The sequence below is a fragment of the Mixophyes fleayi genome, chromosome 11 (assembly GCF_038048845.1).
Source record: "Mixophyes fleayi isolate aMixFle1 chromosome 11, aMixFle1.hap1, whole genome shotgun sequence".
Classification (NCBI taxonomy): domain Eukaryota; kingdom Metazoa; phylum Chordata; class Amphibia; order Anura; family Limnodynastidae; genus Mixophyes; species Mixophyes fleayi.
Window position 1 is genome coordinate 62,356,277 of NC_134412.1, and position 72,089 is coordinate 62,428,365.

The 72,089-nt window shown below is 40.0% G+C and overlaps 4 protein-coding genes across 4 annotated transcripts in view; 2 read left to right on the plus strand and 2 right to left on the minus strand.

The window, feature by feature from the left end:
• Positions 1-721: 721 nt before the first annotated feature.
• On the minus strand, positions 722-7,980 carry FDXACB1 (ferredoxin-fold anticodon binding domain containing 1). The gene is made up of 6 exons (XM_075190993.1): positions 7,685-7,980; positions 6,949-7,134; positions 6,145-6,301; positions 5,529-5,732; positions 3,984-4,142; positions 722-2,320 (listed from the first exon to the last, which is right to left on the minus strand). The coding sequence occupies exons 1-6, from the start codon at positions 7,686-7,688 to the stop codon at positions 1,147-1,149; spliced, it is 1,884 nt and encodes a 627-aa protein (XP_075047094.1). The 5' UTR covers positions 7,689-7,980; the 3' UTR covers positions 722-1,146.
• A 3,795-nt stretch (positions 7,981-11,775) lies between these two features.
• CFAP68 (cilia and flagella associated protein 68) lies at positions 11,776-16,695 on the plus strand. Its single transcript, XM_075190106.1, has 3 exons — positions 11,776-11,979; positions 14,221-14,287; positions 15,492-16,695. Exons 1-3 carry the CDS (start codon positions 11,776-11,778, stop codon positions 15,566-15,568), a joined length of 348 nt encoding a protein of 115 aa, XP_075046207.1. The 3' UTR covers positions 15,569-16,695.
• Positions 16,696-31,036: 14,341 nt separating this feature from the next.
• On the minus strand, positions 31,037-38,408 carry CRYAB (crystallin alpha B). The gene is made up of 3 exons (XM_075190952.1): positions 38,042-38,408; positions 32,086-32,208; positions 31,037-31,385 (listed from the first exon to the last, which is right to left on the minus strand). The coding sequence occupies exons 1-3, from the start codon at positions 38,231-38,233 to the stop codon at positions 31,182-31,184; spliced, it is 519 nt and encodes a 172-aa protein (XP_075047053.1). The 5' UTR covers positions 38,234-38,408; the 3' UTR covers positions 31,037-31,181.
• Positions 38,409-70,436: 32,028 nt separating this feature from the next.
• Positions 70,437-72,089, plus strand: part of HSPB2 (heat shock protein family B (small) member 2) — a 5,967-nt gene continuing 4,314 nt past the window's right edge. The window contains exon 1 of the mRNA XM_075190109.1: positions 70,437-70,598. Within this exon, the coding sequence (XP_075046210.1) occupies positions 70,505-70,598 (94 nt within the window). The 5' untranslated portion in view covers positions 70,437-70,504. The remainder of the gene's footprint in view (positions 70,599-72,089) is intronic.

Here is a 72,089-nt window from a genome sequence, read left to right on the forward strand (position 1 = left end):
TGCCTAGGGCCCCATGATGTCTAAATCTGGCTCTGCCGCACACAGCCTTCTACTGCTATTTCTAAAGTTTCTCTGCTGGTGGCTTTAGCCTACTGGAATAAAAGGTGAAGTTTTGTGGCCTCTTTGTGCCGTAGACTCTCTCTTCTTCCTACTTTCCAGATGACCGTGATACCGGTTTTCTTCATCCAATGTTCTTTTATTCATTCATTATTTTTCTATCCCCGTCTATAATTACTACCATAGCTGTTCATTTATTGTAAATGTGATCACTTTTTAAAAATAGTAGGTTGTGCAATTGCTGATATCATTCTTATTCCATTGCCCCTACCACATTTACAGGCAAATGGTAATTTAGAAGTAGCATTGCTTCTACTAATTTTATCACTTTTTCTCCTGACATTGACCCCCCCCCCTCCAATAGATGTCAGAGAACTGCAATATTGTCCACGTCTAACACCACACTGTGATCCACAGTCATTAGATCATACAATATCCCCAGTACCCAAAAGCATTCATAGAGAACATTAAACAGACTGGACACAGTTTTAAACACTACCTGTTAAGCAGATTTATGCAGCTCATAGAGGTGTGTGTTGTTGAGAGAAAAGGTTGTAGCCTTTTAATTTTTGCATGAAAGGTCAGTTAGAAAACATATCTACTTAAAAGACAATTCACCCAAAGCCAAGCATGTAGGATTGAGTTCAGCAAGTTGATAAAAAAAAAAAAACTAAATTGTGTCCAACAGGTATGTTATGTCCAACACTGGAACCAAAAAGAAGAGAGGAACAAAGTCATTTGCATTTAATCTTTTGCTTGCCAGCATTGATATTTCACTTAAACCAGTGACCTGTGTGATTGGAGACCATTTCCCCCATATACACTACATTGCTGTGTCCTATTTGGCATTGCTACCAAAGCACAAGTACTGTTTGGTGCAGACTGCTTTCTACATCTCTATTCTACTTTGCTGGTATTCAGAGAAGTTTGGGTGCATATGAAAGTTTGAGCTCCACCTATTTACTTTGTGTTTTACTATTAGCCTTCCTGGTTTTCATTGGCAGTGTTGTTCTTAGCTGTTCGGTTTTTTTTTAACTGTTGAGGATACCTCACTCGTTATGTCAGCTTACACCACAAAAGGGTGAAAGTCTACCTAAGAGTAATGCGTAAACATCTTTGCAGCTCTCCCCTTAAGAGCAACTGCATTGCTAATGCTGACTCATAACTTAGAGCCAGATCACACGACTGATAGGTCATTCGGTAACACAGACCGGTTTGACCAGTTTTCACATTCTCATACTTGTCTTGTAGCTGAATATTGACAATCGTTCCCTTAGACAATCTTCGAGCTATAGTGTGAAATTCTATATCATCGAATACTGAGTCACCTTCAACCCAGAAACTAACATCATGGATATAATATGGAGGGTGGAGAGAAAAACTTTGAAAGGGTTTCAGGCTACGTTGAGTGTACTGCTGGGTGAACCGCTCATCAGTTGACCAAAGCAATCGCCAGTCTTCAATGCCCAAAAGACACATGACCATTAGATCTAGATTCAAAGTCGCCAAAAGAAAACCAAGGTTGTTGCATTGATGTCCTGGGGGAAGTACCTTAATTGTCCCGATTATTTGATCACAGTCAGCAGGTGACACAGTAATCACATAATCAACCCCACTTTTTTGATGAAATGTTAAGGTGCTTTTTTTCAAATGGGTTTTAGTGTTTTCTAATTCATCATTCCCAGATCCTGTTATGCTACTAGAAACCAACGCCGACACGGAGTCCACAGCATCCTCAATGGTGTCCGTCAGCAGCTGGAACTGGGCTGTCAATGTGTCACTCTGATAACCCAACAGCAGGAGTATTTCATGGTAAACTGGCATGGTCCATGAAGATATTAAACACTTCCTGAAAACAGGCCCACTCAACACAGTCAGAGAACTGGGTGTAGAGCTGGATTTCTGAATGATATCATCAATGAAGCAGGCCAGTGAGGGCCTTAGGTAATAGAACGTGGTGGGCTGGTCGCTAGATTCATGGGCTGAGTGGGACCACTTTTCCAAGTTCTGTTGAGTTGCACATGTCTGCTCCTCATGTATAAAATCAGAGTTTTCACCCGGTATATTGCTGTTATCAGTCATCACATAGTAAAGATTGGTATGAGTCACTGAATGCTGAGTCACAGATGCAAGACTGTCAGTGTCACAAATAACTGGAAAAGTGTCTTCTACAATGTTTACTTGAAGCTTATTTTCAAAAGACACTACCAGCTCTTCATATAGCACACCGATCGGATGACACGAGTCTTTTCCAAGAAAACCCCTAGAAGATAAAAGAAACACACCAAAACATAAGCCTGTGGCACCTGATCATAAGCAGTACAGCATGGCAGGTTTCACTAATAAGATTTAATCCTTCATGTTCCTCATTTGTGAGATAGTGACAATGTGTGTTGTTTAGAGCTGGCAGTTCTCTTCATTACCTAAAGTAGCGATTCTCAATCTTCTTTCTGAAAGGTACCCCTTAAAATTGACCACAATATACTCCTCCCCGCTTTAACCAACTCACACCACAAGTAGTAGACCTGCAGGTCTGGAGAATTATTGGAGATGATGGGACTACCCCCCAGAGGTACTTCTTTGGGAGTAAAGATAAGGTAGCAGGCATTTCTGTGTGGAGATCTCCTTTAATTATGTTAATGTTTTCATATATTTGATTATTTACACCAAACTGATGTTCTTCATTTAACAGACTAATGCGTCTACTTAAATTTAAGGACTCTTTGGTGCCAGATGGAACATCTAGAGTAGGTCTGGAGACCCACCACCCTTTTAGGACTAAAGAAAGCTTTGGATGGCAAGGAACAGCTGGTACAGCGCTACTTATTTAAAAGAGCTGTAACTAGTAACTAGACTTCTCAGTATTTACCCAGTGTGATATGGGAAAGAACAAGCTGTATTTATGTTGCAGTATTTCACACTTCCCAGATTAATACCAAAGTAACAATACGTTTTCCTTTATGGAGTATTGAAGAATATTTAATGCCTGACAAACAATTACTTTTTTCACTGCTACATTTGCAATCAAACACAGCTGTGACTTCTCTTCCTCTCACACCGATCTTCTTCTGCCTCCCCTCTCTGTCTTGCCTTACAGCATTCTTTTCATACTCCTCACCATCACTTACAAAGCCCTCTCCCACTCAACTGCCCCTTATTTCTCAAACCTCCTCCTCCATTCACCCTTCCTCCCGCTCCCTGCGCTGAGCCAATGACCATCGCCTCTACTGCACACTAATCACCACTTCATCCCATTGCCGAATCCAAGATTTCTCCTGAGCTGCCCCCTCCACTGGAACAACCTCCCACACTCCATCTCACTGTCCCCTAATTTCTGCACCTTTAAACAGGCACTTAAAACTCACCTCTTCCTTAAAGCCTACCAACCTTCCACCTAATCTTTCCTCCATGCTCATTCTCATCACCTCTCTTCCCGGCCCTTTTACTCTCACCTCATGTACTCCGTCCTCCCTACTGACTCCCCTTTGTGCCTGTTGTCTGTTAGACCCCCCCTTTAGGATGTAAGCTCTTACGAGTAGGGCCCTCTTCCCTCCTGTCTCTATACCTATTCTTCTGCTCCAACTTCACTATAATTGCTATGCCTGGAGCTTCTAGAGTCTTGGTAATACTCATTTATTGTTCTGTACTCTTTTACCTTGTAAGGTCTACAGTTTGTATTGTGTACGGCACTGCAGAAATCTTGTGGCGCCTTATAAATAAAGAATAATAATAATAATAATAATAATAATAAATTAAATCTGATATTATACGTTAGAGCATACAGGAAAAACACAGTCCAGTAACTAACAGTAAACATAATGATGTTTATTTAGATTTTGTTTTTTTTATATCTGTTCAATTCAATGTCTGCGCGACAGATCCTATAAATCGACAACACAAATTATAATCACACGGATTATAGTCACCTGTCTGTTTTACCATCATTGTATTCTGGATCCTGGAGAGACCTAGACGGGTCCGTTAACCTGTCGATCATACGTAATGCTGCCATGTTCTCCAGTGGTAAACTTCTTGTAAATACATGATTCAAAGATCCATCCACGTGGAATGATTTATCTTGGCTCCTGTGTAATACAGATGGTACATGCAATCAATATAACTAGCCACAGGGAACAAAAGGGAAAAGTTACCTTAAAAAAAAACAAATGGATGCATTTACAAATCATAGCAGTTATGAAAATACCATGTTTTCTGTCCCAATTCTACCCACTTCGTGCTGGATGGCCACCCATGGGTGCCTTACTATGCCAGGGAAGCCTACCCCAGTACCTTTTAAGGTTTCGTATAGTCACTCAGGCAAGTGCAGTTAGAAAAGAACAACTGTAAATTTATTGTAATTAAAACAATCACTAGAATATTATATACACACAGTAAATAAATGTCAGGTAGCTTTACCACATAATCTGTCCCTTACCCCACTAGCTTAAGGAGTTACAGTCACCTGGCTGTCCCGATTTACAGACCCATGGATCTCTCTCAGCTGCATATGTAGTCTCTGGAAGAGAACGGCATCTCAACACCAGACCTTGCACCTTCCAGGAATCAATCCACAGAATGAACATCCCCCCCCTGGAGTGGCTCCTTATATCTGGGGTCAAATTTCCACAGTGTTTTCCCCTCCCTAGGCATACCCGTCTCTCTCTCTCTCTTTAAACATTGGTGTGTGCTGAATAAGGGTGTTGGAGGGGGGAACTGGAGATGAGCTGTACTTCCACCAAAACTTCCCTACTAGATTGTAGACCAAATGTATGGACTAGTCTTTTGAGGACAATGTATACTAATTAGCCTCCCCCTCACCTTTATCTTGCAACCTGATCCCTACCCATAACCTACCTGACTTCACTTTAAGGACAATGACTAACAGTTTACATGCAATATCAACAAGATGCAATATACATATTTACAATCAGCTTCAATATCCCCTTATCAACATCTAATTCGCCACTGCAGTTGTACTTTGGCGAATTGGGGAACAAAAGCAAGGGCTATAAAAAGTACATGCTATAATTCACATTTTGTGAGAAACAAGGGACAGGCTGGTTAATGTGTTATCAAACGCGTTTTGTCACAGCAGTACATATAAAATCTGCTAAGCTATGTTGTTAATGATCCCATACAATGAATAAAGGGAATGCAGATGGCGCACTTGTAGGGGTGCCCCTAGCTTTATGAATAGCATACTGCCATTTCTACTCCTCAAAAGAACTTGAAATTAGATCCAGCTTCGATCGGGCAGAAATCCATTTTTGGCCTGGACATTTAACGGGTTGCATTTTGCACATTCCATTACACGTTAGGGGGGGGGGAAGCACATGTCTAAGTGTGCTTTACATAATGTAAAGCAAAAGTTTCAAACAAATAAAACTAGTGTCTTGGTGTCCCCTTACTCTCATAAGGCACTTAAGCCACACATGAGGCTAAATCAAACATCACTTTTAATCCCAGTTTACCTGTATCCGGTGCTGTGATAACCGTAGTACTGAACAGGATCAAATGGGACCACCGCACTCAGGATTAATCCTGCCTTTGCTGCCATGGCAACCACTTGCCAGCTATTATGCCATTCCCTCCTAGGTCGATCAGCTGGAGTCCCACCTTGTCCTTGACATAAAGCTACATGGATATCTCCTTTCTGAGTAAGAACATCTGCACAGCTAGGATACAACAATGATCAACAACATGCAGTAAATATTTGGGGGTTTTATTCAACTTTTCATAAACTAAATAAAAAATAAGTTCCAATTATTTTTAGGTCCCAGGGGGCAGAATCCAATAGACCTTTTGGAATTGACATTATATCCCCCATATATTAAATCACAGTTTTTGTATGAGAATTTGTTTTGCAATTCTACTTTTTAAGTACAGTAGTACAATAATAAGATAATTAGAGCATAACTGGTAAAATGGGCTGTTTCAAAATTGGTGATTGTGTTTGATGGTTATCTCGACCCTTTGTTTTCATATCTGCATTTATTTTGTGTACCTTTAATGAGCTTGTTTTATGTATGTTCTGTTTTCCTGTGATAATAAAAATATTAATGATATCCACATCCCATGACTACTAACCTGGAAAAAAAATTGGAAAGCAAATCCCTGTTCTTCTTCACTCCTGCCTTCCTCCCGCAGTGTGGGAAGTTGAAAATAATTCTGTCATAAATTTGATTGCTGAGAAAAGTACAGTCTTTTAGTCTTGTAGCATCCACGCCAAAGTGAACCACAGCTCCTATAGTATTCAGAGAGAAGATCATGGCACAGATGCGCATTAGGGGTGTTCATCATCGCATGGTAAGATTAGCGGCCCATTGTCTCTTTCCACCACTTTTATCACTATGTGAATGGAACTGTCAGTGGTCAATACATAGGACATGTGTCTCTCTGCTTAAGGAACATGTTACAGAGCTGGAGTGGAACAGAACTACACTTACTGGGGTATAAGGAGTCTTACACTATGTGTATGTGTTCTATGTGTGATAGCTGTGCATTTGTGGAGTGAGAGTTGTGTATGTCATTAGTATGAGATTTATCATTTGCTTTGTAGGCGAATAAGTATATGTAACGTATTATCAAAACATCTGTTGTATGTGATAAATGTATATGGGCCTTATGCAATATCTTATTTGTACTTTTTAAGGGATTATGTGTGATTAAGTGTTTTGATTGTGTATGTCTACTATGTAAGATGCTTGTGTATTTTTGTGTCTTATGTGTGCAGTATGCATTATAATGTGTGGGTGAATGGGCCTTACCAGGCGGATATCTTTGTTACCGTGTTACAAAAAAAAAAAAAAAATCAAACATATTTGTGTATACATCTGCAGCCAAGAGCAGATGTAAATCTTCAAACACTAAACCCAATACTATTTACTTTACCTTTGCTTCTAAGATGTTGAACATTGCCCCAAGCAGCAGACTGTTTAGATATTGTATCTTCTGTGTCATAACAGGTGGCAACAATGTGATACTTCCCTTGGCTGGCATCACAGAGAAATGAAGAAAATGAAAAGTTCCCCTCTCCTACCAATAGAATAGTAAGGGTCTTCTTGACAGTACCTTGACCTATGCCAGAAATTGTACAGATTAAAGAATACTTGACACACCATTGTAGTATATAGTATAGGGGCTTCTGACTAAAATATACAACACAAACTATTTATGAATAGGGCTTTATTTGTTTATTTTTCTAAAATGCCCTTATAATAAAGGTTTCTAAACAGATAATTTTCCTGCATATTTGCAATCGTTAATATAAACGAAAGCTACAATAATGCTTACTTAGCTGACATAAGATAATATGTCACATACTTCAATCTAATGTAACACTGACCCTGGTGGTAAAGCCCTTTATGAAAAATACATGTTACAGCTTAATTCTGACCTAGTCTTCTGACAAGCAGAGCAACATACAAGGGGTACAAACAGAATGAAAGTTTGGTTTTACAACAATACTTATTGACTTTGTTCTTGGAATCAAGAACATGATTGTTGTCTGACTCCGCTTAATCAAATATAGACTGACACAATATCTTACACTACATTGGAAAACAGTTAATTTGTTTCCTCTTATGATAGGTGTTAATGTATTGCAGGTCTCTTTTGCACAGCTCACCCATGATTTCTTCACATTTCGCCAGCAATTTATACTAGTAATGTTATTTCATTATAGACAGCTCTTCAATATAAAGATTTTCTAATGTGATCGACTCTACCAGTCGCGTTTGATGATAGTTTCACATGGTGCCATAATATCCATATGCAGCATACACCCCGTGGTGAACGGCTGTAGTCCATCACTAATACACCACACAGGTCTTCACATAATATAACTGATCCACCGAACAGCAAGCTTCTAACTTCTGTAGTTATCTATCTAGTATTTCTATTCTCACACCATGTGAGAGCTCTTTCCGGGGTTCTTTCGGGTGGCGCACAACAGTGACGTCACTGTGCATGTTGCTAAGCAACGAAAATAATAAACCTTCAAACAGAAGGAGGGTAGAAATATTAGAAAAGCATCAGGTATGTCTGATTACACAATAGTTTTCAAAGGTGTATTGCTGGCATAAAATGCTTTTTATATTGTATAGACAGACATGGAGTTTTATTTTAAAATAAGGTTATTATAATTACTGTTATTTATTGTTTATAACTTTAACATATGTGTATTAACATATTTGATATTGCAAACAAAAAACATTATACTGCAATCGGTAATCTTGAAGTTTAGAGTCCTAAAGTAATCTAATACAGTTGCAGCATAAAAGTATTATCCATATATCATCATTTATTTATATAGCGCCACTAATTCTGCAGCACTGTACAGAGAACTCATTCACATCAGTCCCTGCCCCATTGGAGCTTACAGTCTAAATTCCCTAATATAGACACACACTCACACACAGACTAGGGTCAATTTTTGATAGCAGCCAATTAACCTAGCAGTATGTTTTTGGTGTATGGGAGGAAACCAGAGCACCCAGAGAAAACCCACACAAACACAAGGAGAACATACAAACTACACACAGATAAGGCCATGGTTGGGAATCGAACTCATGACCCCAGTGCTGTGAGGTAGAAGTGCTAACCACTAGGCCACTGTGCTGCCCATATTATTATATTATCCATATATTATCCATTAATGACAAGTGTCTGATGTTAACAAATAACTGATAGGATTTGTTTTTTTCACTGACTCATTTAGATGTTTCTAAAGTTGAGCAGAACTGACAGTAGTAGAAGACACATCCACAATAAAATGTGTCTGTGGCATTCTAAATGAAGTACTTATAGCCCATTGATCTCACAGCCTTTCTGCTACTCATATGTGTGTAATATTGTGTTGTACTACAGTAGCGGTAGGAGAACTGAGTATTGTCACTACAATGTAGTGGCAGGTAAAGTCTGACTTCTACTGACCATTATTTTATTCTTAACAACAGGTGTAAAGTAAATCTAATGTGCTTTGTATTAACCATCAGTAAATTTGCTGACTTTAGGCAACCCTGTCCACACTAGCCATGTCATTACTGATATAATATGGTTGAATATATTCCATGTTTTTTTTAAATAATTTGTTGGAATAATTTAATACGCTAAACACCCTCTAATCAGCCTTCATGGTTAATCGTATAATTTGTTTGGAGTGAGTTACAAGAACAATTATAATTATTTTAAATCTTAACAACAAATGATCACTATGATTGGGCTATTTTTAGTACCTCTAGTTGAAATTGTCACTTAAACTATTGTTACAAGTAGTCTCAATTTCCAATAGATGTTATTGTTAACTAGCTTCTACAGACTTAACACTGTTTTCCTTACAAATGTTCTCATTTATAGTTTTCACTGTTGCTATCTTAATGATCTCTACTCTATATGTACATACTATATAATTACTCATAAGATTAAATCAGAAGTTCAACCAGAGTTCTCAGTTCCTTTTAGTTTAAATGCACTATTCTTTATAGAGTTCTGTGACAATGTCTGTATTATACAACTGAGGACTTGTAGTGGTGGCTCTGCTCACCTGGCCAGGATATAAGTTAGTCATTTATACTCTGTAACTTATATCACTACATCAGTGTCTTTGGAGAGGGGACACATTATTGGCAAACTGGAACCTGGTTTAAAAGCTAGGTGCTTCCCAGTGAGTTGGCAAAGTGAGGAGTAGTTTGAGGATCCTTGTCCAGAACATTGAACTCTTCTCTGAGGTCCTGCTGTTGTCACTGTGGTCTCTTCTTGGCAGCTGTCCGCTGCTATAGTATTGGCTCTCTGTCCCTACACTACCTTACTTTCTTACTATCCTGTTAGTAGTACTACTTCTATTTCATACTAACTTACAAGCCTCCTCTTGCTCCTCCTCTCTATACCTCTTTTTAGATTATACTTCTGATCCCCTCTTCCTTTTACCTGCTTTGTTTTACTCTGTATTGATTTCTGCTGTATTTTCTTTTCTCTTTCTCCTACCACTCTTATCGCTTTCACTTTATTTCACACTCTAGGGTCTAATGCTCTTCCCTTTTGGGGTTGCTGTATCCTTTATGCTCCCCTTCTTAATAACTCTTCTCTCTGTCAATGTCCTTCTCCTTTTCCTCTGCTTTGACACCTCCTTGGTATCCTCCTGTGCTGTCTCTCTGTACTATTTCCCTATCTCTCCAAGCTACTCCATTTGTTTCTCTGTATTATTCCTCTTGCCTCTCTTTCTCTTATTCGCCATTTTAAAGTCTTTCTCGCAGTCTTCCTTCCTCTTGTTGCCCTTTACATTGCCTCACTCTTATTCTTTCTAGCTCCGCTGTTTCTCCTCTTATGCCCCTTTAATTTCCCTATGGATGCTGGCGCTGCAACCAGTCTCTCTTATCATCGTGCTGCAGCTCCTCACTATTCAGGGGTTCACCTCCGAATACAATACACTATATAGTATTGTGCGCACAAATACACAATATGGTGTACAAGCTAGCGGGATAGAAAGCTGCTGAAGATCTTATAGGTAGTCCTGACCTGTTAGGAATAAAATGGAAAGATTATAAACAGTTGATCCAGCGCTAACACACCCTAATGGAATGGATAAAAATAATATGCATATTTGTTATTTTTATCCATTCCATTAGAGTGTGTTAGTGCTGGATCAACTGTATATATTTTTTCCAGTGTACCTCAGAATGGCTATTTAGGTGTAGGGATTACCAATACAGGTAATTACACCACCTGTATGTAGGTGCTGGCACCTTATCATGGTAATCAGATCTTGGCATGATGGATATTAAGTATTTGGTGACAAGCCAGTCTCTTACTGCAGTAACCCCCACATCACCCGATAAGGATCACAGCCAGCGCAATTCTCTGGTGAATCCTTAGGGAGGGAACGTCTCTGGTTTGCTAATTTATAAGCTAATGAGTTGAAAGCCGTTTGCCCTTTGGTGACGGTATAGAAGAGCTTTTACCCCCGCTGTCCATGTGTTTGTGCAGCACGATTGGTGTATTTTGCTAAGGAACAAGTTTATTGCCATGGATGAATATATGAGGGGGGGATAGCAGTAATAGACAGGTATAACTGTCCAGTGTTGATTATATTCTGCTCTGCAAGATTTTGATGAGGTCACATTCCTCCGGGGAGTGGATATAAGGCAAATTTGAAAAAGGATGATGTCACAAAACTTTTCATCCAGGCAAAAGGTCGAGATTTTCACAGCATTTAGAAGGACATTTGTTAATTTGAGGAACATTAAATAAAGGAAGTACACAATTTTCAACTGTACTAACAGATACTCAGATCTAATGGGGAAGGGATGCATAATTAAGATACAGAAAACAAAGACAAGCCATTTTAAAAACAAACACTACAGTAGCCTTTATTATTGGTCTCTAATATGTGTTTTTATTTATTTAAATTTAAAATATGAAGCTAGATGGACTTTAACTTAACATTAGGTACAGCTGGGCATAAGAATGTTGTGTTTAATGTATATTATGCTGTCCTAAACAAGTATGCATTCTTTGAAAGGATGATTAAAAGAAAAACAGGCAATTAAACTTAATAGGATTCCTAAAACAGTGGATTTAGTACATCCTAATAAATATATATGTTCTTAAAGCAGCATTAATGACCCATTAGTAATTAAAAGTCTGTGAGGCAACAGTGTTGTGTATGTATAAACACAAACTATGTGTCTATATACTTAATTTAATTTTTTTTTTTTCAGAATGTCAATTTTTGGTTCAGATCTAAAAGCAGATGGACATGGTGAAGTATGGATAGACTTTAAGTCTGATGACAAGTTCAAGCAGTATGGCTGGAGGTGCACAACTAAAGAGGACTCTTACTCCAACAAGACTCTCATTGGAAACTGGAATCAGGAACGTTATGACCTGTGTAAGATAGAAGAAAGGAAGCCACTTCCCTCTCAGGTATTGGTGGGAAAAGGAAAAAGCTATTAAGGCTGGTGGCATTTTCATTGTTCATCTGGATCAGCACTCTATGTTTTATCTGAAAACTCCAGTTTCAGACATGACTATAGGTCAGGGACTGGTTTATGAATAACATACTAATACTATGGTTACCACCTGTTTGGTGTTTACACAGATAGTCAGATGTTGCGATTCTCAGCTGCCACTTTGGACCTCTGAAGCTGTCCTGTGGTATCTGACACAAGATCTTAGCTGAAGATCATTTAAGTCCTGTAAGTTGTGAGGTGGGGCTCTATGGCTCAGACTGGTTTCTCCAGGACATTCCACAGGTGTTCAATTGGATTGAGATCTGGGAAATTTGGAGGCCAAGTCCAAACCTTGAACTCTTTCTTATCTTCAAACCATTCCAGAACAATTTTTGCAGTGAGGCAAGGTGTATTAGAAGCCACTGCCATCAGAGAATACCATTCCCATGAAGGGGTGAACAATATAGGTAGGTGGTACATGTCAAAGTAACATCCACATGAATGCCAGGACCCAAGGTTTCCCCCAAAAAAGGGCGTATTCTGGCAATGTTTTTAAGGTGGAGTCGACAGGGCTGGGAGAGAGTCTGGATGTGAGGAATAAAGCTGAGGGCAGAGTCAAGTGTGACACCAAGGCAACGGGCTTGGGAGACTGAGGAAATTGTGGTGTTATTGACAGTGAGGAAGATTTGAGGGCAGGTGGTGACTCTGTCAGGATGGAAGATAATAAGTTCTGTTTTGGACATGTTGTGCTTTAGTAAGCATTGGGACATCCATGTGGAGATAGCAGAAAGACAGTTGGTTACACAAGATAGTATAGAAGGAGACAGATCAGGGGAAGAGATATAGATTTGGGTGTCATCAGTGTAGACGTGGTATTAGAGGCCGAATGAGCGAATTAATGCCCCAAGAGAAGAGGTGTACAATGAAAAAAGTAAAGGGCCCAGAGCAGAGCCTTCTGGGACCCCAACAGATAGTGGGAGTGGAGGTAAGGGGAGGATGTGCCAGAGGTAGAAGCACTAAAGGAGCGGTTCGATAGGTAGGAAGTGAACCAGGAAAGGACTGTGTCACGTAGGCCAATGGAGTAAAGGGTGTGTAGAAGAGGGTGATCAACAGTATCAAAAGTAGCAGAGAGATCTAGAAGTATGGAGAAATTACCATTAGATTTTGCAGTAAGTAGATCATTGAGCACTTTCCGTGGAATGTTGGGGGCGGAAGCCTGATTGCAGAGAGTCGAGAATGAAATGAGAGGAGAGAAAGTGAGACAGGTGTTTGTACACTAATCGCTCAAGTAGTTTGGAGGCAAAGGGGAGGACAGAAATAGGGCGGTAGTTGGAGAGAGAGGCTGGATCGAGAGATGGTTTCTTTAGAATAGGTGAGATGAGTGCATGTTTAAAGGAGGATGGAAATGCACCAGTGGAGAGAGACAAGTTGAAGAGATGAGTTAGAGGTGGGCATGCAGTGGAGGAGAGGGAGCGGAGTAATTGGGAGGGAATTGGGTCGAGTGGACAGGTTGTAGGGTGAGATGATAAGATGAATGCAGAGACTTCGTCTTCAGTTACTGTAGAGAATGAATTAAAGGTGGATTGGGGAGTGTAGGTAAAGATGGGTAGAGTGAGTGGAATTTGGCATGAGGAAATATCTTGTCGATTGGTGTTTATTTTGTCTTTGAAATAGGTGGCAAAATCATGGGCAGTGAGGGAGGGAGGAGGAGGAGGTGAAAGTGGGCAGGAAAGTGAGTTGAAGGTGGCAATAATGATTTTACCCAAAACAGCAACTTGCACTGTTCAGCTATCTGTGTGAATCAGAGCCATTATTACAACTAGAAGGTTTCTGAGATTTTTGCCCTCTTTAAAACACATCTCAATGCTTTTAAAGAGAAATCCTTTCTTTAAGTCTTCATCAATATATGCTTGTTAAACATAAATACAATTAACCCTTACAATCACCAACTAGGCAAGGGTTCAAGTGTGTTCATTTTATTGATGAACTTGGAGCAGGGCAGCATTCAGCTGTCCTATAGACTTCTCAACATAAAAGGGCAAAGAGAGGAAGAGTTTTAGATATGCTTTCTGTTGGAGGAAGGGAAGTGTTGCCTCTGTTTTGCAGACACAAAAAAGATGACTCATCTATGTCTTTTATCTATAATCCATAATGTTATTAATCTGACAGCCTAGATAGATGTGATAGACTGCTGATGGAACCTTTCTATTCTCAGTATGCTCACTATTACAAAACCACCTATTCTGATGGATATTCCAGGAAGAATGATTCTATGAGACAAGGTAAGATGGTAAAAAACAATACATTGTATGTTGTGCGCTTCAAAATATATCAAGTATTATAATAATATAAGTCACTGCCTCAGGCTCAATACACTAAACTCAAATCACCTGTGCTGCTGTGGACATTCTGATGATCTGATTAGCTACAGCTTGCTCAACCTCTGCTAACTTCAAAACTGTGAAAAAACATATAAGCAGGAGATAAATTGTTGAATACAATAGTGATCTGACCCGGTGGTAGTCAGCATATCGATGCTGACTACCCCGACAAGACTTACCCCGACATCAGGATTCCGAACGGCTGCTTCCCGACCTTTACAAATGACAACTGTTGTTCACACCGACTTCAGGCAATGACGATGAGGTAAGAAGGCGGCTGCAGTTGATGACCTCATTGACCCTGCCGACGCGATTATTGCTGTTGTTAAGGTGGTAATGTAAGTATGCACCCATCTACAATGTAGTTTATCAAAGTTTCTACATTGTAGATGGGTGCATACTTACATTACCCTCTTAACAACAGTGATAATCACGTCGGCAGGGTCAATGACGTCATCAACTGCAGCCGCCTTCTTACCTCATCGTCATTGGCTGAAGTCGGTGTTAACAGCAGTTGTCATCGGTGAAGGTGGGGAAGCAGCCATTCGAAGTCCTCAGATCAGGGTAAGTCATGTTGGGGTTCTCGGCATCGATATGCCGTACCCCACCCATCTGACCCTAGTCAAATGCATCTTAAATTATTATCTTGATGGCAGTATTGAAAGTGTGAAATACTGAGATACTTTTTTTCCCCCAAAAGAATAAACTTCAATTTGGACAACTCGTTGAGTACAATAATGATTAATATTATTGAGTTACAAAGAACAACATCTCCAACAATGCTGTGCAGAGTAAATGCTGCACACAGAGCATTATAACAAATGCTTAATTGTAATATTTAAGCAAACATGAGTCACAATGGGAATAAAACCAAGAACATTTAATACTCTCTCACTCCAAATTTGGTAAAGAAATAAAATCAATAGAATAGCGTGTTCACAGTTTAGATTATTATTAGTACCAGAATTCACATAAATATTGCTAGTACTAGATATTTCAATGTAAGTCCAAATAAGCAGGGGTTTTTTTACCTGCCACCAGATATTCATGATATAAAAGCCTGTTTAGCTGCCATAAAGTACATGTTTGTCTGTTTGTTTTTCAGTTTTCAAGCGGGAACCTCACATTTTTCCGGGACATCAACCTGAACTGAACCCACTGCAATGTAGACCTCTTCAATAATCCTGCTATATGGTCATCTATAGCAGCTATTAGCCATCAGACACAATCCTGTCCATTTGGCAGTCTGTGTGATCACCTTTGCATGCATTTAATAAATGTATTGTGTTAGATATGAATTAACTTTTTTCTATATGATTAACAGTCCAAAAACGTTTGAACAATACACATATGACAAGTGTTCACATATACATTTTGTAAATGGACCCTTACCTCAAAATTTAGCATTTCTTTATTTGGGTTGTTTGCAGGGAAGTACATATGAAAATACTTTCTGCTTTTATCTTTGGATAAAGACATCGGGAGATATTTAATTTACACACCGTATTCAATCCTGAGTGGTCCACTTGCTCCCCCTACTCTCCCTCCCACTCTCCAACACTCTAAACAAGTGTTCAGTTAAGAAAGTAAAGCACTTCTATATACAGTGTGGAACGGGGAGTGGCACAGATGGAAGTGGGGGTGGATGAATTTTTATTCCACACATATAGGAGAATCCATAGATTGTAAGCTTACAAGCAGGGTTTTTTTTACCTCTTTGTCAGTATTACCCAGTATTGTTTTATTATTGTGTTTGTTCCCAATTATTACGGAATTTTCTGGCGCTATATAAATAAATGTTGATGATGGGAGAATGTAAGCTTTCTCATGAGAAAGAACTCTACTACATATGGGAAACTTTAACAATAGGGTTAGTGCCTGAAAATGTTTCCAGTGTTATTTATGTAGCATTTGCACCTTGCGGATGCTAGTTATAAATAATATCACTTTTCATACACCAAAAAGCCAGTTCACAAGGATCATACAGGAACCAGTTTATAAAAGTCTGGAGATGGGAATCTGAAGAAGGACATTTGGCAATCTCAAGGAACAATGACCAGAGGAAACCACCAATGTTACATCGAGTTCATGGGAGTTCAAGACCCTTTGACCTATGAATTAACCTTAATACTGTGACTGTAGTTTTGTGATGTCACTGGTTTTTACAACTGTACTGTGTATAAATTGTTCAACTCTGGCTTTGGAAACCAGAGCATTCTGAGAGAAGCTCGTGTTAGTGCTAACAAGCACATATGCGTATGCATACAAAACGTCTTGTTCTACTATTGCGAATAAAACATGTGCTTTGGAACCACAGCGATCACATTGGAGACTCTTTATTGCAACCGATACATACGGATGTAACACATCATAATGGCACACCAATGAAATGATCACTGTTGTTTCCTGCAGAAAATAGATGATCTGGATGTATTAAGACCAGGGGGTAAATGTATCAATCTGCGGGTTCTTCAACACCCGTGTGTTCAGCCTCTTCCGCGATTAAATTTCAAGCGGCGCTGCATTGTAAAGGGTTAACTTCCCTTTACAATGCAGCGCCGCTTGAAATTTAATCGCGGAAGAGGCTGAACACGCGGGTGTTGAAGAACCCGCAGATTGATACATTTACCCCCAGATCATTTATGCTAAAATACACCTAGGGGTAAATTTATCAAGCTGCGGGTTTGAAAAAGTGGAGATGTTGCCTATAACAACCAATTAGATTCTAGTTATTTATTTATCATTCTACAAAATGACAGCTAGAATCTGATTGGTTGCTATAGGCTATGTTTCCACTTTTTCAAACCTGCAGCTTGATAAATGTACCACCTAGTGCTACAGAATGTGTTTACTTACTCCAACCTCTCAGTATATTGCCCATATAGTAAATATATATTTACACCAGCTGACCAAAATAAATCCCTATGTGTCCTGAAAAAAACAAGGTAGAAGTTTGCTTGGCTAGCGTAACAAATAAAAAAATTACCAAACCCGAAAGGACGGGCCTTCTGAGGTGTCATTTAGACATAACATAAAGTACACTGATCAGAAAGAATGTTGGAGTAGATGGCTGTAAACGTACAGAACCTTCATGTCAAGAATGCATGTGAGCAGAAATACACTTAAATTAATAATTATTCCATTTTTTTAAATCATGATGCAGAAAAGTCCAGGTAGGGTCCTGCCTTGCAGCCACTTTTTTATCATAGTATGTAGGAACGAATTATAAATTACACAGAAATAGTCTAATGGACAACAAATTGCAATATATTTTTAATTGTTTCAAACGAAAATAAGGTAAACAATACAAACAAAACTCCACTAATACAGAGTAGTTGTAAGGGGTGTGTTAACATAACATTGTATGGTGTCCTGCCTCTGTTTATACTTCAATATTTAAACTATTTGTGTCCTTCGTTTAACTATTCCTAATAACTCTTCATGTGTCAAATCTCAAAATCCCATGCAAAACACACACACTATGCCCCTCTTCTTACAGACATACTGTGGAGTTATACTTCAACATTATCATAGCATAATTGTTATTTTGTTATTAATATTACTTAATGCATAGATGTCACATCAGCTTCTTGGTTTTATCGAAGGAGTATTTTCTTTCTTCACCTTTTTACTTATATTGTTTAATAAACACATAGGGGCATATTCAATTACGATTGGCTGCCGTGATTACGCACGCCCGCACGGGTCCTGGTACCGCAACATTGTGGATTTCGGTGCGCACCCCAAAGGTGCGCTACCGTAATGGCGCTTTATATGCACAGCCGTGCGGAATCGCGGTCGCGAATCGTAATTGAATATGCCCCATAGGGCTCTATTTGTTATGTAGAGAAAAGTCCCATCTCCAGCAACAAGAGGGGCTAGATTTACTAAACTGAGAGTTTGGAAAAGTGGAGATGTTGCCTATAGCAACCAATCAGATTCTAGCTGTCATTAATTTAGTACATTCTATAAAATGAAGCTAGAATCTGATTGGTTGCTATAGGCAACATCTCCACTTTTTCAAACCCGCAGTTTAGTAAATATACCCCCAGGTATTTTCACTGGAGATAGGGCTTCTTCTTATTTATCAAGGGTTACAAGTGTGCTATCCCTGGCAGTAAGATTTGCTTGGTGTCCCTGATCAAACCATGGGCTTAATTAACAAGGAATATGGTGACTCTTGTCCTGCCACAATCTTCCTATCTCTCTCTCAAGATCACAGTAGCAGAGGATAAATAGAAAAAATACTTTATTTAAATAAAGCATTTTTTTTCTAATTGAAATGCAATTATTATTATTTTTTTAACCTTTTTCAGGTTTTCCTTTTCCACTGCTCATGTGTGAACCAGCAAGCTCACGCATGCACAGATGAACCCAAGAATGGCTGGTGAAGTGGTAAGCCTTTATCACTGGGCAGCTGAGTGTCACGGATATCATAATATTGCCACAAGAACTGAATTTTCATTACTGCAATATGCGGCAATAGAGAATCTTTGTTATGGATGTATAATAATAAGCAGAGGCCTTAATGGATAGGCTATAAGTCATACTTGCCAACTCTCCCGGAATGTCCGGGAGACTCCCGAAATTCAGGTAGGACTCCCGGGAGAGCAGGCAAATATCCCGCATATGGCAACATGCTCCCCAAAATGATGCGATTCGCGGTGAATCCCGTCATTTTGGCCCCGCAAAAGGGTCATTTTGTCGAGGGGGGGCGGAGCCCAAATGACGCGAATTACAGCGCCCTGCCCTTCCCGCCCTCCAACCATGCCACTCTGCCTGGGTTCTCCCGGCATTAGTTTGCCAAAGGTTGGCAAGTATGCTATAAGTGTGCATATAAAGAGCATAAAATATTAAGCTAATTTAGTTCCCCTTTTTAGTTTGAATGAACAGGAATAAATGTACAGAATTCTTTCTTAATTAAGTCATTTTCTAACTTAAATTGAGCACTATTCTGTTTTGTAAGGTAACTGTCCTTATGTTAATGTCAGACATTGCTCAGTCTATCCCAAAAGATGGTTTATTGTTTTGTTTATTTTTTCCATTATGATTTTGAATACTACCAGACTTAAAATGATGGGTACTTAGTGGTACTACAATTTACATGTGGCATGAACTCTTCCGATGTTTGGACAAGCACCAGTATGCTCAGGGGCAGAACAGTGCTTCACTGGGCCCCATAAGAAAAATGCCCAGTGATACTGCTCTAGACCTCAGCCATCCCCCACTCTGCTCTTAAAAGGGCAAAACGAGGGGGCTCCACTGAACAAGCACAGTCTGGTGTTTGCGCCAATCAGAAGAGATCCTCCTCTCTGGTTTTTTTTTTAGAGCAGAGCTGGGGCCTCAGGCAGGGACGTCAGGTGGGGAGTGGGGGCCTCGCACATTTGGATGTTGGATAAGGTTCAGTTATGGTGAATACTATAAGAATTGTTGCATCTGCTATACCATACGTCTGTTCCCATACCATTGTTGGTTAAACATATTAGCCCTGAAACATTATTATCTAACTGGATAAAAAAGGTGTTTAATTTCTAGCAATGTTATTGTTATTCCATGGTCAGAGTCATAGGGGCATATTCAATTAGACACAGAGTGCCTCAGGAATGGTCGCGAAGGCATTCCGCGACGGTGTCACATTGAGAATCCCCCCCCCCCCCCTATAGGGGTTCGAGGAGAAATCCGCAATGTTCAGGTACCGTAGAACCGTAGAATTGAATTCCCCCCATTGAATGAATTCCTGTGTAATAGTCCTAAGACCAATGTACAACAGACCAAGGTACAGCAATTACATAATAGTAAAATGGGTGTAGATCCACATTGAATGGAAACTGCTGGTTAGACTGGAGGCAAACAATAACTTTCAATGATCTCATGTAAACATAATGTATATTATGAAGCCTGAAACCAAGTTCCCTGTCATATTTTGAGATAAGACCCATCATCATAAAACAACACATTGGATTCATCTTCATCAGGGAGTGGTAACAAAAACACAAGGTTAAATTCAGGACATCTGGAAACAATGACATTCTGTGATATAAGCAAAACAATGTCATAGCTTACAAGCCCAGTATTAGATATATATGTGTTTTTGTTGTTTTTTGGGGGGTTTTTTGGTTGTGGGGGGGCGGGGTGTTAAGCAACAGTGCTGCTGCTGCATGTGCAACTGTCACTGCAAAGGAGCGGCCGGGTCAGCGCACAGGCGGCCGCATCACATGACAGGGGATGCAGCCGCGTCATCAATGACGCGGCCGCATCCCCTGTAATATGATGCGGCCGCCTGTGTGACCCCCGGCCATCACTCTCCCAGCCCGCCCCTGTCTGAGCCTGATATTGCGGGTGGAGGGCCAAACCTTCTGATCCACTTTGAAAGAGAAGCTTCTACGGTGTTGAGCCACAAATATTTTGGACTGAGACGAGGCTCGCTTTAAGGTGGAGTGAACTTTCTTCCAGATATTCTTAAGACTAGAAGCCGTGGAGTGTATGCCAGGGAGACCAGAAGGGTTAAGTGAAACCAATGAGTTAGATCTAGGATGGTAACCAAGATTGCAATAGAACGGAGAGATACACGTGGAGGAATGGCAAGAGTTGTTGTATGCGAACTCTGCCCATGGTAACAGGGCTGACCAATCGTTGTGGAATTCAGAAGTGTATAAGCGTAGAAATTGCACCAGGGATTGATTAACCCTTTCAGTTTGTCCATTGGTTTGAGGATGGTATGCTGAAGAAAGGCTGATGTTTGTTTCAAGGAGTACACAAAAAGACTTCCAGAATTGGGCAATAAAGTGAGAGCCGCGCTCAGAAACAATATATAAATGTAGGCCATGGAGCCGAAAAATGTGCTGGACAAAAAATGATGCTAAGGTCTGTGCACTAGGAAGTCTAGTTAAAGGTATGAAGTGGGGCATTTTACTGAAGCGATCAACCACTACCCAGATAGTATTGTAGCCTGCTGAAGGAGGGAGCTCCACAATAAAATTCATAGACAAATGTGTCCAAGGTTTTGTAGGAACAGATAAAGACATAAGCTGACCAGAAGGGTGGTTCCTAGAGGTTTTGTTTTTAGCACAAATTTCACAGGACATAACAAAGTCTTGACCATCTGACGCCACGATGGGCCACCAACAGAAAGTGAGAGATTTTCCATGGTTTTAAAGATACTGGAAGGCAACTCAGGATTAGGATGTCTCAAACAGGAGCGGAGATAAGGTTTTTTTTAGAGCCTCAAAGGAATTGATATCTTCGGATGACCAATTACCAGGATCTGCCCCCTTTCTGGTAAAGGCAACAATGGGAGCCACCAAATCGGAAAAACCTTGAATAAATCTTCGGTAATAATTGGCGAAACCCAGAAACCTTTGTACAGCTTTCAGATTAACGGGCTGCACACAATCCAGAATAGCTTGAACTTTTCTTGGGTCCATAGAGAAATCAGTAGAAGATATTATATATCCTAGGAATGATACACTCTGAACTTCAAACTCACATTTTTCAAGCTCGGCAAAAAGAGGATGGGCCCTGTAATTTATGGAGAACTTGCTCAACATGGAGCCGGTGCTGAGACAAAGAGTGGGAGTATATTAATATGTTATCCAAGTACACAACCACGAACTGATGGAAGAACTCCCGGAGAACTTTATAAATGAGATCTTGGAAGACAGCTGGTGCAAAGACCGAACAGCATAACTAAATGCTCGTATTGGCCGTTATGGGTATTGAAAGCGGTTTTCCACTCATCTCCTTCCCTGATGTGGATGAGATTGTATGCCCCGCGAAGGTCAATTTTGGTGAAGATGGTAGTACCTCTAAGTTGATCAAACATGACCAAAATGAGAGGAAGTGGGTAGGTGTTTTTAATAGTAATTTTGTTAAGGCCTCTCAAATCAATACTAGGATGTAGTCTACCATCCTTCTTGGAGACAAAGAAACAGCCAGCACCCACCGAAGATTTTGAAGGCCTAATAAACCCTTTTTGTGAATTTTCCTCAACGTACCTTTGTATGGCCTTGGTTTCAGTTACAGAGAGTGAATACAGTCTTCCTTTTCGTAATTTAGCACCTGAAATTAATTCAATGGCACAATCGAAATCCCGATGTGGAGGCAGAGTGTCAGCTGCTTTTCTAGAGAATACATCCCAGAATTCACGGTATTGAGGAGAAAGTCATTTGAAATCAGGCTGCAGAATCCAAAGAGGCAAGAGGAATTCCAGAAGATTTGGTCAGTGGCATGCTGAGGTCAGGGGTCCGAAGCAAACAGGCAAATCGATATCCAAGCGGAGGTCAGGGTCACAGTGACAAACAGCAAAGTCCAGAATACAAGCCAAAAGGTCAGGGAAACAGGCAAACAGGCAAGGTCCAAGGTGTAGACAAGGGTCACAACAGTAGATCAGGCAGACAGGAATCCAACAGCAGGTCAGCACAGCACAAGACTGGAAACGCTTTAAATACACGCCTTAAATACACAGAGCAGCCAATGAGAACCAAGCAACCAGCCTAAACTAATCGGCCACAGGAGGCTGATAATAAATTCCTCCCTAATAAGCACATGCCCGGCTAATCTCCCCGCCGGGACGCAGCATTTTACAGCGTCTGGCCATTGCCTTGGCAACGGTCGGCCAGATACCGGAAGTGTCTTCCCGGTCGCCAATGAGATGGCTGGGATGCCAGGCACAGAGGAGAGCGGGCCGCGGCGGCTATGGACACCGCCACGTCTCTTAACAACAGAGAGCATGCCAGAGACTGATATGCAATACAGAGAGAAGGGGCGGATTGACCGTAGACCTTACTGGGAATTGTCCCTGTAGGCCAATGATCTGATAAGGCCGTTCGGATCTTGTCTAATGCATTTCTTTTTTTCTTTTTTTTTGCAAATTGCATAATTTATTTTACACCCAGCGGGGAACAGCCTGGACTCATCAGGGGCGGACCCGGCCAAGCATTCACACACTAACTGCAGCTGTGTAGGCAAATCACAGCAGCCACAGTTAGAGTTTGCCACGAGATGGGACCAATCATTTGGAGCTTGCAGATCTGTAGCGGCCAATGAGATCAGTCTACATTGTGAACTTGATCTTATTGGCCGGTACATATATGCAGGAACTAATGATTGGTTTCCTGTCCTGGAGCCGCTGTGATTGGCCTGTTCTGCACTTGTCACTTTCTTAGGGATTAAAGAAGAAAAGGGAGAATTAGCTGGGAGAAGAAGACAAAGAGAACAATAGGGGGGAAAAGAGGGAGAGCTGGGAAAGGATAGTAATGTTTTTTGGCTGGGGGAGGGGGGCTGGAGTAGAGACCATCAATGAAGAAAAGTGCTTCTATTGGAGGTGACAGATCAGGTGTGCTAGTTTAGAGATTATTGCAGAGCTGCAGACCAACAGCTGTGCTGGACAACAAGCAACCAACAGCCTTGAGGTTAGTATGTGTTTGAATGTGTAGAGCATCATAATGTAGATTGTTTTTTTAAAACAAATTAAATATACTGCTAGTTTAACTTTTTCTTATTGCATCTTACATTATGTGAATAAGCAGCACTTTTTGAGACTCTACTTTACTTGCAAGTTACAGTAAAATATCTTTACTTCAAAATAGTGTCAGTGGCTGGCCTATTGTGGCTTAGTCCAGAAATCCAGCATCTTGAAACCCTTCTCTAGGAATCTTGTGTTTGCCCATGCTAACAGAGAGCATTCTAAGACAGGCAGTATGAGACAGCTGCATTCTGATTTGCTGTTCCGCTGTTTCTCATTGCATATCATGGGCTGTGGAGCTCTTAGTCTCGTGAGAGGTGATAATTCCTATCTTGCAGGTCTAATAGTGATATCAGCCATCCTTCCTCTGCAGGAAATTTCCATGCTGATGGATGTGACACTACTGTCAGCGGCATAGGTACCGTACAGGGGGCAAGATATGGGGGAGTATATACAAGTGGGGGCTAAAGCCATGGTATGGGGGCTCATTAATACAGGAAATACATGATATGGGTCGCATTCATAAAGGATGCCAATGATATTAAGGTAAATCAATACAGAGCCATGATATAATAAGAAGAAGAACCAGAAGAAGAAGGAGAATCTTTATTTATATAGTGCTTTAAGACCCAAAGCAGGTTACATTATTGCAGAAGGTGAGGCAGCCATCATAAAAGGTAGGCAGCCATTGTAGGAGAGAATGAATGCAGTGGTTGCACAATATGGGGGGACATCAATACAGGGGTCACAGATTAATTGCAAACACTCTAGTATATAATGTGTTTCTGGGCATGCACTTAGCAATTTAACCTAAAATACGGCACGCATCAGCATTTATGGTCCTTAATGAATTAGGCCCACAAAGAGCATTGGGACGGTGGAACCTCTTCTTGGGGATAGGGACACACCCACCAGCATTGTTGGGATACCTTAAAGTTTTTGGCACATGTATCACCACTGGGAGATTGACTATGGATCAGACCCTAGTTAGAATGATTTATCAAGGACTTCCCAGACTTCCATGCTGCTGAACCCCCTGCTGCACCACTCGCAAATCAATGCGTGTGCTGCCTACTTGTGTTTGCGCTGCCTACCAGTGCAATGCTTTGCCTACCTGTGTGTCAGAGCCACTTACTGTTGCTGTGACTCTACCTACTGTTGCATTGGCCTCAATTGCCACCAATGTGGCTAGGGCTAATGGTGTGTTAGCCCTGCCTACTTTTCTGTTGGCCTCACCTACAAGTTGATTTGGTCCTGGTTACATGAGGCCACTTTTAAAAAAAATTCCAGGGCCACATTTACGTTCCCAATCTGCCCCTGACAGAGAGCATCACAGACACTGATATACAACACAGAGAGCATCCCAGAGAACACTATTGTCAGGCAACCGTCCCCGCTTCGTGGAGTAACAGCGGAGACGGTGCCTGACAATATCACTCTCTGGGATGCTCTTTGTGTTGTATATCAGTGTCTGTATCGGTCACCTGACGCTAGGCAACGGGCACACAGGGAGGGAGCATCCCAGAGACTGATATACAGCACAGAGAGCATCCCAGACAATGATATACTAAAGGATACTGGTATACATATTATACATAAAGCATCTCAGAGACTGATATACAAAACAGAGAGCATCCCAGAGACTAATATACAATACAGAGGGCATCCCAGAGACTGATATACAACCACTGTTTTCTTATTTTAAATTGTTAGTGATGTAGATTTTGATCCATTTTCTTTCTCTCAATGGGAAACAAAGCCATACATATGACTAATAAGTTGTTTATAGGTATATCTATAACATACTCACATTTCAGCATCCAGATAATTTCCCCAGAGGGTATTTTTGTTTCCCTCTAGTGCCAGTGCAGTTCCTCCCGATGGGTAGTTCTGCCCTCGTCTGTGTATTTGCTTTGGGTTCTCTAATGCTTTAGTTAGATACCTTGTCAGTCCCCTTTGAATAACTTATGTTATAGATGAAATCCTGAAATGATTTTTTTTGGTATGAAAACACGGTTTTCATCGCACTTTAGTATTTGTCTGTTTAGTGGAGGCTAGATTATTAATTTAACCAGTAGCCCTGACTGCAGAAATGGTCAGTAACTAAGCTAATCTGGTGGTAATTTGTTCATTCTGAGACTGAATATTTTGTTTCAGAGTCACAGAAGCTAATGAAATTCGTTATGACATGTGGATAGCTATAACAACACGTCAGATCTGTGCTCCTCATTTGGTCCTCTAGTTGTTTAGAGTATGACAGCACATTATTCATTCATTCATTCCTGTCACACTGATTAACAGCCTTGTAATAGCTATCCTTATGTCATAATAAATTTCGTTAGCTTCTGTGACCCTGGAGCAAGATATTCAGTCTCAGAACAAATAGACGATTTATTCCATCTACAGCACTCTTTACATTTAGTCACCAGGACATGTTCATTGCTGGCATTGGCTGAAAAGATCATGGGACATATTTACTAAACTGCGGGTTTGAAAAAGTGGAGATGTTGCCTATAGCAACCAATCAGATTCTAGCTGTCATTTTTTAGAATGTACTAAATAAATAATAGCTAGAATCTGATTGGTTGCTATAATCAACATCTCCACTTTTTCAAACCCACTGTTTAGTAAATATACCCCATGACTCTGAAAACTATGGAGATTGTGAGTACATACACACTGCAGTATCGGAAGGCGGTTGGAACGAGATTATTAGATTTACCGATCAACCAAATTAAACGAAAATTGGTGCTTTGGAACGACTATCGGTCATCATGCAAGTGTACACACTACTGCGATATTGAGCTAAACAATCAGTTTAAGGGTGTTTGGCCTAGCCTAAAAAGACAACCCCAATATCCTAACAAGGCGATTTAGCTGCATCCCCAGATTTCCATCTTATGGGATCTAATGCAACGCCCAAGTCCTTTGTGTGAAGATTTGGGCTGATGCTGTCATTATTATCAGCATGTGTGTTTACTTGAATTAATCACTTTATTCATATTTTTATCAACAATTAGATGGACCCTAACCTAAAGTTAGGAACTTATTTATTTTTTTTACTTTTTGTTATTTTGAACACATTATAGCTATTGCTGTCGTCATTGTTCATGATGATGACTAGCGTTTATCTTTGATGCGGGGGCGCTCCCGGCCGCTCAATGCTGCTGAGCACTGTCACTGTAGTCTTTCTGCGGCCCCCAGTAATCTTCCTACTGAGGAGATCTCGTGAGTCTCACTCTCACAAGATCTCCTCAGTAAGGCGTTTACAGCACGCCACGGAAGGACTACAGTGACAGAACAACAGAAATAGGTAAGCGCTTGGGGTGGGGGGTGGCGGGCGGCTCATGAGTGGGGGGGTTGGCGTCTCACTGGAGGGGCCTCATGGGGGAATGGGGACCCCATTAGCCCCGGGGCCTCCATTCCTTTAATTGGGCCCTGCCTCCAGTACACATAAACTTTTCACCATCCACCAAAATACTCATTATTCTATAATATCCACTCTGCGTTAGTGTTCACTCAAATTTTAACTAGAACATCCAGGGGCTGGCAGGGTTGAGGGACAAGTGGGCATCTGCCCCTCGAGCCAGTACCGTAGTGGGCTGTCTTGGGCTGGGTCACTGGGTTACTTGCTATTTATATTCTTTAAAATGTTCCTAATAGGCTCCAGAGCCTATTCTGAGTAGGAGTATTTTTCAATAACCAGCAAAAACTCTCTAAGGAACATAAGCCAAAGCCCCTCTGCCTAGCTCACTTTATTTCCACACCAGTAAGTTTACTTGTGCCCAGTGCACACTTTATAGCCCTGGGCACAAGGCTTCCTCCTCAAACACCCTGATCATATTGTGCCATTATGTTAGGTATAAATATGTATTTTGAATAAACGGAACACAATGTAATGTGATTTTAAGACCCAGCAGCGCTTGCAAATCACTAAAATACTGCAGCTTTTTTATTCAGCTTATTTACAACTGTTTTAGGTTCTTAAGACAGTAATACTCTCCACTCTCATCCAATAAGTACAAAACATATACAATATTATTTATATTTATTTATTTAAAAGTATGTCTGTTTAAAGCAAGCTTTCATTTTATTAGTTAACAGTACCAGCTTAGGAATGTGAATAGGTCAGTGTTTTTATTACAATTTTACTTGTTATTTCCACCCTGCAAATAATTTTCATATGCAAAGAAATTAATATACATTAGTATTACATAGATAAGAAAATATATTATATGACTATGCAGTAGATGAGCTATTGCTGTTTAATTATATATTGCCTGACAATTGGCAACCGAGACGATAATATCGATGTAAACGTTTGAAATTTTTATGTGCATTTGTGTTTCTCAGTAGTCTTTACGTTTCTGATTAACATTGTGCTGCTTGATTGTAGTTGGAATAGGGATGTTCCTTCATGTAGAGACTGAGGGGTATATTTACTAAACGGCGGGTTTGAAAAAGTGGAGATGTTGCCTATAGCAACCAATCATATTCTAGCTATCATTTATTTAGTGCATTCTACAAAATGAAAGCTAGAATCTGATTGATTGCTATAGGCAACACCTCCACTTCTTCAAACCCGCCATTTAGTAAATCTAGCCCTGAATCTCTCATGAACACAGAGGACAGTGCTTGTCAGTAGCGGATCTGATGTCATCTGTCTTTCTACCAATGGTGGACTAAAAATGGTAGAACATAAAATACAACCACTTTTGGGCTGCAGCTATTTCCAACTGTAATGTATGAAGTATTAGTAAGGTAAAAATAAATCACTCTCCCAAATGCATGGACAATATGTTCAATCCTGCTCTGTAAACATGTTTTCTATATTAATGTGTATGTTGGATTACAGTAAAAATGTGGATGCTTAAATTATGTTTGAAAACAGAACCCCAATCAACTGATATGTAAAATGTCAAGATCGTGTTCATAGTTGTCCATAGTTCAAAGCAATTTTTATCTGTACGGTACGATAACGATATCATACCATAGAGTCCTCCATAATTATCTACAGAATGTAACATTGTCCAAACAGTAAAAAAATATTTATTACTGTATTCTTTCACACAAAATCAAGCTTCAGCATCAGCTTTCCCTACTCATGTTCCATTCAACAACAATCCGTTAGGAATTATATCATTGTGTTGATATAGACTATAAGCCACATGAATTAAATTTTAAACTAACATGTTTGTTAAAATATAGATTGCTCCTTCCGAACCAAGGAAAATATTATATTTAATGGGTTAAAATGTATTTGTTTTTTTTATATATAACTGTTTTCTAATGTCTCTCTCTCTCTTTGATCTCTTTACATATATGCACTCACAAATAATGTTGCCTCATGCAAGATTCTGAAAGATAATATGTTTTAATATTGTTACAAGAAGGTAGTGTGTTAGGTATATATTATTAGGTAAATATATGTATTTTTAAATACATAAAAAACAGATATTCTGCACATAAAAATTGCCATAAGCAATAGGATGATGTTGCACTGTACTGTACTTTAAGTGTGTTTGAAATCATTATGTTATTATTTTTATTATTGTCAGAATTTATTCTGGATTTTGTTCTACATTTAAATTTGTACATTTTATTTTGTGTGTGATTTTCCTTTTCATAATTGTTTCAAATAATATTAATTTCCAGTATTAAATTCAGATTTTTTTTTTTTAATGTAGGCAAGCTCGATTAGATCAGCTATTGTCTGTGAAGTATGCATTGGTAAATATTTTCAGGGAGACAGAGATATTGAATTTTGGCATTGCAAAAATTAATGAGCTTCTTAAGTATGATGAAAAACTATAAAATAGTCAAGAGATTTTATCCACATCATACATGATATGCTTATAATTGGCAATGTATTTCTGGAATGTATTTTATATCAGTTGTTTTCTTTACCTGTCCTTAGGAAGGACTGATTATCGTGATATTTATGCTAATTGTTATTCAATGTGAAATTCATTATGTATTACGTTTTGACGTTACTTAATCTGGTTCTGAGAGCCATACCCGTAACTAGGGTTGTGTGAGAGGGGCGACTGCCCAGGTCGCAATGCTGAAGAGGGGCGCAGTTTATGAATATTTTAGGTTCATTTGGTTGAAATGTTTAGGTTTAGGGGGGTGGCAGTTTTGCTTCTCGTCCCAGATGCTGAAATTTTAAGTTACGGCTCTGCTGAGAGCAGTAACGAATGAGATAGCAGCTCAACGAATGACATAATTTCTCCATAAAACAGACCTGTCTAGCAACAGTAATGCTGGATATTTCTCTATTAACTTGGATGGACATGTTTGTTTTATGTCTGAAGCTGGCCAACAACCGAGCCATTTTAGTTAATCAAGTTTGTAATGTGACCAAACTGATCAGTCAGTGTACTTCGGGTGGGCTTCAAGACCATTGTTGAACACAGGTAAATCTGATAGCATCATGATTTGTATGGGGCCATGATCTGACTCAAGTAGAAGTGGACATTCTTGCATTGTGATCCTGCTTATCCCAGTTCCTGAAATGGATCAGCAAAAATTGGCCATCTATTTGTCTAACCAATGTGCTCACTCATTTGTTCATTTCGTTATTGTAATGAATGACTATATCCTAGGCTGTGAACAGCATTACTATGGATGATGTTCATGTCTAACATCATTGACAGTAAGTTCATTCAAAAATAAATTGCTATAAATCATTATTTGTTTTATATTTACAGCTGTAGTTTCAAGTGATGCACTATGAATAAGACTTTCCAATGTGCCTTTGCTAGACAATATAACATATTGTTTCTCAATGCTACTTGCCATGTTGCCCTCTCAGGCAGCAGATTCATTTAATGGATTGGAAAAGTGGAATTATGAACCATAATAATAAAAAAAAACAACAGAGAGCAATAATATGATGAATATGATGAATATTTCTGATTTTGGAAAATGTATTTGTTCGCAAAATATTGAATATTAAAATGTTTTTGAGGTAGATTTCAGTAGCCATTATATATCCTGTGTGAATTAGCTTGGCACTAAGAAAGAGAAATATTTGTTATACTAAATAGTAACTCAAGAGAACCAACGGTGAGTTGTAGTTGAATGGAACAATCATAGTGCAGGAAAAGCGGAACCCTTTGACTTGTTGACTGTTTCGTCTCTCATGTATCATAGGACACAGGGGAATTATCACTAAAAGACTTGCAGATGCTTCTCCTTGCTTTTATTTGCATTAGTAATTTGATTTGGTCACAGGACAGCACAAATAAATACATGTAGCAGTGTAGTACGCGCGCACACTCTCTGGCAGGGTGGAAAGGTATATTCTCTGGCTAAAAAGGCTGAGAGACTCTACTTCTTAGGGGCAGCTCCAATTGCCGCCTTCTCTTCACGAGTGATGGGAATGGAGCGTTCAGGAACATCAGCCAGTTTCCTTGGTGCGGTCACCGTCAGGACTCCATCTGGGGACAAGGATGAGGTGATGGAGAGGGGATCAACATCCACTGGGATTTTATATCTTCTCTGGAAGTCCCTGGATACATAGCCATGTTCATCCTGGGAATAAAACAAATGCTTCATGGTAGCAACAATTTATAGACTAATTTATTAGAGATATCTAAGAGCTCCTTCATATCGTTGGCTTAGTAGTTAGCACTTCTGCCTCACAGCACTGGGGTCATGAGTCCAATTCCCGACCATGGCCTTATCTGTGTGGAGTTTGTATATTCTCCACGTGTTTCCGTGGGTTTCCTCCGAGTGCTCTGGTTTCCTCCCACACGCCAAAAACATACTAGTAGGTTAATTGGCTGCTATCAAAATTGCTCCTAGTCTGTGTGTGAATGTTATGGAATTTAGACTGTAAGCTCCAATGGGGCAGGGACTGATGTGAGTGAGTTCTCTGTACAACGGATTAGTGGCGCTATATAAATAGATGATGATGATATCGTTCAGTTAATATATGCTGTGCATTCATACATAAACATCCTGTAAATTATAACTTGTAAAGCACTTTTAAGTTAAAATCACAGAATGGGAGATGAATCATTCACTTTAAGATCTCCAACTTTGATTGGTTGGCTCTTGTGATATATATGATATATGAACATATGCAATAAAATTGATAGAATGATGAGTCAATAATGTTCAGTGTCTCGTGGTATAAGGTACACTTTTTACACCAAAGAAAACACATATAGCAAATTTGGACCATACATTTTGAGCTGTCTAAAATAAAGTTTAGAGTTTGGTGACTTACCTGACGCTCTTCATGTTTTCCATGGATTTCAACGCAATCTCCCAACACTTTCACTTTCAGTTCTTCAGGGGAGAAATGTTTCACATCAAGGTTAATGGAAAACTTGTCCTTCTCTAGTCTCATCTGTGGGAAAAGAATGAAACAAGTTTGATGAAATATGCAGAAGTTCAAATCCCAATGTAATCTCACTGTGACTGTGGACATGCCACGTTTGCGGCTTTGAGCTGGGTACACTCTACAGAAAATTACTGCAGATGCAATTTCTGTAACGATTTCACCAACGACTGAAAGTCCGGATGAGCGGGTAGATTCATGTGTACACACCGACACAATATACCTTCAGATCTGTGCTCTTCATCTGTCATAACCATCTGCTGAAAAGATCGTGGCTCTGCACACTCTATAGAGATCTCCCTACACTGCTTGTCCACACTTCCACATTTGCTAGACATCGTTCCATCATTGATGGCGATTTTTAGGAAGTTTATGAAATCAAACAGTACAATGTGCTTTTGGTATGATAAAACATGATCGTGGGAGCGTACACACTAATGTGATATCTTACCAAATGGTTGTTTATCATATAGTTGGCATGATAATTGGATTAAAACCTGTAGTGTGTACCCCGATTTAGACCTTGACATGTGAATCAGATCACAAGCACTGTAAATCTGCATATCCATCTCGCTATCAACCATCCATGTTATATTCAGCCTAATGATAACAGCAGCATTCACATAATGAAGAATAATGATCATTCATTATTATAGTGAAGGGTACACAGCATTCATAATGAACACTAAGGGCCTGAGTCATTAAGGAGAGCAAAGCATAAAAAAGGAATAACTCTGCACCTGGGCAAAACCATGTTGCATTGGAGGGGGAGATAAATTTAAAATGTGGGGACTGATTTATAGTTGGGATATGGCATGTCCTAGATCAACTTTATATTTCAGTGTAAAAATAAAGCTATCAAATATGTGTGTGGTTCATGAAAAATCAGCCAGTGTTTAACTTATGTGCAAAATAATAAACTAATTTGCACCCCTTGCATTGTAACATGGTTTGTCCCGGAGAACATTTACTCATTTTTTGCCTTACCTTTCTTAATGACTCAGGCCCTAAATGGACAATGACGTCGACTTGATGTATTTTCTTTCAGTGAGGTACATAAAATGTTTTATATAAACAGCCGAAGGGGTATATTTATCAAACCTTCTAAAAGAGAAAAAGTTTCCATCATTTTCTAGAATGTACAATCTAACGATACATGATAGCAAGAATTTGATTGGTTGCTATGGGCAGCTCCTCTTCTTTTCCTATATCTACTATGGATGCATTGAAAGTGCTGAGGGTGAACAGCCTGAAACTGTGCTGAAAATGTTTAACCTACCTATAATTATCCCAGCTAGGTTAAATGATAATTCTATATTTAAATATCATGTGTAATAAAGCTAATATTTGCCCAAGAAATGTGCCTATTTAATTTTTTGTTGTAACCCCAGAAACACCTTTAGTATAAATTACAACTCACATTAGCATTACTAAACACATCTGGGGGAACTTCAAATGTGCGCATAGTCCCGTCGGAGCCTTGAGTGAATTGTACAGTACATAGATGATTTTCCTTGTGAGCAGAAATCATCAATCTTATACCATAATACCCAGAAGTGCGCACAGGCGCACAGCATACAAGACTCCAATGGGACTTTGGGCACAATTTAGTTCCCCCTCTGTCTCTCGCTTGGGACCTAATCACTAAGCTTCCTGTGGCACAGAACTAATTCCTGCAGAGAATTTAAAACAAAATTGAGTTTGAAGTGGTAAAGGGCGGATGAGGCAGACTGAAGGGTGCATAGTAGTGAGTCTCGATCTGTTGGTGCCTGTTTGGACTATTTACTATTACTGTTTATTGTGGCTCTACTCAGGGCAGGGGCTTTAATCTAACTATATCAGGTGTATTCTTAAGCTCCTTTCTATGTTCTGCTCTTCAGTACTTCTAGAATCCTGAACTCCTTGGCATTCTGTACTCCTGGTAATTCTGGTATCCTGAACGTCTAGTACTGGTACTTATAGAATACAGAACGCGTGGAACTCTGTGCAATCCTGTGTCATTTGGGTGTAACGCTTATATTCCTTGTCACTGACACCTCTCTACACTCTGGACTCCAACCCTAAATAGTTTGTGTGAATGTCTTTAAGTAAATGCATCATTTTCAATCAAAGATTCTAATTTGTTGCACAGTCTGCCTGCTACCAACAGGAAACAACAAATATTACTCTACAAAAGGCCAGGCATTCCTGGGGGTAATTATATTAAGCAGCGGATCCGTCAAATCGCCAATATTCGGCCATTGCGATGGCCATATTTAAAATGGCAATTTTATTAAAGGCAAAACTCGCTGAGTTTATTTTTCTATGCTGATGGGAAAAAATGGAGTGGGGATATGTCCGGGGAAATATTTTCTTTTCATTCTGTGCATACTCTAGCTGTATATAATGAGAATATAAGAGAATATGCTTATAACACAAATTATGTTCTATTAAGCTACATGAGGCTAGGTGAATTTTTCACAGTGTATCTCCAATAATTTATGGGTGAAATCACGTTTGTATTGAGAGTTTGATGACTCTGATTAGAGCGCAACAGGAAATTAATTCTGTTCATCATTCAAACAATCTATGTTTGTGTTTTATGTGGCATCATGAAATTGTATATGGAACGCAGAAGTTACACCTACAGACCAGTCAATGATATTTAGTATAATATTGTACCTAGCCCAAGTATAGTTCTATCAGCAAATGTGAACAGGACACTGAAGAGCCACCTTTATGTCATCAATACCAAGTATAGATATAGTTAGTAGCTGGAGCAGAACAAATATTGGGGGTGCTTTCTATGGCTTTTATGAATATATATATATATATATATATATATATATATATATATATATATATATATATACATTACACATTGGCTGGAAATATCCTGGATACACTTTCATTGTCTTTAAATATGCTATTTATAATTCTCCTCTTCAACTTTTACATCATGCAAAACCAAATAAGAACACAAGGGAGAATTGATCCAACATACGTAACAAGAAAATGTTGTTTTCTGTAATTAAACAAACTATAAAAAGTGGGAATGTCCCTAGACTTTGGGCATGTATATAAGATACCCTCAGATGTGTACTAATTGCACTCGCTTGCTATTTTCTTTTTGTCAATTGTCTTTAGGATAAGCCTTACATTGTTTTAGAAAGGCGTTATGAAACCCCCAGTGTGTTATTATTTGCATATCAGCAATGTGATGACTCATTGAATTGCTGGCTTTGTATGGTACTGATTACATGAAGAGCAAACAAGGATTTTTATTATTATGCAATAAATGTACAGGACCTGTTGCTTACATAACAATATCTATTACAGTTTACATGATGAGATATCTGATCTGATAACTAAAATACCTGTTTGCTGAACACTGGTTTGGTTTCCAGTATATTCATCTGAGTGTAATAGAGTACATATGCAGCTTTTTAACTATGAGGATGTAAAAACTATGCCCGGTACTTCCAAATGGTATTAACAAATACACAGCTTTAACTGAGATATTACATTATATTGTTAACGTTTCCATGTGACATAAATGTATTCTTGATGTGGTCTCAGTTCTCGCACCAGTGTTACCATATTCTGTTTAGTGATGTCTTGCTAAGCCATATATACTGCTCTGTCACACTATATGTGAGGTAAAATCTCTATATACTGCTCTGTCACACTATATGTGAGGTAAAATTTCTGTATACTCCCATGGACACGGAAAGCCTTGGGAGTGTGCCCACCTTGTGGGCTGCCAGTTGGAAGACCCAGTAACATATTAATAACATTACCCAGATACAAGGCTCTGTTTTGAAACATAAGTATTGCTAAATAAATCCTAGCTTTCAGTAAGGTTCTTGCCAAAAGTGTTTTTGTTACATGTATACATGTATTACTGTCTATAATAAATTATTTTAGACATTACATTTCATTTTCTCCAAAAATGTATTTTAATAGGCTCATTGCTTATTCTTATATGATATGCGGATATGGTATATTATTAGATATGTTTTTAGAAAAATCTGATACACAACTACAGCATAGCGAAAATATCAAAATATCAATAGAATAAGTTGGCTGACGCACAGTATCATTTATATAAAATGTCTTTTACACTAATAATTTGTCTGTGTATATTGATGAACGGCAGAACTCGCATGAAGAGCCCAGACTTTCCGATGTGAAGATTTTAAAGTGTAAATAAATATATCTAAAACTGCAGATTATTGCATAATTACATATCGCATAACATTACTGTACAGTGCGTGATGTTTCCTTGCTTCGTCAGTGATAATGAAAGTCATTCCTAACAACATTTTAGGGAGTGTTGAGTGTAAGGTTATATGTGTTGGGCAATGTGCTGTAATGGGATACACACATATTAACAAGGGATTTTCTAGGTGACATCTGATTTATTGCCATTGGACTACACAACACCCCACTTTGCCCACGCCAGGACCAAAACAAAACTGGAAAAACATCCCAATCCATCCGGAGGGGAAATGTTATATGCTTATTTTCAGTTATGCCAGGGAAAGTAGTTAGTAGCTTTAATGCCATAAAACATTTCATTCAGTAAAAATAACTCTAATGATAAAAGTAAAGCCACCGTAAAACTCTATAAAGACATGAAACATAACAGTTCCTTAAATACATATTTATGGATAAATAGTCTACAGTCCATTACAGAATATAGATATTTGCTATGTACACTTTAGAGGTCCTATTGTAAGATATATAAAATAGTTACCAATATTTAAATGATTTTCTAGAGGCAATTTGGTACTTATCTGGTGTATCCATAGAGGTTATACAGAATACTCTCTTAGGGGTATATTTACTAAACGATTCTCAGAGGTTTGCTGTCAGTTTCTTAAAACGGCAATTTTAAGACCTGATGGACTTTGCCTTTAATAAACTTGACTTTTTAAAAAATGAAGGCAAACTGGCGCTTAGTAAACATACCCCTTGGGGCTAGATTTACTAAGCTGCGGGTTTGAAAAAGTGGGGATGTTGCCTATAGCAACCAATCAGATTCTAGCTTTCATTTATTTAGTAAATTCTACAAAATAACAGCTAGAATCTGATTGGTTGCTATAGGCAACATCCCCACTTTTTCAAACCCGCAGCTTAGTAAATCTAGCCCTTAGTGTTAGAGCACCACATTATACCATGTTTACTGAATTTGGCAAGTGTGGATTATACATTATTACCAACTAGGCATATAATGCTTATAAGTCTAAACTTTGCCGAGATAGGATGCAATCAAATGTCAGCAGATAGACAGAAATATGTTGAGTATAGAAGCATGAACTGATTTTATGAACTTAATAATATAATGATACCCACAGCCTTAAGCTATATTAATAAACTACTGTTAAATGGTGAATGGACTGTTTCTATTAAGCTTCTGCTTATGTCTATGTAGAGAAAAGAATGTAATTATTGCATATGCAAACTATTTACCCTGTACAACATACTCACTGTCTGTTTATATGCGATCTAGTATTCAATCCAAATAATTAGTAAATGAGATGTCATTATACTGGGAGATACTCAGAATTGACAGTTTAAGATGTCATCAACACTCACAGTTTTCTAAGCTCTCCACTCTGGAAAGAAAAACATAATCTATTAACTCCTCACTTAAACTCTGCAGTGAAAATCTGCTGTTCAGAGGAATCCTGCACAGTGGACTATTTTTTAGCAATATCAGTTTCTAACACTATCACAAGGCTTAGAGCTAACAGCGCTCGCATCCATCACAACACTATTCCTAACATTTCTATTAAAGTCACATGTACGGTAGAGGACAATCTAATACAGAAAAGTAGACAAACAACTGCCCAGTTACCTCCGACAAGCCACTTTCTATCCAGGATGGGAGCCTGAGGAAGGGGTATTTGAAGTAGAATGGGGACAGCACAGTTGGAAACAGATCAGCCTCTTGGATGTGCTCCCCAAAACTCTGTTCACAGAGCCTATTTGGTCCAAAGAATGAGTAAAATTGGCGGCGGAACCAGGGATGTTGGATAGTCACATCCATCTTCCTCAGTCTTCTTGTGGTAGCTGTCAGGGAGAACTGCTCAATGTTTGAGTTACCCAACGAACCAAATGGTCTTATATACAAGGTGGTTGTTCTTGGGCTCCTCCCTGGGACCCCAACATTGAACTTTCTGGAAAAAGAGCTGTCAGATGTTTAATTATCACACCACGCTTGCCTGCTTCCATTCAGTAAATAGATGGAAGATATGAGCAATGACACATTCTCTTTTCACATTGCAGCCCAGTGGATCAGCAAGAAGAGGTGCTGATTATCTCTCTGTTCTATTTCCCAGCGTTGTGGACATTGGATTAACAGACTGGAGGATCATTTCAGCTACTGTTCTGTAACATGACAAGAGATGAGTAAAATCTCAGATGTGACAGCTGATAATGTGATCCCAGCTTCTCACAGACAAAGAGCAGCTTATTCCTTTCGCAAGTCCTGAATATCCAAACTCTGGTCCTTTCCCCTTCTGTGGGCTTACATTATATAAGTGGGCTGGAGTATTTCATCTGAGAGAGATGCATTGGTGACTGCCTTATGGTATCTCTGAAGATTCAGTCTGTATATATATATATATATCCCTTTCGGGTTGTAGCTCTCTTCTAGTAATTTAATGCCACATTGCTATTTTATAGCACTTAGTTTGTAATAAATATCAGCAATACAGAACCACAAAATGGAAATTTAAACTATATTTGCAATTTATCTACCATTAAGTAGACTGGGGTGTATCATCTGACAGCTCTGCACTTAATAAAATGGGGTATTCCCTTTATATTTACACTTATAAATTAATTTAGTAATACATGTTATATGTTACAAATATGTATTCCATCCCAAATGAATAGCCAGCTTGAGCACTATAGCCTGGGGCTAGTTATCACTAAAACAGGGGGACAATGAGTACGGGGTCCCCCTGCTAAAATGGTAACCAGCACTAGGTTTGACCTTTCTCAGTATAACAGGGAACCCCACAGTTTTGGTGTCCCCCTTTCATAGTGAAAACCAGTTCCAGTCCATTGTTTTCAATTGACAAGAATGGTAAATACCTGCACAGCCAATCACCTATTTCTAGTTTGGGAAACAGCTTGTGATTGGCTGAGCGAGAATTGACCCTCTGAGTCATTTGAAAACAGTGTAATTCTGCAGTGCGGCTTGTAAGGGTCACTTATAGTCATTTAATAAGTTTTTTTATTTTTTACACTTAGAATGTGCTGATGATGAAGATTCTTTTTACTATTAAAGTGACGAAAGGAGGATTCTGAGTTGTGCGTATTTCAATGAAATGTATTTAATCTCTGTGTGCTTCTCTTTATTTTTTTTTGTTTAAGCTGTTGTGGAACTACATGTTTCATTTCATCACAGGACTGAACCAGCCCTATGATAAGGGGACCACGCCCTGCTGTAACGGACCTGTTCACCCTATCCTAGCCTGGTACCGGTTAACTCTTTAGCAAGGCCACGTTTGTTGTCTACCTCTTTTAGTGGTAACCAGACCCAGGTTTTAGCACTGGTGCTAGCTATTCATTTCGTTGGTGACCCATTTTTTATTTCTTTATTTATTTACTTATTTATTTAAATGTAAATAATACGCCAGTCAGTTGATGATGATGACTGGCACATCTTTGCTTCTGACACAACTTACACTGTGGCTGCTTCTATACACTGGATTTTGTGCTGCACATATTCCAAGACACATGCAAATTAATAATACACACTGTCACGAGATCCAGGTACAGACGCAGTCTCCTGGGGGTATAGGGGACTTTCCATACAGCAGCCAGAAAAAGTCACAGAGGTCCAATGTTCTGGCACAACTAGCATAAACTAGTTTTATTAAAGATGGAAAACAAAATAACACAATAAAATAAATCCTAGCCTGTCTGGCTCTAACTAATACATTAAAGTATTTCTTCTCTAAGGACCTGATTCATCATGGCACGCTTTCTGAGCACAACGTATGTTTGTTTTAAATGGTACATAAATCGGCTGTGCGGACTCCTGAATTCAACAAGGAAAAGATCTGAAGATATGTGCGCTGATGTGTTAGGGTGTAGGTCTACTCTGCTCTACTACGTATGACACTGCAGGATACGGTCAATGCCTATGTGGATTATGCATTCGCAAAAAAACACACAGAAACAAATTATTAATTAATGTCACCTGTTAATGACAAAAAAGTTTTTTTTAAAAAGTTTATTTCTATATTTTTTTCCCCATGAAATACATTAATTAGAATGATCTTGATGTCTACTGGACATAAAATACATTATTACAGTTGCTCCTGATTGAAAGCACATGTTATATCATGCAGACGAGACTGTCATCACTAGTACTCAGAACTTAGACTAGCCCTGTAGCTGGAACAAGAGATAAGGCAGAAAAACAAGACTGTCACTCACCAGAGTGTGAGTGCCTCCACTCTGGTACGTGGTTCTCCATCTTTCCCGCTTACACCTGTGTGGAACCGCGGCCGTCCGCCATCCTGCCGCACTGGGCATGCGCAGGTCCCTTTAACAACTACACCTGACCACTAATGTGATTGATGGATCAATCACCCCTCCCTACTTAAGGCACCTGCAGCCTTAGGTAGGGGCCTGATCTTGAAGTCTCACTCCCAGTGAAAACTTCTATAGGTGTGTGCAGTTTCCAAGCTGCTTCCAGCTCTACTCCTGTGTGCAGTTTCCAAACTGCTTCCAGCTCTACTCCTGTGTGCAGTTTCCAAACTGCTTCCAGCTCTACTCCTGTGTGCAGTTTCCAAACTGCTTCCAGCTCTACTCATGTGTACAGTTGCCAAGCTGCTTTCTGCTCTACTCGTGCTTCAGCTTCCACGCTGCTCCCTGCTCAACTCAGCGGCGGTTCCCATACCGCTACAACGCTTCACTTCTCAGCTTATTCCGGATCTACACAACTGGGTATGCTCTACTGACTATTGACTATTGCCTATTACTCGCATACCAGTTGTATCCATTGTTGTTTGCTGCACAGGGTACAAGTACCCATATAGACTGTGTTACTGCATTGCTTAATTTAGGACAAGCTTCACTCAAGCTACGATATCTCCTCACGCTACTACTTAGCGTTATTGTGCATATCTGCTGTGACCAGCTTCTCCTCACTGCAAGGCATCTACTCCATACAGACTATTCATTGTGCCTTCCATCTCTGCCTCACAAGACATTGCTCTACTTGCGCTGTTTCCATACAGCCACAGTTTGCCTTTCAACTTCACTCTCCTGCACCTGGACAAGTCCTCATTCCTTCTCACAGCAGTGGTACAACTTGCTGCACGCAGACCACTGACTTCCCTGCTACCTATACAAAAGTGGAAGCTGCTCAAATCAATTTATAGGCCATAACAGGTGCTGAAAGGGTGGGGTTATCCTGCAAGGAACATACACACAACATTTTTTCCCCCAGCACACTGCTATAGCCAGCAACAGATCTGCCATTTCTACTGTAGATAAAAATGCAAAAGTCTTTGTTGCACACATTTGCAAATGTATGTTTAAGCCATCCTGCCACGCCAAGGCGCTTTTGCATATAGGATGGTCCTACTCTAAACAATGAGAGTCCCTATATTTGGGCCATACATATGTGTTTTTAAATTGAGAGCTAACTTACCAAAGAGGTACCCCAGAAGCCTCCAAATAGCAATCCAATGGCCCAAATATAGGGACTCTCATTGTTTAGAGTAGGACCATCCTATATGCAAAAGCGCCTTGGCGTGGCAGGATGGCTTAAACATACATTTGCAAATGTGTGCAACAAAGACTTTTGCATTTTTATCTACAGTAGAAATGGCAGATCTGTTGCTGGCTATAGCAGTGTGCTGGGGGAAAAAATGTTGTGTGTATGTTCCTTGCAGGATAACCCCACCCTTTCAGCACCTGTTATGGCCTATAAATTGATTTGAGCAGCTTCCACTTTTGTATTTGTCTGAGAGGCATGTTGGTGTCAGTAGCTGAAGGGGAGTGCTGACATTGGATTGCTATTTGGAGGCTTCTGGGGTACCTCTTTGGTAAGTTAGCTCTCAATTTAAAAACACATATGTATGGCCCAAATATAGGGACTCTCATTGTTTAGAGTAGGACCATCCTATATGCAAAAGCGCCTTGGCGTGGCAGGATGGCTTAAACATACATTTGCAAATGTGTGCAACAAAGACTTTTGCATTTTTATCTACAGTAGAAATGGCAGATCTGTTGCTGGCTATAGCAGTGTGCTGGGGGAAAAAATGTTGTGTGTATGTTCCTTGCAGGATAACCCCACCCTTTCAGCACCTGTTATGGCCTATAAATTGATTTGAGCAGCTTCCACTTTTGTATTTGTCTGAGAGGCATGTTGGTGTCAGTAGCTGAAGGGGAGTGCTGACATTGGATTGCTATTTGGAGGCTTCTGGGGTACCTCTTTGGTAAGTTAGCTCTCAATTTAAAAACACATATGTATGGCCCAAATATAGGGACTCTCATTGTTTAGAGTAGGACCATCCTATATGCAAAAGCGCCTTGGCATGGCAGGATGGCTTAAACATACATTTGCAAATGTGTGCAACAAAGACTTTTGCATTTTTATCTACAGTAGAAATGGCAGATCTGTTGCTGGCTATAGCAGTGTGCTGGGGGAAAAAATGTTGTGTGTATGTTCCCTGCTACCTACCCGCACCTGGACAAGTCCTCCTATCACAGCAGTGGTACAACTTGCTGCACGCAGACCACTGACTTCCCTGCTACCTACCCGCACCTGGACAAGTCCTCCTATCACAGCGGTGGTACAACTTGCTACTCGCAGACCACTGACTCTCCTATTACCTACCTACACCTGGACCAGACTCCTCACCATAGCGGTGGTACAACTTGCTGTACGCAGACCACTGACTCCTCCTCTACCTACCATCACCTATCCACGTCCACTCCTCGTGTCTACATTATCTTCAGCCTCCAGTTTACTGCTCCAAGTCGCTGACTTTCCTCTAACCATAGCTGCAAGTCGCTGACTTCCTCAGACTATCTCTACTCTCCTGCTGTTGTGTCGCTCCAATCATTCACCTGCCTGCTTTGAGGTGCGTGCCATAACCCCACCTCTCTAGCAGAGTTCCATCTGGTGAAACTCGGGTAAGCAACTCCTAGTGCCCGTGACAAAGACACTTTGAGATGCCCAAAGCTTGATTAGGACGATGCTGTGGGAGCTCGAGTTTGTCACACACTTACTGTACATTGACTGTGGGTGAACGCTCCTTCCCTGCTCAGTTCCCTCCCAGAAATCGTAGGCTGTAAGTGTCCTTTGCGTATGCAGATGAATTGAACGTTGCTGTGCTTAGTTGCGTATCTCTTGATTCTGGGCATGCACAGATTAATTTGGCATACGATACGTACAAAATCGGCAGATATGTGCCTTGATGAATCAGGCCGTAAGTGTGAAAGAACCTAAAGTCCAGCTCACAAACAAACAACAAATGTTCAATTTAGATCGCTTACAAAAAAATAGCAGTTTTCTCTCGCCATGGAGCATTTCAGCCTCTTTCCCCAGGTAATGAGAGAGATTGACTAAGCAAACTGATAGCATTTTAAAGTACACCTTGCAGATTCAACAATTAATTAGCCTGCGGTCTGACTGGCGGGTCAGAAAACTCGAAATGGGCCTAATGAGTAAAGGCCCTCCCTCTCCCTCCATTCACTCCAGGGAACCCTTTGATCCAGCTCTTACTCAAGCCCAAAGCTTTTGGAAAACTGTTTTTCCAACACCAACAATTTTCCCTGGAGTTCAAAACACAAAGATCAGAAACCTTGGACTTACATACAGTCCAATAACGATTTTGCCAGCATTCCTGTCTCAACACGTAAAAACACAAATGTTCAGATGCTATTGTAACTATGTTCAGACTACATTTTTATCTTTAACTGTAATAAATGAGGCCTATTGTATTTTTTTATGTGTTGCATGTGTGTGTGATACCTAATAAATTCCGTATTGTATTTACTGTAAATGACAGTTTATTAAAAAGGAGTGTTTTGCTTGTTCAATGTACACATACCAGGACAATGTATTTGTACAGTTATGTCAAGCATACATCATTAAATTAATTTTCGGTCTCTCAAATATTTCATTTTGACAATGTCCTGCTGGTGAAACTGGTGACTGTTACTTAACAAACAGTTGACTAAAGTTATCATATGACACGTGGATGTTTGTTCACATGGAATGTGCCCTGGGTACAGAAATAAACAAGCACGTGCAACAGAGGAGACATTGTTTCCTAGGGAGACACTAACATATTCTTGTGTTGTCAAAAAGCCATTCTAGTCTATTGAGTCTCCTGCATCGGGTTTGATATACGAACATGAAGCAAGTGCCAAATTATGATTCCTTGCAAGGCTTTTACCAGGCATTGATAGAAGTAGAGTAGCTGCACACAATAAAGAGTGTAATATGCATCTATTAATGCAATGTATGCATTCATGGAAAACTGCAGCTTCTGTATGGAAAAATGTCCCCAAAATGTAATTTTCATACATGTTTACTGTATGTAAATAATTAATTTATATCATTAGTACTTTTAACTTTTTTCACTTTCTGTAAATGTTGAGCAAATCATATTGTTATAATTTATTCTGCCTGGTAATAGAACATTGCAATTCTGTGGTCATTTGAAGATAGAAAATTATAATTACGTTTCTTGATAATTGCAAATAAAAACTGACAACTTTTAAGCATAATTTGTCTGAAATAAATTAATTAATTTATATATTAACCTGGATGATTAAAGTTATTATATTGTTTATTGGGTACACCATAATTTACTGTGTTTTTCACTAAATAGTGATTGCAAGAAAACAATCCTCTAAATTTTTCTGTGATGGTTAATTTTTTTAATGTACTCTCTTAATTATTGTCAGTTCATGGTAGCATTGATTCCATTCCGGCAAATGCTTTTGATAATTGTGAAAACTTAAATGGCCTATATTAGTGTAACCCCCGCGTGTAGTGTGGGGTGCAAAGGTTACGGCGGGACAGAGGGGGCAGTTGCCCTCCCATGATTTCTGTTGGGTGCACAAAGACTGTGTTTTGCAACCCCATGAACTTCTACACAATGAATGAATGAAAAGAAAAAGGGGATGAAGTGATAATAGCTTTATTTCAACTCGCCAACTGTTGTTGTTTCTGTTTACCAACAATGAAGTTATTGCCATGCTTTTTCTGCGTACATTTTCTTCTTGAAAACACTTTTTTGTTTCTTTCTTAGAAGCCCCACTCTTTGCAGTAAGCATAAGCAGACACACGAGACCGGGAAGCTGCATTTCCCATTGAAAATAACGACAATGGAACAGAGAGAGCAAATGATTGCAAATGGTATTAAACATAAGCAGCAGTCTCATTGTCGCCAGAGTGTAGGGTAGACAATGGATGCCTTCTGAGTTGTAGCGTGGAGCTATGGTTCCCTGAGCAGGCTCATGTCACGGCGCTCCGTCCCCCCACTCACAAATCAATTTACGCTCTATGAAAACATTCCCTCAAAAACCCATCAATCCTCCCCTGAGAACCAAATAACATTTTCATCCACTCTATCAGCTCCCATAATTAAACATCTTCCCACACAGCACCCATCAACCTATTCACCATGTAACACCCCCTCTCAGCACCTAATAAAGCCCCCCCACCCTACACTGATTAACCCATTCATTTCACCTTCCCAGCATCCATTACCACATTCACTTACCCTGTGATCACTCACCTCCCCCCGTGCACACACACATACAGACACAAAGATATACTGTATACACAGACATATAATACATGTACAGTAACACACACATGATTGTTTAGTCAGGAGGGGGCAGAGCTTATTTGATTGACAGGCTGAGACACCGAAGAAAGGACCTGAGGAGAAGCAAGGGTGGCCAATACACTGCCTGCATGTTCCATGTCCCTGAATGCAGATAACTGACAGCCAGGAAGATTCTCCTGATAAGCCTCCAAACTTCCCCTCTCCACGTAACACCGCACTGCACTGCACTCTCTGCCGGTGGTAGTCAGCATATCAATGCTAACTACCCCGACAAGACTTACCCCGATGTCTTAACTCCGTACGCCTCCTTCCCGACGAGGATCGATGACGACTGTTCTGGCAGCTGACTGGATCCATTCCCGATGCAGGAAGAAGCCGGCGTGACTTCATGACGTCACTGGCATAAGTGACGCTATTATCTCATCATCATTATAACATACCCCACCCCTCTTTGCACTGCAGTCACTGTGAGTGACATGGAACATGCAGACAGTATAATGGCCACGGCTTACCTCGCAGGTCCTCTCCTCCTGCCCTACTCCTTGAAATCCCAGTCTGTTAGTAGCAGCCATCCATGACTCAGTCATCGCACAGAAAAGCATTAAAGATTTTTTCAGTGGTCGAAGTACTGAACCATCATCAAAGCGACCACAGGTCACTTCCATTAATGCAAGACACATAAGCTCCTCACCCTGATGATGGTCTTCATGTAGTGGAAACACCAGATAAGGGTGAGTTTTTGGTAAAATTAGGCCTGTTCGCCGTGGATAGTTATGTGTACTCAGCAGCCGAGAATCAATTAAAAATTAATTTTAAAATAATTGAATTGTATTTATTTAACTAGTAAGAAATTGTTTGCAATTTATAGATTGCATTGCTACTGTGCATTATCTATGCCTATAGTAACATCGTGATTGACTGGAATCAAATCTATATATTTATATAGAGCATCAGTTCGTTTTTGCTCAGGTATTTTTTATGCTCCTAAAATTTGATTGATAGTTTTTCAATTGTAAATTTCCAATTTAATACACTTTACATTAGTGTATTTGATTGATTTTTGACTGCTGGGTAGGCTCGTCATGCATATGTCAAATTTACAAAGTTACTACAGGTGATAAAAATTTAAATTTTCATAATTTACATACTTTAGATGCTACAAGAAGACCTGCGAATATGAGACAAAGCAAGAGAAGTGGGATTCAGAATGTTCCTTTCATTCAAGGGAAATATCAGCCTTCGAAGAACTTCGCCTTTCCGGAGACTGGGGGTAGAAAAGTGATCCATGAATGGTTCTAGCAGTACGATTGGTTGCACTATGATTCAGAAAGGGATTCTCTATTCTGTTACACTTGTGTCCAAGCTTCCAACATGGCTACGTTAGATGATAGCTCATGAGACCATGATGCAGAGCTGTAATTTTTAACTGTAGGTTTAAAGAACTGTAAAAAAGCGACAAGCAAGTTCACCGGGTAGTGTGACAGAAGTAAAAATGTCTCCATGGTTTGATGGCACTACTTATCAGGGACGGATCTAGAATATTATTTTACTGAGGGCGATTTAGGGGGGGCAATTTAGTCCCCACCCCCTTTTTGACTGCTAAGGCTGCCTGTGTGCAGGTTCCTTTGGCAGAGACAGGCAGGGAGAGTGTGTTGCCTGGCCACTTTGATTGTGTTTAAAATACAATCAGAGCAGATGCAGGCAGCAAGCCCTTGCTAGGGGGGGACGATTGCCCCAATCGATAAATTATACACAGCGAAACATTGGCGTTAATGCTGAAAGCAACAGTATTATTACTGGTGATAAAGGACCAATCCCCTTTAACAGCTGGATAATTTGGAGTTTCCAGCACAACCCAGGTTAAGAAATCCACACATCGCCTGTAGCAAACCCGCAACCCTACAGCTCCTGTGCACCTCCAGCCAAAGGACAGATTAAGAAAAGAATATAATGAAATTCTGGACCTCATGATGACAGCTCTTTAGGATAGGTTTGATTGGGAAGGCCTCAGCACTCTAACAATACTTGAAGGCCTTATCCTTGATGCGCTGCAGGGAAATGTGCCAAGTGTTGATGCTGTTGAAGAGACACTCTATGCCTCTTCGCTGAAGATTTTGATATTGCAAGTATGCATACTCAACTCCAGCTGATGAAGAATCTGCCCCGCGTAGCACCCACCTCCTGCAGTGGTTTAGCTGAGAAGCTCAGTAAGTCGACTGATACAACCAAAGCCCTTCTCCAGCAGGTGATATTGCTCTTGGTGCTCGTCATAACTGTGCTGCTTCAGCTGCAACATCGGAGTGTATCTTTAGCGCAATTCACCGTCTGAAAACTTATCTGAGGTCTACCATGGCGCAGAAACGCCTAACGCAGATCCTGATACTTCATGTTCATCAAGAAAACACAGCTGCACAAAACTTGTACAATGTGTTGAGAGAATTTGTAACCAGAAATGAAGAGAGGAAATGTATTTTTGTCAAAGTGTAGGAGTAGGTCCTTAATACTACTTTCTGAAGTCATGGTATCTGCTCTAAACTTGTGAAAGGTTTCTAAATTATAGATTGTCTTTGTATAACTATCAATTGTTCTTTAATATAGTTGCAATACAGATTGATTGATTTGTTTATTTAAAAAAATTCTAATTGTTACATTCATAATTGATAAATAACCTGTATTGATGATGAACAACTATTCACTTTACTTTTACCCTAAATTTTGTGCAATACATCCAGTAACAAACATGAGATATAGCAATTTGAATTTATAGCACAGACCATAACCAGTGAGACAGTGATTATAGATTTAAAAATACCCCCAATCAAATGAGATTAGGCTGTCAATGAAATCTGAATAAAAATTAGGTTAATGACTATGGAAAATGTTAATTTTGTAAGATGAACAATTGAATTTATCTACCTTTCTAACAGCTATTGTACTAATTGGTAGTTAATATTAACAATACTATTTATTTAATAATGTATAAATACTTTTTTACAGTAAAATAAACAATGAAACTGGGGTTGGCCAAGCCCTGAAACACTGACAAAAATGAACATAGGATTGTGATATCTAAAGTCACTGTTGTCATAAAACGAGATACCAAACGTGAGAAAAAGGGGCTCCAAGTCTTATAATAGTCCTTGGTCTTTCCCCCCCCCCCCCCAATGAAAAGGGGAGGGGACAGAAATGGACTGGTAGAGGTTAAGGGTTGGCTACTGTTTCCTGTGATGTGTCAATGCTGCCTGAATAAAGGAGGGTCTAGCCAAAAAGAGCCATTTAATGCTGTTGCTGAATTATTGCCTGAGGGATGTTTGCAGTAAAACTATGTAAAAGACAGATGTAAAAGCCAGCCCAGAAGGAAGTATCTTTGGAGTATTGGAAAATACCTAGCTTGCCAGAGCGTTGGTGGTATATGCTAAACCACAAGAAGCTTTTATACTTGACCAGTTTGTTAGTTTTATTTCTGAACGTGTTGTAATAGATGACAACAATTTTAACAATCACAGTCATTATAACTGTAGAATAAATATAAGGTATCGTTATTTATTGAACTTGTATTATGCAAATATATTATTATTTGAGACTGCAGCTTAAATATATTTTGTACTAATTTTAAATAATGGAAAAAAATACACTATATGTCTCTTAAAGGGCATAGGGCCACAGTATAAAAAAATTATTAATGAAATACATACCTTTTATAAACCCCATAAAATACAGCAAGCACCAGATGAAGAGCTGACGGAGCACAGTCAAAGTGAGTCAGACGCAATTAAAAATATTTGCTGTCTTTGCAATGTGTGCAATAGCTCGATACAAAATTGACTCCGGCTGCACGTTATGATTCCAGGTTGGGATTTCCAGCTAAGCTTCATTGCGCAGTCACAATAGTAAGGATCCGAGCCTATATAACGTATGCATCGGCCTCACATAACCCGAATCAGAATTATTTTTTCAGAGTTATTTATTATTCTTAAATATAAAGTATCCTCAAAAAATGATTTTATTAAAATAGTAATGCAATGTAAATTTTTATTGTATACAGTAATAACATTGTATCTTCTATTATATTTTCAAGCTACTAAAAGGTCTTTAACATTTTTTAACATATTGTCTAATGTTTAAGGGGGCCCACTACACAGGGCGCACGGGGCCCACTTGCCATCGGGCAAGCTAACACCCTGGCCAGTCCGCCACTGATCCTAGTGGCTCTAAAGTAGCTTTAAGATAAGAGTCCCACTTGTCAGACTTGTAATGGTCAATATGGCTGACTACGTAAACAAATAGTTGTAATTAAACACATGCAGAAATAAACCTCTGAATCTAGGTTTCGCTAAAATATCGAAACCACATCAACAAAAATCTAGGATTTGTAATATGATCCAACATAAATATCATAAAGATCTAATTATATAGTCCAAAGAAAGCTATTATATTCAAATGTGAAGGGAATTAAATTAGTGAATCCAGAGCACCTCTTGTCTACATAGTTTTTTATATCTATCCCCTCCACATTTGGTGGACCTAATATATTCCACCCCTGTAATGCTAATGCAACTTGTGTTCTATAAAGCAAAATGTTTGGACACAGTGTGCATTCAGCAAATCTGTATTTAAGATACCTTGTGGTTCTACCAATGTAATAAGTCACAACTGCAGCGTAACAAATGTATTGCAAAGTGAGTTTTGCAAGAAATATGTCACGGGCACTAGGAGTCTTTACCCAGGTGTCACCAGATGATAGACTTACCAGAGCAGTATAGTTGGTAACAGAGCCGTAACTAGGCAAGTGCGGGCGGTGCCGTCGCCCAGGGCGCAAAGCCCTGGGGGGCGTAGCCGCCCGATACCTGTCTCAATCACTCCACACAGTGCGCATCAGAAGCAGTCACCAAAAGCAGGAAGTTCGGTTTACAATACAGGATTCCTTCGCGATCAGTAATAATAGACAGCACAATTCCTGTCTTACACAACTTAGGCTATGTCTTTAATAGATACGAGCCACTTAAGTGGTGGGTGTTTTTTTCTTTTTATATACAGTGACTCCCCATCTCCTTTAGTGGGGAGTACATTTTGGTGACGGATTGTACATCTCCTTGAGAAATCTCTTCCAGTGTTTACACCCAATACATTTTCAAAGCTAGTGAGATCCTGTGTGTATATAACATAAACCAGAAGTGAAAATTAATTTTTTTCAGCCCTCATATTGTACAAGTTAACCCGTGCATGATACTCATGCATTCTAGTCAAATCAAGCTACTTAAGGTCTTAAAAAGGTTCTTGTCATGCATTTGGGCCTAGCCCCGGCCTCCTCAGGGGAAGAGCGTTACTTCCCGACCCAAGTGCCCTTTTTAATGTGTGTTCATGAGGTAAAATTACCTCACGAAAATGAGTTTGAGCCCTCAACTCGTAAATTTAGCCTTTACTACCCCTCCCACGGGGGGAAGGGGGGATGATGGAAGTTAACTGACTTCACTATTCTAATTTTTTTGTCAAATAATGTCAGTATACCAAATTTCAGGTCAATTGGATGAGCCCTTTCTGAGAAAATAGTTTTTTACACACACACACACACACACACACACACACACTAACACACGCAGCTAGGCTTTTACTTTTATATATTAGATAATGCTAAGAATTTAGGTCAGTGTATAACTCTGCCCAGCAGGTGGCGCTGCAGCTTGTTGGGTTTTTTTTTCACACACAGACTAACACACGCCACTAGGCTTTTATATTAAAGATAGTCTTATACAGATTTTTGTAAGACCTGCATTATGTGGTCTGTGCATTGTATTTAACAAATACACTAATAACTATATCACCAGTATTATAAAATATCACCTACATATTTGTATGTCATCTGTATGTATTGTTAAACAAATAACCCTTGTAAATTATTATTAGTACACCAGCAAGGTCAAGTGTAATCACACTTTGACTGCACTTGTGTTGTGTGGAAAGCAGGCCAAGTCCCGTATCAAATATGCAAATTGAGGATTTTGGAAGGTAAATTATAATGTATGTATCAATAAGACTGAGACGGAGATGTGTTTTACAAGGAGAATAGTTTAGTTAGCCCTCCTATAGTCCACAAGCCTGTTATATACTGTTCCAACCTATCTAAAGAAATAGTGAGTTAGACATTTAATATAAGTGTAAGTTAAATATAAGTACAAATACAGACAGCATTTGATCTATAAATTATCATCTATATTATATAGATTTATATAATTATATATTATCTATATAGATATATCTCTATATCTCTCTCTCTCTCTCTCTCTATATATATATATATATATATATATATAATCATGCATTTGGCTTATCGTGCATTTGCAAATACGTGTAACAGAATTCTTTCAGTAAAGTGCCAACCGCACCCCATTAGGTTGGCCACACCCACTCAGCAAATATCACTCCCATTTAGATGGGGGGCGCTGGTGCCCTGTCTCGCCCAGGGCACTAAAATGTCTAGGTACGGCACTGGTTGGTAATATGGTACTCTGGTAGCGGGGTGATCACGGAACAGGAGACAGCAGGTGATAAGAGAATGCTCGAGGAAAGTCTATGACTAGCAGCACTGGTAATAGGTAGATAACTGTACACGAGGAACTGGATGGACAAGGAAACGTGAGGGTAGTCAGTGGTCTGCGTATAGCAAGTTGTACCACTGCTATAGTGAGGAGGAATGTCCAGGAGTAACGAGGAGGTGATGAGAGTCAGCGGTCTGCGTATAGCAAGTTGTACCGCAGTCTGGGTGAAGGAATGGAATCCAGGTGAAGGTATCCGGGGAGTCAGTGGTCTGCGTTAGCAAGTTGTACCACTGCTATGTGAAAGGATACTGGAAACTGGTGACTCAGAAAACAGAGAACAGTGGTCTGCCTCTAGCAAGTTGTACCACTGAAATATATAAGTGAGGAGGAGCACGGGGAGGTAAATGCAATGCAGAGTATACACGGGCACACTGAACTTGATCCCACGATGATATGCACACAATAATAATAACTGAGCAGCACTGCACAAAAATACAAAGTCACTAGAACTATCCAGGCTAAAAGGTAACACAGTCAAATGATAGCAATAGTCCCAGTGGATAGGAAACTCCGGAGGAGAACAACTCAGTCCAGCTAGATATGCAATACACCAGCACAGTCAATGAGAAGTATGCATACCGTGGTTCAGGAGAGCAGGCTGTCAGAGATAGGTACAGGAATACCTGAACGGCTGGAGGCCGGCAGGATGCGAAGTTCCAGGAGGGTGGAAGCGGTAACCAAGTAGGTGCAGCGCACGGTAGGTAGACCAGCAAGGATGTAAACAATACTCAGGAAGCAGTAGTATATAGAACTGGACACCTGGAGAACACGGGAGAGTTGAGGCGGTCTAGCTGAGATGAAAGCAGCGGAGCATTGATCCGATGCAGACAGGCGAGTTGACACAAGCAGGAACGCTGTAGAAGCACGGAGACAGCGGATCGGCTGGCTGCAGACACGATGAGTACTGGAGGGTTGCGATGAGCAGGACACTGCAGATACACGGAGGCAGCGGATAGGAATCAGCTGGTGCAGTCATGATGAAACACGGGAGAGTTGAGGTGAGCAGGATACTGTAGAAGCACGGAGGCAGCGGATAGGAATCAGCTGGTGCAGTCACGATGAAACACAGGAGAGTTGAAGTGGTTTGGAAACTGTAGAAGCACGGAGGCAGCGGATAGGAATCAGCTGGTGCAGTCACGATGAAACACAGGAGAGTAGAAGTGGTTTGGAAACCACAAACGAACAACAGGAATCAGCAGAGCTGAATACACGAGGAAACACAGGAACACCTTCAGAGGCTCATGGGGAATGAGACTCCAAGATCAGGCAACGAGGTATTGGCCACAGGTGCTTTAAATAGGGAGTGTTGCCTGATCAGCCAATTAACTAAAAGGAACATGTACTGAAGGTTTGAAAGGGCTGCACATGCGCAGACCCTCAGGATGGTGGACGGCCACGGTTCCTAAACACACGAGAAGTAGCACTCACAGTCTGGTGAGTGACAAAATAAAACCTCCGATCTTAAACTGTTTGGTATTTTCTTTATCTGATATTACAGTAATTGTAATAGTAGTAAAGCTGAAATTGATACATCTTGTGTTTGAGCTAAAGCCTTGTGTAAACCCGACCTTAAAAACTAGGAGCTTGCAAATTTGTTAAGTTGGTGCCTCCTTGGAATATTACCACTGGAATAGAAGTAATTTAGGTCTTAGTGTTGCATCTTGTTTTAAGATTGGATAATTGCTTTTGTTAATCAGCTTCATTTCATATGATAGCATATTGAATTTGGAGATAAAAGCCACATTAGAAAAAGGTTTTGATTCTGTATTCTGACATTTTCTATCTTGTCTTTTTTATATGTGGACATGATATCACCACTGACTATAAGGAACAGGTCCAAGAAGTCAGTGGAGGTCCTGTAATACTTATACAATATACAATTATTAATACAAATTTAATCGTTGATAGTAACAAATTCCAGCACTTTTTGTTCACCACCTCCCCAAATAATAAACAGACTGTCAATGTAACGGCCATAGAGGACCAGGTCCACCCCAAATTCAACTCCCCAAATGTAGTAAAATTCACGTAAAGGTTTATATCGCTAGGGGTGAACTTATTCCCCATGGCCGTACCCATACCTGAGGATCCCGGATGGTCTTTTCCTGAACTCTTGGAACTCTCAGAAATGTTACTTCCTGCATGGTATAAGGACTTACCACTTCACACTTTCAGGGATTATTATGTACCAAGACACGTGTTTGTGTCATGCAAATGCACTTAGGTGCAACTGTAAATCAGGCCCATAATAGCTGTAGGGAGTATACACCCATTGTTGACTGTTAGTCTTCCTAATAGACGCTCAGTTACAGCCTGAGGATTCCTGCGCACCACCTTGTTCTGCTCTTATATAAAGCATCTGCATGTTGCAATAATCTCTATACTTATCTGGCATGAAAATCATTTGCCTTTGTTTAATAGTGACATCAACAAGCCTGTTACTCCAGCCCTACGAGATTGTTGTAACCAATTAACTTGAGTTTACCTGTTCGTTTTAAGTGCAACATTTTAACACCCGTGTTCCAGAGCTTGTGCAAAAAGGATGGATTTCCTGCACCATATTCCGGTGGGAAACAGCTTGCAAATGTTCCACTGTTCTTTTATCACCGTCTGTATATAAGGTTGATTTTATTTCTTAATTAAATGTATAAAAAAAATACTTGATCTACATTTGGTTTCGTTATCATTTACAGCACCTTCCAGACGCATATTGGTATTAACATTCTTGACTAATACCGGACAAGATTGCCTCCTGCTTGTCCTACTTTATTATCCCAGTATGTCCAGAGATGATAGAAGTTCTCTGTCAGTGATTGGCCCCCACATCACCCCCAGCCTCGTGCCACTGCCCTCCTATGGATAGGGCTGGTGAAAATACACACTGATGATGATGATGACAATCGCCAGTGCTAGCGGCGGCTGATTGCAATTCCCCTCTGCAGCTTTCTTCATTGACTGTATTATATCATAAGATTTTCTGGGCCTATTTTGATTTAAGTTTTTGCTACTTTCATACCTACACAAGGGAGATTAACCCTGCTGTTCTATAGAGTCTCTTTTTCATGCAACTTAAACCTAATAGTGACTTTTCCCTGTCAAAACAAATGTGAGTGTATTTGGGTGTAAGTACGTCTAACGCAGTCCTGGTGCATATGCGACTGGTGCAGAGCTGGAGGTATCCGCTGATGTATCTGACCCAGAAGATAGGTGTAAATGTGTATCTTATCTCTTTGACGCTTATGTGTCTTATATGTTATGTGTCAATGATCACTGACACAAACAAAATATAATTTGAAAAATGTAAAACACAGATTTATAAAAACAAAAAGCAATATATATATATATATATATATATATATATATGTATATATATTATTTTTATTTATATATTTATAAAATATTATGTGCTTCCTAAATAGACTGCTGTTGTCTTCAGTTTTATTGTCAGATACTATGTTTCTGTGTAAAGGCTGCAACACGTGTCAGGATCCTCTGCGCAGTTTTCCACTCACTCCAAGTCTCACAGTCAGGTCTGTCTCCTTTTTCACATCCATTTTGACGCAATGGTGCCTAAATATGCTCTCTGGGCTCCTCCACTTACTTCCCAATCATATATCCAATAATAATCATTATATCAGGCAACACACCTCAAATATGGCTTATGTTTCAAACACTGATCAGATCTGGTTTATTGTGATACAGGTGAGTGTCATAACACACAATGTTTTGGAGGTGGGGGGCTACACCCCCTCTCCTCCTTCTTCAGGTGAAGTCACTCCAAGCAGACAGGAAACAGGTGGATAAAAGCAGCAGCTGTATATGACATTGATATATCTTTCATTTACACACAGATTTTTTTGTTATCTCTTTTTGACCACATATCATTAGTTCTTATGATATCTTATAAACAGCTGCCTCATCTTGCCTCCATAGAGCCAGTGCCCATGGTGCTCTCAATGTTTTCATCAGTAGTAGCCTTAGTCTTTTCCTACTTAACCCTCAGATTTACATTTTCTAACCTCTATCTTCTCTATACCTGTGGTTTATGTTTAGTAAGCTGATATTTCATTCTTTCAGCAACCCCTGTACTGCCCTCCAATACCATCTCTGCTCCCGGTCATTATCTCCCAAACCACTTCTCTTCCCATTTCAGAAGCATTTATTCAGAAAACAAAAAGAAAGTCATGCAAATATACAGTATTTTAAAATGTATTTATTAAAGTTTTCTTTAAAATTAAAATATACATTTCTTACTCTGCATAATAAAAAAGAAACATACAGTCGAATATTGGCTTATGGCTTTTACAAACTTGTTCTATAAGAGAACCAAGATAGTGGATACCCCTTGACTCACGAGGAGTCATCCTTTAGCGCTCAGGAGAGGAAAAACCCCCTGTGGAGGAAACCTCTGGGGAACCATGGCTGCAAGGACTGCCCTTCCCTCTAGGCATTAAGGGGCTATGCAGAGTTAAATTACAGAGCCTTAATCAAACATGTACTTGTTAAGGTGAAATGTCTGTTGATCCCGCGAAGGTGAAATGTCTGTTTATCCCGCAAAGGTGAAATGTGTGTTGCTCCTTTGAAGGTGAAATGCTTGTTGCTCCTGTGAAGGTAAAATGCTTGTTGCTCCTGTGAAGGTGAAATGCTTGTTGCTCCTGTGAAGGTGAAATGCTTGTTGCTCCTGTGAAGGTGAATGCTTGTTGCTCCTGTGACGGTGAAATGCTTGTTGCTCGTGTGAAGGTGAAATGCGTGTTGCTCGTGTGAAGGTGAAATGCTTGTTGCTCGTGTGAAGGTGAAATGTGTGTTGCTCGTGTGAAGGTGAAATGCTTGTTGCTCGTGTGAAGGAGAAATGCGTGTTCTTCGTGTGAAGGTAAAATGTGTTTTGTTCGTGTAAAGGTGAAATGTGTGTTGTTCGTGTGAAGGTAAAATGTGTTTTGTTCGTGTGAAGGTGAAATGTGTGTTGCTTGTGTAAAGGTGAAATGTGTGTTGTTCGTGTGAAGGTGAAATGTGTGTTGTTCGTGTGAAGGTGAAATGTGTGTTGTTCGTGTGAAGGTGAAATGTGTGTTGTTCATGTGAAGGTGAAATGTGTGTTGTTCGTGTGAAGGTGAAATGTGTGTTGTTCGTGTGAAGGTGAAATGTGTGTTGTTCGTGTGAAGGTGAAATGTGTGTTGTTCGTGTGAAGGTGAAATGTGTATTGTTCGTGTGAAGGTGAAATGTGTGTTGTTCGTGTGAAGGTGAAATGTGTGTTGTTCGTGTGAAGGTGAAATGTGTGTTGTTCGTGTGAAGGTGAAATGTGTGTTGTTCGTGTGAAGGTGAAATGTGTGTTGTTCGTGTGAAGGTGAAATGTGTGTTGTTCGTGTGAAGGTGAAATGTGTGTTGTTCGTGTGAAGGTGAAATGTGTGTTGTTCGTGTGAAGGTGAAATGTGTGTTGTTCGTGTGAAGGTGAAATGTGTGTTGTTCGTGTGAAGGTGAAATGTGTGTTGTTCGTTTGAAGTGATGACCATGTGAACGTGAAATGTGTCTTGATCAAGTGAAGGTGAATGATCAACTCATTTCACCTCCACATGATCAACAAATATTTCACCTTCACATGATCAACACACATTTCACCTCCACATAATCAACAAATATTTCACCTTCACATGATCAACACACATTTCACCTTCATATGATCAACACACATTTCACCTTCACATGATCAACACACATTTCACCTTCATATGATCAACACACATTTCACCTTCACATGATCAACACACATTTCATCTTCATATGATCAACACACATTTCACCTTCACATGATCAACACACATTTTACTTCACATGATCATGTGAAGGTGGAATTTTAGGGATAATCAAGTTCCGAGTCTGCAGGCACATCCACAGGTTTATGACGACACACTTATCTAATGCTGGCTTCTTTTGGCGAGATGGCTGCAAGTTTCTGTAGTAATTGTCAGAGGATGGCGAGATGAAGAAGATGTAGTCTGTATATGCAGGAGAGCTGGTGATGTCTGCTGGTGCTGGGTCAGTATCCTGGCTGTGTGTGACAGAGGGTGGAGTCTTGAAGCAGTGATATCAGCAGTTACCATTATGATGTTACATCATTACCTCACTCAGCTCAACATTCCATAAAGAGGCAAAGTCCACAGGCTATTTATCACACATCTGACCATATAGTCCTCTGCACCAAGATTGTCATTTAATATATATAATTTATCTGACACTCTTTTTAATTTATTTCTAGACCTCTAAATGAACGGTTGATTAGGTCCATAACTGTCAGAAGGTGGCAGTTATTAAAAGGGAAAAAATAGAAATAATTTCATGGTTTTCTACCTTACAAAGACACAATAACCAGGACTATACTGTTAGGCATTTATCCCTATAACACATTAAGAACTCATAAATATGTCACAATAAAACACTGACCCCCCATCCCACTAAACACATTTATTGGCATTAAAAATATTTAAATTTTATCTAAGAAGTTTAATGAATGTCCCCTCTTCCCAATAATAGTACTTTGGTGTTGGTCCCTCCTCTCTTCACAGCAGAGGAGATATGACACAGTGGGCCTGATTCATTAAGGCACGCAAAACAAACGTAATGTGTGTCTGTAAAAAGATCACGTAAAACGGATGAACACAGATCCCTATTCACGCAAGGAATGTATTTGAAGATACGTCTGGGAATGATTACGGGTGTAGGTCTGCTCTGCTCTGCTAGGCAATACACTGTAGGATACGCCCAATACATATATGGAATATAAGTTCACAAAAGAACGCACAGAAAGAAAAACTATTAATTTAATGTCACCTGTTAATAATATATGGCTTGATTCATTAAGGGAAGTAATCTTCTTTTTCACTTAAGTTTTCTCCTGGACAAAACCATGTTACAATGCCAGGGGTGCATATCAGTTTATTATTTTGCACGTAAGGAAAATACTGGATTTATTTCTTAGATCAACCTTAAATTTCAGTGTACAAATATGCTATCAATTACTTGTGTGCTATATGAAAAAACAGACAGTATTTCCCTTATGTGCAAAATAATAAACTATTATCATTCTGCAAGAATTTAACTCTATCTGCCAACTTAAGCTGGAGATTGTCAGTCAAACTCTTACAATTCCTCTTGAAATATGGCACCCTACTCCCCGCTTTGCAACTATAAAATATATATATATCTATATAGCACAGTGGCCTAGTGGTTAGCACTTCTACCTCACAGCACTGTGGTCATGACTTAGATTCCTGACCATGGTCTTATCTGTGTGGAGTTTGTATGTTCTCCCCGTGTTTGCGTGGGTTTCAGGGTTTCATCCAGGTGCTCTGGTTTCCTCCCACATTCCAAAAACATATTGGTAGGTTAATTGGCTGCTATCAAAATTGACCCTAGTCTGTCTCTGTGTGTGTGTGTATGTTAGGGAATTTAGATTGTAAGCTCCAATGGGGCAGGGACTGATATGAATGAGTTCTCTGTACAGCGTGCGGAATTAGTGGCGCTATAAAAATAACCGATGATGATGAATAAACTATTATCACTCCGCAAGAATTTAACCCTATCTGCCACCTAATGCTGTAGATTCAATTCCCCTTGAAACATGGCACCCTACCCCCCTCTTGCAACTATAATATATATATATATATATATATATATATATATTTATATTTATATAGTGACCGCGTAGGGGAGTCCGGGGTACTATCTACTGACTAACAAACTAAGACAAAACAAATCGAAGTTTCAGGACAGTTACTTACAGGCAGATATTAGGCTTTCTCTCACAGAGACTCTACGGTCCCTATCCCCTCCCCAGGCAGTGAGAGACTGACTGAGCTGCCTTGTAGCCTTTTCACAACACCACTCAGGTGCAACTCCAAATTACCTGAACACTGGTAACTTGTAAGACCCGGTGTATGGGCCTAATGTATGGTGCCCACCCTCACTCTCCATCCATGAACCCAGAACCCTTTTCTGGCTTTTCAACTGGCCTGAAGACCTTCAGCAGATCACATACAATAACATTTCCCTGGAGTTATACAACAAGTAGGTTAGGAACTTAGGTGAAATTTACCTGCTTTTAAATACTAATCCAGTGACTTTGTCATAATATATACACTAAATGAAGAAAAGTATTCAGATGCTTGACCATTACACCAACAGGGACTGTAATGTCATTGTATTCAAATACATATACTTTAATATGGCTTTGGTTCCCCTTTTGCAGCGGTAACAGCTTCCAGTCTTCTTGGAAGGCTTTCCACAAGATGTTGGAGTGTTTCTGTGAGAATTTGTGCCCATTCATTCTGTAGAGCATTTATTAGGTCAGCACTGATGTTGGGCGAGAAGGCCTGGCTCGCAATCTCCGTTCCAGTTCATCCCAAAGTTGTTCCATAGGGTTGAGGTCAGAACCAGTCATGTTCTTCCACACCGAACTCATCAAACCATGTCTTTGTAGTACTTGCTTTATGCACTGGAGCACAGTCAGGTTGGAATAGAAAAGGGCCTTGTTGCCACAAAGTTGTAAACATAGCATTGTCCAAAATGACTTGATGTGCTGAAGTATTAAGATTGCTCTTCACTGGAGATAAGGGGCCTAGCCCAAACCCTGATACCATTATCTCTCCTCTACCAAACTACCAAACTTCACAGTTGGCATAATGCAGTCAGGCAGGTAACGTTCTCCCAGCATCCGCCAAACCCAGACTCGCCCATCTGACTGCCAGAGAAGCGTGATTTATCAATCAACAGAACACGTTTCCACTGCTCCACAGTCCAGTATCGGTTTGCTTTACACCACTCCATCCGGTGCTTTGCATTGGTCTTGGTGATGTGAGGCTTGCATGCAGCTGTTTGGCCATGGAGACCCATTCTATTAAGCTCCTGCCGCACAGTTTTTGTGCTTACGTTAACGCCAGTGAAAGTTTGGATCTTCAGCTATGGAATCAGCAGAGCATTGGCGACTTTTACACACCATGCGCCTTAGCAGTGGTTGACCCCGCTCTGTGATTTTATGTGGTATATCCACTTCGCGGCTGAGATACTGTTGTTCCTAAACACTTCCAATTTCTAATAATATAACTTACAGTTAACCGCGGAATATCCAGTAGGGATGAAATTTCAAGAACCGTCTTATTGCAAAGGTGGAATCTTATCACAGTACCATGCTTGAAGTCACTGAGCTCATTTTGTATAACAAATGTTTGCAAATAGAGACGGCATTGCTAGGTGCTTGATTTTATAGACATATCATTCATCCAATCAATGGGCGTACTATATAATGACTTCATCAAGCCCCACCTATCATTCACATTTCCTGAAGAAATCTGCGATGCAGATGAAACGCGTTGGACACACCCACAATTGTTGAAACAACAGGACATCCGGTTTCTGCGTCCCACCCTGGAACGCACTCTGATCTGGTTGTTGTACATTTCTCCATTCACTTCCTCCGTGAGCCATATCGATACTCACCGTCTGCTTAATATCTGGACCACGGTCCCCGGATCTCCATATGTCTGGTCAGGTACCCTGATGTATATATCCTGCGACCCCAGATTTTGTGAGTACAGTTTTTATACTTAGTCCTCATCAGAGGCTTTTTTCTATCATTGGATTTTATTTTTTTGTGACATTTGGACAGTAGCTTTATCATCTACTCAATCGGAATTTCACTTAAGGGTTCATATTGGAATCCCCTTGGACTCAGCATTGACTTTTTTATTGATCATTTATATTGTATTGTATTACCACCTTCATCTGTGGTTATTTTTGTTTTTATTGATTCTATGATTTTATCTATGACCATTGTCTATTAAATCCCTGGTCATTAACATTATCCGGTTCCAATATATTTTGTTTAACATCTGGTCACTTACATAATATAGTGGACGTTTAGTTCAATATTATAACTTGTCATTATACATTTGACCATATATTGCAATATCATTAGCCTCATTGGCTTCCTATCATCATTTAATATTAGGACTAAACTGTATGTCCTCGATTTATTATCCACTGACATTTTGATTATGTTCGTATACATTTTTGGTAATTGAGCGCAATACATTGTGTATATGTATATGTTGTGACTTACAGGAAGGGATTCCTGAGTATTGCTGCTCTTACCTGATTTGGGGTTGAGCGCAGCCCTTTCCACTGTATTATAGCTAAATTTCAGCACCTGCAATGTACACCGTCATCATATTCACCCTCATCATTGTGTACATGTTCCTCGAACAATACTAATTCATCCCCACTGAAATCTACAATCACAGAAGTCTGTGTACTTTGATGTAGTTGCCAAAAATGGCCTTCCTCATGGAATTTGTAGTTCATTTTATGTCAGAGCTGTCACGATTTTTGGGCAATTCTTTTAGAGCAGAGCAAATGTCAAAATGTTGTGCTGACTCATCTGCATCTCCACTGGGTGTCTTGGGAAAGCTCAGTTTTTTCCTAAAACCAGTTGCCACAGAAACTGAAGGAGGAGACGTCATTACAAGATGTTGATAACTCTTTGATCCTGGCGAAGCAAATAAATTACTTAATTTACAATTACAATGTAGTTAGCGCATTTGTTTAGTTTCATTTCCTCCTTCAATCTCTGTAGCTGCTTCTCGAACAGTATATTTAAGGCAATCACTTGACTCAAGCTAACTGTGTCTGCACTCTCATCACAGGTGACTACTTTGCTGGACTAAAGTACATTCCCTCTCAAATTCTAGTCTCCTTGCAGCTGCTGCATTCTCCTACATGCTGTTGCACAATCACGAAAATGACCCTAAAATTTTCGGGACACAGACAGCATCTCCTGCATGTCATTGTAATTTTTTAAAAGTTCTGTACCACCAAGTTGATTGTGTGAGCAAAACAGGAAATGTGATGGAATTCCCACCGCTGTAATGCTCTAACAATATTGGTGGCGTTATCAGAAATCACATATCCTCAGGAGAGTCCAAGCAGGATAAGCCATGTTGCAATGACATCCCTTCGTTTTTAAAACAGGTTGTCAGCGGTATTACCTGTGGCCTGCGCCTTGTCTCATGTCTAATAACCACCTCTCACTCCCGCCTTCAAGACTTCTCCTGTGCTGCTCCCCACTTATGGAATTCCCTACCACGCTCAATCAGACTTTCCCACAGCCGTCAGATCTTTAGATGCTCTTTGCAAACACATCTCTTTTTTTAGAGGTGACCTTATCCCCGATAACACTAATGACACTAATAATAATATATAAATATATATATGTGTATATGTTCTCCCTGTGTTTGCGTGGGTTTCCTCCGGGTGCTCCGGTTTCCTCCCACACTCCAAAAACATACTGATAGGTTAATTGGCTGCTATCAAAAATTGACCCTAGTTTCTACCTGTCTGTATGTATATGTGTGCGAGTGTGTGTGTCTATATTAGGGAATTTAGACTGTAAGCTCCAATGGGGCAGGGACTGATGTGAATGAGTTCTCTGTACAGCGCTGCGGAATTAGTGGCGCTATATAAATAACTGATGATGATGATGATGATAACAATAATATGCCTCTTACTGAAGCCGCTGATACATAGAGTAGCCTACTTCTGAAAAATGTGACGTACTTGGGTACATGCTGCTGCTGTTCCTGCTGGTGAAGGCGCATCACTAACCCAGTGGGCTGTCACAGTCATATAATCTTTAGTTTTCCCAGTTAAGCTTGTCCACATATCCGTGGTTAAGTGTACAGTGGGTAGAATGGCATTTTGTATCCCAATAATTACATTTTTATGAACCTTCTGGTAGAGGTGAGGAATCGCTTTTCTAGTAAAATGGTGTTGAGATGGAATTTGGTAACGGCGACAGAAGACCTCAAGTAACTGTCTAAAACCAGTTGCATTAATAGTGGACATTGGACGCAAATCCAATACTAGCATAGTCTACATAGCATCTGTGATCCGCTTTGCGACTGGGTGACAGCTTTCATACTTGCTTCCTCTTGCAAATGATTATTTAACAGTCAGTTGTTGCTTCTGGGGATATTGATGATGAAGGTGTTGGGGAAGGGTAGATTGCAGGTGCTGGGATCTAGCTGAGATAAGTGAGGTGGCTGATGCTGGACTGCTTGTTGTTATTTTTTTAACATATGTTTCTGATTTTCCCAACAACTTTCCATGAACTCGCTTCAAATGCCGTAACATGGATGAGGATCCTAGATGGTTAAGGTCCCTACCTCTGCTGAGTGTGGCTTTAACAATGCTACAAATGGCTAGACAACTGTTTGTCAGGGTTTGTGTAAAAATAATTCCACACTTAAGAGGTGGATTTTTGGTCTTATGCCCAGGCATAACAATGGCCTTTATCTTATCACTGGTAAGAACTGCTGCAATCTTTGTTTGAAAGCATATGAAAATAATATTGTGACCTATGAAGTGGTCAAAATTGAATGGAAATGACTGGAAATTCGTGTTAGTGAGGTTAATAATAATGTAGGTACAAAATAATACCTAAATTATGTTATTTTAGCCCAAAAAATTTAATTTTTAAAAAAATTGCAAAACAAAACTGATACCAAAACCAAAACACGCAAGTGCGGTTTTGCCAAAACCAAAACCAAAACACGAAGGTAATCCAGATTCAAAACCAAAACACGGGGGTCAGTGAGCATCTCTAGCTGTAACAAGCTTTCTCATCTAGAAATACAGAAGTACAGATCCGGGGCTGGTACATGGACAGGGGATGGTACATGGACAGGGGGCTGGTACATGGACAGGGGGCTGGTACATGGATAGGGGGCTGGTACATGAAAGTAAAACCGACTTCAGTTTATTATCAACAATATAATATAACAATAATCCTACATGCATCAATCAAATATTAAAATAATACTTTTGTTGCTCTGTACATATCTTTATGATGATTGGCTTTTCTTCTTGCCCATAGTTGAGTTTGTGTTCAGTTATGCTAAACATACTACTATGTGTATGAGTCCTTTTTTTAGTCATCTAGGTTTTCATCCTTCTCTCTCTCAAAGTCTCGGAGTTGCACATTTATTCTAACTGTTCCTGGGGAATCAGTCCTGTATCTTTTCATCTCCAGTTACCAGTATCACTGGACATTAAGCTGTTTATTCATGAATCACTTTTAAATGTTTTTGTCCAGATTATCAGTTTCCTCCAAAACCCATTGTTATAGACAGTGAAAACTAAAAACAAGTATTCACACTGTAGAAAGGCCTATTGCAATACTTGATTCACAGGAAAGGATATGCTATTGACGATAATAGCACCACTAATTCCACAGTACTGTACAGAGAACTCACTCACATCAGTCCCTGTCCCAATGGAGCTCACAGTCTAAATTCCCTAACATCCACACACACAGACAGACAGAGAGGGAGAGAGACTAGGGTCAATTTGATAGCAGCCAATTAACCTACTAGTATGTTTTTGGAGTGTAGGAGGAAACCGGAGTGCCCGGAGGAAACCCACGCAAACACGGGGAGAACATACAAACTCCCAGATAAAGCCATGGTCAGGAATCAAACTCATGACCCCAGTGCTGTAAGGCAGAAGGGCTAACCATTAAGCCACCATGTTGCCCAACCAAGCCAGCAATATACTGTAGATAGAGGACAGCTAAGATCAGGAGTCCCATTGCTATGGGTTCCACAATGTTAGCCTGATCTGTATGCAGATAACAGATACTGGAGACTTCCAAGGGTCATAGTTACGGTAGGAGATCTTTATTGCTTCATGCATAATTTATTTATGAGTGCTACAGTAATTCAGATTCATATGGTCACTATTCCAGGCTCTGGCAGCAAGGACTGGACATTCTGCCAGCTCTAACTTTAAAGAGAAAGGAACGTTGTTTTCTTATGAACAGCCTTATAACTATAAATAAATCTTGGGAAGAAGCCATTGAAATGGATTTCAAGTTTAACTTAAAATAGACTTAAGAGAAATGGTGTCATTTTTAATATCTGTCACAGCATCATTTGTTGACAGATATTAATGTTGACCGTTAATGAGAAACCAGAACACTTCCACCCACTGTACATATAACTTTCCTCAACACTTATTTGACAATTCAAGCAGCTATATTCATTATTTCTCACCAGTCCCATAACATATCAGTAAGTCCTGGGGGGGGGGGGGGGGGGGGGGTTATTAAAAAGCAGTTTTGCAAAAGCACCTGTCTCTGGTATTTATTTGACAGTTTTAGAACCACATGATTTAGGTCAAACTACTGAAAAACCACCGGAAAAGTGCCATTTTATAAACTGCCACTTAAATATTGTGTTTGGGATTGTTAGCATAATAAAAACACAATCTACAAAAATGATCAAGCTGCAGTTTGGCAAATCCTTGGAAAAACTAGGGATGTGTCTCGTGTTTTGGATTCGGATTTGCTTGAGGTTTTGGGTTCGGATTTGTTTCGCAAAACACCTGACGAAAGGTTTTGGTTCAGATTTAAGGTTTTGGATTCGGATTTATTTTGAAAAAAACATAAAAAGTGTTAAAATCAAGTTTTTTGGTTTATTTTCACTCCTACGCTATTACTAACCTCAATAACATTCAATAACAATCATTTCCACTAATTCCCAGTCTATTCTGCAGAATCAGTGAACTTTGTAATATTGCAGTACCAATGGACTTATACTGTAGGATTGTTTTTGGATATTTTTTTTTTATTTCTTTTTTTTATAATTATTATTATTTAATTTTTTTTTATAACTTTTTTAAAAAAATTTCGTGCTGTGCTGTGCTGTGTCCTTCTAAGGGCATTGTTATTTCCCCAGCACAGCACAGCACAAGATATAGCAGGACAGAGGACCACATAAAACAACCTTCCTCTACGGGGAATTTATAGGATCCGAGTATCGCGAGATCCGACAGCGGGATTATGACTCAGAGCCTCGGTTTCAGTTTTGCAATTGGCGGGAATACCCGGATCTGGCTCGGATCGGCAACGTTCGGGTGGGCTCGGATTTCAGATATCCGAGCCCACTCATCTCTAGGAAAAACCCACCTGAAAAAAACTAAAAAAAAAAGCGGTGGTTATGAGACTCATCCATCAGAATGAGTGACCTCTTCTGATTGGCTGCTCACCTATTATGTAGATGGCAGGGGAGGGCTGCCAAAATTTAGCCTGGGGGGCAAGACTCATCTCAGCAGCCTATTAGGAACATTTTAAAGGAGAAAAAAATGCAGGTAGCTCAGTGACCCAGCTCAAGGTACCCCACTATGGGACCGGCCCGGAGAGCAGATGCCCCCTGCTCCCCAGGCCAGCCTGTACCTGGTAGGTGGGTTTATTAGACATTAGCTCATTTGCAACGGGAGCTCTTCCAGAGCAGTTAATTTCTATGGGGATTTTTTCCTCCCCTAAAGGATTCAAGAAAAGAAAAAGGATTGTAGGTAAATATACCACTACAGTACCAAAAATATTAAGGGCACATATTATTACAAAAAAGGCCACAATATATAAATATATTTATAGGGGGCACTATTAGCTGTAGTTATCGGTGGTAGTCACTAACACCACTACCACTACACCGACAAGGACGACTTCAGAAGGCAGAACCTCCCAATGACGAAAACATATTAACAACGAAGCTTTCAAATAAATACTTCCCAGAATCGCGATGAATGAACAAAGCAGGCATACAGAAAATCATGTGACTTTGTGGGACTGTACAATTATTAGGGGTGTTAAATGACTAATGCAGGGAGCCGTGGAATGTAAAATGTTTTACAGCAACCCTTCTACTTTGTACATTCGGTGCCTCCCTGCAAACTCACATGACTTTCTGTGTGCCGGCTTGTGCATTAATTGCGATTCTGGGAAATAGTGATTGGAAAGCTTCTTAAAATTTTACATACAGGGTGCAATATATATAATTAATATATGTAAAAGGGAACCATATTATATATATATATACATATATATATATATATATATATATATATATATATATATGGCATTATATATTATTAAAATATCTAATGGGCACAATATATTATTATTATTATTATTATTATCATATATACAGGGGGGTAATATATATCATTATGATATATTCAGGGAGCACAACATATTATATATACAAGGCAAACCATTCTTATTTAATTTCTCGCTTACCCACCTATCAGGGGTACCAGCAGCTACTTAGCACCGGGCATCTGCTGATATTCCTCCAGTCTGTGTTTCTCTTTGTCTTCTACCAGTCAGGTTAGTGAGTGAATCATGTGACCCACAGCTGGAACACAGACGTCACCTGGTCACTTCCGGCAACTGCGGAACGTCATGATGTTCTATTTTTTCTCTTATTGTCGCTTCCTGGCCTGGTATGGTGTTCGTATTTTTGAAGTCCTGGATAGTTTTTGTTGACAGAAAACGCAGTGCAGTTGGCGGCCAATGATTGGTGGCCGTACATTAAGGTGGTGGGCATTATGAACCCATCTCCCTTCCAAGAGTTGGGTATAGTTTCGGTCCAAGTACCACCCTTGTGGGTCGGCTTGTGGTTGCGCTCCTTAGGGGTTGCGGGTTCTGTAGTGCCCGGGATAATTGATCCCCGGTACAGTGAATTTAGATATGTGGGCCCGGGTGAAGTTGTTACCCACGTTGTTGATATCCAGAGGGAAAGTTCTGCTATACAGTTTTGGCTTTAATGAGTGACAAAGGTTGCTGAGACCCTTTCAAAAAGCCAAGTATAGCTGAGTTTTGAAAGCACAGGAACATAAGCATTGGTGGTCAGGGGCTGTAGGGGTGATGGAGACGGATTTTAAATTAAGCATGACTTAATTTTTACCTACCGCATATTAGCCTTATGCGGAAAGTAAGGGGGCTCCACAAGTGCATTAGCCTAAGGCAGCCTGAACCTTTAACTAGGCCCTGGGTAACCCATCTGATGATGGTGAGGGAAGGCATGGGAGGTATCAGACACACTACCTTGGACCAGTGCCGGATTAACCCGATGTCTAACTGGGCTATAGCCCAGGGGCCTCGGGCATCCAGGGGGCCCTTCAAAGTCCTCAGCAGCATTATTGATCGGTCCGGGGGCTGGGGCGCCCTCAGCCCGATCAATGCTGCTGAGCACTGTCACTGTAGTCCTCCGTCCCCGGCGCTCAGTAATCTGCTTACTGAGGAGATCTCGTGAGTGAACTCTCGCGAGATCTCCTCAGTAAGGAGCTTACAGCGCGCCGGGGACGGATGACTACAGTGACAGATAAGCGCTTGGGGGGCCCTCACGGGGTATGGGGGGGCAGTGGGTGGCTCACATTGGGGGCCTCACGGGGGAATGGAGGCGCCCTTAGCCCAGGGGCCTCCATTCCCTTAATCCGGCCCTGCCTTGGACATATCATTCTGACAGGGTGACACTGATTGCCAAGACATTACATACAGGAATTTGGCTATTTATTAATAAAGTGCAAACCTGCAACCAATGAGCACTTAGCTTTAATTGATTTAATGCAAGTTAGACAATGAAAGCAATAACCTGATTGGATGCTATTTGTTGTTGCACAGCTGTACTTTAGTAGGTTAATAATCCCCAATAGATAACATATAGCACAAATGTGTCCAGTCAAGTTATTGCAGGGGGAATAAAGAAGATGTTTCTGTTGTTTGATGTACATATAAAAGGCAGTGAATGAATATCATTCCATGAAACAAGACAAATGAATCTATTTGTGCTCTATGAAAACACAGTTTATCTCTTTGCAAAAATAGCCTTAATCCTAAGCATTTAGGACTATTTTAGGCTATATTATCATAGCATTCCCCTCCCATTAGCTTTCCACTGATAAAACCTTTCAAGCCGAGGCTGCCACATCACTTTGCCGTGACTGCTACCAGGCATTACCAGAAAGACAATTCAATTCTCAAGGCATCACACTATCTGTCAAACAATGGAAGATAAAACTGTGCCACATGCCTACCCCATGAGTGTTGAATATGAGTTTGCTAACCCAACAAAGGTATTTGATCAAAACTTTGGTGAAGGTAAGTGAAAATAATATCACTTGAATTAATTAACCGAGAATCTATCAGCTTTATGTTTTTCTCTAGATGTCATGAGCAGAATCATGATGTGAATGCAGCTACTTGAGAGTGGTACTGCACAATACAATTCATCCAATCAGTTCTGATTTGTCATTTTATACTGCTGCAAAGACAAAATTCCCTTGTGTGAATTCCTCCTTATATGAGGAAGTCACTTCTACACATGCCAGAGGTCATGCCTCAGCTTACAATGGTGTTTATGCACACCTAGATGGAATTTTGAGTTGATACAGTGCAGATGAACAATGGTTGGCTTGGTGTCAGTTGGTCTAACTAGGTAGATATGTTTTAATACCTAACACAGTGCAAGAGTAAGCAAAGCACACAGCACTAAGATGTGTGCATGTAACAAGTGTCTGATACTGGAGAAATCCCAGGAGTAACCAACCCCTACCCTAACTTACAACTCCTTCTGATCTCTTGGAAGATTGCATGCAGGGCAGACTAGTTGTGTATCAGTCACACCCTCTGCAGACGGGCCACTTCCACTCTAGCAGAAAGTTATTTCTCGGGTCCATTTTTACCCTAATGGACCCTTCACCCCCAGTCCAACATAGCATGGAACAAAATGTAATAAAAGCTTAAAATGAGCAGACACGAGTGATACAGCCTATTTGTCCTTTCAGTCCTAAATTGTTTAATCACAATATGAGGAAGTGATTTTAGTGGGAGGCAAGTCATAGAAACAAAACTAGGCAGCACTTAGGCTTGAGCTGGGGACAAACAAGGTTCGCAAAGGGGGAGCAATAAAAATCTTATTGCAACATATTAATGAGCCATATTATGCCTGAAATAGGTAGGAATTTATAGTATGTACACAACCAGATGTAAAGGCACAAATTGATGTTTGCGCAGGATAAATGACTGACTACTTGGCTAAAGATAATGCAGACTTGTGTCTCACAGTGTATAGAGAACTCAGTTAAACTCAATTAGATATGACCAACCTGTGTTCAGAAGCTTTAGCCATACATTTTTGTATGATATAGGCTGCCGAGCCTCTCACACCTTCATACCTCCTAACCACCGATTTAGGTGGGACAGTCCCGATTGAGGTTTCTGTCCCGCCATCCCGATCGGGACAGATTTGTCCCAATTGATGGAAAAGTCGGGAGATATTCTGCCCTATTGTGCCATGGTCATACCCCCATTGTGTCGTGGTCACATACCCATTGTCTTTGCACTGACAAGGTAATGGCTCTGCTATTCACTCTGGTCACTTTATATGGTTCCAGACAGGAGAGTAACTATACTTTGTGGGTCCCATAGCAAAGTTTAGAAAGGCCCCTATATACATGATGAGCCAACGGAGGTGGCATGACCATCGCTGCCAAAGTGGTGATACTGATCCCAGGGCCGTCTCTTCCATTGGGCATGATGGGCAGGTGCCTGGGGGCCCTGCAGGCAAGGGGGGCCCGTCCGAATCCTAAA

Bases quoted from the DNA above. Each gene is read 5' to 3' on its own strand.
- FDXACB1 (XM_075190993.1), bottom strand. The intron at 5,733-6,144 runs GTTAGTAGTCAT...GTTGTATCCTAG, and splicing joins CTTTCCAATTTTTTTTCCAG to CTGTGCAGATGTTCTTACTC. The intron at 4,143-5,528 runs GTAAACTGGGAT...TGTATTACACAG, and splicing joins TATCACAGCACCGGATACAG to GAGCCAAGATAAATCATTCC.
- CFAP68 (XM_075190106.1), top strand. From the start codon at position 11,776: ATGTCAATTTTTGGTTCAGATCTAAAAGCAGATGGACATGGTGAAGTA. The intron at 11,980-14,220 runs GTATTGGTGGGA...TTCTATTCTCAG, and splicing joins GGAAGCCACTTCCCTCTCAG to TATGCTCACTATTACAAAAC. The intron at 14,288-15,491 runs GTAAGATGGTAA...TTTGTTTTTCAG, and splicing joins GAATGATTCTATGAGACAAG to TTTTCAAGCGGGAACCTCAC.
- CRYAB (XM_075190952.1), bottom strand. From the start codon at position 38,233: ATGGATGTGACTATCCAACATCCCTGGTTCCGCCGCCAATTTTACTCA. The intron at 32,209-38,041 runs GTAACTGGGCAG...CTTTTCCCACAG, and splicing joins TAGAAAGTGGCTTGTCGGAG to ATGAGACTAGAGAAGGACAA. The intron at 31,386-32,085 runs GTAAGTCACCAA...TTTTATTCCCAG, and splicing joins GAAAACATGAAGAGCGTCAG to GATGAACATGGCTATGTATC.